The sequence below is a fragment of the Rosa chinensis genome, chromosome 2, assembly GCF_002994745.2.
Source record: "Rosa chinensis cultivar Old Blush chromosome 2, RchiOBHm-V2, whole genome shotgun sequence".
Taxonomy (NCBI): Eukaryota; Viridiplantae; Streptophyta; class Magnoliopsida; order Rosales; family Rosaceae; genus Rosa; species Rosa chinensis.
The window spans coordinates 34,777,639-34,849,727 of NC_037089.1; the positions used below are offsets into that span (position 1 = coordinate 34,777,639).

The 72,089-nt window shown below is 37.4% G+C and overlaps 3 protein-coding genes across 4 annotated transcripts; 1 reads left to right on the top strand and 2 right to left on the bottom strand.

Moving 5' to 3' along the window:
- Positions 1-13,649: 13,649 nt before the first annotated feature.
- On the top strand, positions 13,650-15,196 carry LOC112186116. Its single transcript, XM_024324475.2, has 2 exons — positions 13,650-14,507; positions 14,641-15,196. The coding sequence occupies exons 1-2, from the start codon at positions 13,858-13,860 to the stop codon at positions 14,723-14,725; spliced, it is 735 nt and encodes a 244-aa protein (XP_024180243.1). The 5' UTR covers positions 13,650-13,857; the 3' UTR covers positions 14,726-15,196.
- Positions 15,197-15,271: 75 nt separating this feature from the next.
- Positions 15,272-21,561, bottom strand: LOC112186115 (protein trichome birefringence-like 14). Of its 2 annotated transcripts, XM_040514567.1 has the most exons (6): positions 21,343-21,561; positions 19,684-19,755; positions 19,140-19,451; positions 17,619-17,945; positions 16,907-17,102; positions 15,272-16,446 (listed from the first exon to the last, which is right to left on the bottom strand). In XM_040514567.1, exons 3-6 carry the CDS (start codon positions 19,294-19,296, stop codon positions 15,618-15,620), a joined length of 1,509 nt encoding a protein of 502 aa, XP_040370501.1. In that variant the 5' UTR covers positions 19,297-19,451; positions 19,684-19,755; positions 21,343-21,561; the 3' UTR covers positions 15,272-15,617. The 2 variants fall into 2 exon arrangements, with proteins under 2 accessions (XP_040370501.1, XP_024180241.1); XM_024324473.2 differs by lacking the exon at positions 19,684-19,755.
- Positions 21,562-56,976: 35,415 nt separating this feature from the next.
- On the bottom strand, positions 56,977-59,395 carry LOC112184194. The gene is made up of 3 exons (XM_024322465.1): positions 59,267-59,395; positions 57,316-57,393; positions 56,977-57,261 (listed from the first exon to the last, which is right to left on the bottom strand). The coding sequence occupies exons 1-3, from the start codon at positions 59,393-59,395 to the stop codon at positions 56,977-56,979; spliced, it is 492 nt and encodes a 163-aa protein (XP_024178233.1).
- Between the last annotated feature and the right edge of the window lie 12,694 nt (positions 59,396-72,089).

Below are 72,089 nucleotides of genomic sequence, written 5' to 3' on the forward strand. Positions count from 1 at the left end.
TATTTTCCAAGAGATGTGGGCGATTGCCATATTACTTTTTATTGGATTAGATTTTCTTTGATCAAAGAAACAATGATGTACTCCGTTGGCTTATGAATAAAATTTCGAGTTCTTTTCATTATGACTCAATTTTGATTCTGAACTTATGATTTTGTGACTACAATGGCTGGGCCATCAATATTAATTCAAGGACATGGAATAGCCCAAGTTCCACTTGCCAAATGGCACCTTGATTACAGCTGTCACATAAACTCTCTACGCTCTTAGGGAAAATCGTACCCTATGAATAGCCAAAGATTTCCATGCGAAAATGCATGTAGAGAACGGAAATGAGTTCCTTTGCATTACCTCTAATGATTGCGAATAACGGCGCATCTTAGAGAAGCTTATGTGTCTCTCTAGTGGATTCTATGTCACTATTCGAGCTATTAATCCAATAAAGTTATGAGAGACGATCTCTTGGATTTAGACACATATTGGCTTTGTCACGACAGGATAGATCATCCTAGTCATGATATGATGATCCGTCTACAAAAGACTTCACATGGACATCATTTCTTTCAAGCGAAACGAAACATGAATCAAACGTTGATTTCTAGACTAAGTGTGACCGACACAGCTGCCTAGGGCACCGCCTCCGTCCACCACCAGCCTAGGGCTGGTGCAGTCCCTATCCATGACTCCATGGATAGCGTCCATCATGGTGATGGCGCCCCAGGTGATATTGCTATCACCAACTTGCTTCACATAGCGTTTCAGACGCTCAGGCCTAACCAAAATACTCAATAGTTGCTTCTAAGGCCTCTCGCTCGTTTTACTAAGCCCGTTCCTGAGGGAAATTAGGACTGTGACCGTCCTATGCAAAGGATATGACAATACTCATTATGTTCTTACAAAGAATCCGTAGGGATTTTGTGGATTAATTCAACCAACTTGCGGACGCTTAAATATTTCATGATATTGGTTGACACGCAAACATGCTGGTCACGTGTTGTGCCATTGTCCACCTATAAATGCTGCTTATGCTACACTCCTAGCCCATATCATATGACAACGGGCTCACTCCCCGAATCATCCTATTCAGTCAATTAGATTTGACTATGCTAGAGAGTTTACATCGAAAGACTTTCGATGGATATTACAATGAGACTGATGTTGGACATCATATTCCCTCGTACACACCCAAATGGTCTCGCGGAAACGACTACGATGGTCGTCCGGATATTGGTAATGCGCACCAATCTTCTTACATCCGCTTGGGGTGATGCAATATCGCATGCAGCTATGCTAATTCATCTACGACCTACTGCCACTCAATGTACCTCTGTGTTACAGCTAGTAACTGGGTACACATATTTTGTACTTACGCACATTTGAGTGAGTCATTTATGTGCCCATTGCGCCGCCACATCGCTCTATGATGGGTCCTTACAGACAAATGGGCAACTACGTTGGATTTGAGACTCCAGCAATCGTCTTCCACTTAATGCCCTTGCAAGGCGATCTCTTTACCGCTAGATTTGCAGGTTGTCACTTTGATGAGACAGTCTTCCCGTCGTTAGGCGAAGATAAGAACACAAATGTTCAACAGGAACGACAGGATTTGTGGTGGTCTGTCCCCACTATGTCTCATCTCGATCCCTATTAAAGTGACGAGATCACACAAATATGCTGTAAACATGCCTGCAAGGAAGGACATCCCTGCGAGAGGATGTAGCGCCACCCTACACGGAGGTAGGCATGGCGCCAATTCCAAAGAGAGTGGCACTCTGGCGTTACAGGCCATGGCCCCAGCTAGGATGCGTGGAGAGGCCCGTAGGTTCGAAGGATACTTTGGCACATTCCAATCCTTTGATCATCAAGACTCAAAATCCGTCTCATGAGTATCTTCCGAATTATGGTTATCGTTGGGGGACGCCTCAACGTCAGAACCTATTCCTGAGAATACAGAGATCTATGAAACTTACACTAGTGTACATGAGACGTGAGATAGAAACTCCATCATAATTGATGATGTAGTTGCGTATTTCGTTGCGCATGAGTTTGTTGAGTCAGATGATATCGAACCACGCTGCGTTGATGAATGAATGCCAACGTAGAGAGTTTTTGGCCTAAATGGAAAGATGCGATCCAGGTTAAGATGGATTCTCTAACGAAGAGGAAGGTTTTCGAGCTAGAGATGCCAACACCTCCTAACATAGAACCTGTTGACTAATGGGTCTTCGTTAGAAAGCGTAGTGAGAAAAAGAGATGGTAATCTCACCTTATGGCGCAAGGCTTCTCACAAAACGTCCTGGAAACGACTACGATGAGACATATTCTCTCGTAATGGATGTCATTGCACTCTACTACCCTGTCAATTTGGTAGTTTCCGAATAACTGAACATGCAGCTTACAAATGTGGTCACTACGTATCTCTCTATAGGGATCTAGATACGGAATATACATGAAGGTTCATGGCAAACTTCATTTACCCAAGTCAAGAGGTTCTAGACCACGGAGCGCGTTTATAGTAAGGTTGAAACGCTCACTAAAGTGACTACTTGATTGGGAAGGGATATGCCCACGCATTTCTATGACAAGTTTCGGATTCTATCGCGGTTCATGTTGGACATGATCTTTATTAGAAGCCCTTAAAGAGTTAAGGGAAACCGCTGAACACTTGAAATCCGAGTTTGAGATGAAGGATTTTGGGAGAACACGATTATGTCTTTGTTTAGAACTTGAGCATCGTGTCGATACATGCTTAGGCATTTTGACAAGGTCAAGCCTTCAAGCACCCCCATGATCGTCCGTAGTCTTGATCCTGAAAAGGATCTTATTCGTCGAAAGGATGATGACGAATATGTGCTAGAGGCAGAAATGCCTTACTTAGTACAATAGGCGCATTATTGTACTTATCCCAATGCACAAGACCGGACATCTTATATGTTGTGAACTTTTTAGCTAGATATAGCTCTGCGCCAACGCGACGCCATTGGATTGGTGTAAAAGATATCTTTCGATACTTGAGATGTACGATTGATATGGGCTCGTTCTATTCCTACAGAGAGATGATGGATTCGGACCCATCACACACCAGGAACGCCGCCAACACTGGCCTGCATCCATTCTCCCCATCCCAAAACAACATGTGTTTTGGAAGGTTTTGCTGATATTGGGTATCTCTTTGACCCATACAAAGGTCACTTCCAAACTGGTTAAGTGTTCACCATGGGAAAAGACCATGATATCTTGGAGGTCTATAGAATAGACCGTCGCTATATCTTCGAACAATGCAGAGATCATTGCTCTTCACGAAGTGGTTCGTGAATGTATATGGATTGGATTCATAATTACGCATGTTCGAACAATTGTGGTTTGAAGTCTACCACAGATGAGCCTAATTAAGAGTGTTTAGGATAATGCTGCTTGTTTTGAACAAATGATGCAAGGCTACATCAAAAGCGACAACACCAAGCATAATCAGCAACAACAGACTCTCCTTGAGATCAAAGTGAACTAGGTTCAATCTGAGGATAATGTGGCAGACTTGTTTACTTAGTCATTGCCCAAATCCACATTCGAGAAACATGTGGCAAGAATTGGCTTGCTGAAATTATCTGAACTCCCATGATCATAGTCATCAGGGGGAGACGCAAACATTAGGGGGAGACGCAGACATCAGGGGGAGATGTCTACATGTTCACCTCGAAACGTGAAGGGTGTGTTGTGCTCTTTTTCCCCTTCGACCGAGGTTATTTTTGTCCCATTGGGTTTTTGTTACTCGGCAAGGTTTTTAATGAGGCAACGAGAGAAGCACCGCGTTTGGGCAACACAAGGGGGAGTGTTCAAGGAAAACCTAATTTGTGTTTAGCCCAAACTCTAGGTTACTTGACCTAGTGGTAATATGATTTAATTAGAAGGATCTAGAATCCTAATCAATGTAGAATTACTTTCCTTGTATGATTGAGATTCTATGCATTGTAATCCTCTATATAAAGAGGCCCCTATTATCAATGAGAATACACAACGATTATCTCTCAATCTCTGATTCCCTAAAACACAAAGTAGTCCATAATTTTATATTGAAGTAGGAACTAGTAATTTTAATTAATAACTTAACAAAATAAGTAGCATAATTGATGAATATAAATATCTATGTACCGTTAAGCTTTTTCTTTTGCATTGATCAATTGAAAAGATTAAAATAAAAGAGAAGCTAATAATTGTTTGATAGTTATTTACTTTTGGGTGTGGCGCACGCTATCAAGCCTATGCCTATTAGACTTGTCAATTTAGCCCACTCATTTTTTATTCATATATTTTCATTGACCGACAAAAGGACACCTACGTGTCCAACTTGTGTTTAATTAAACACTTTTAAACATTGTCGTTTTGACTTTTGAGATCAGTTCGTCTTCTTCAATTTTATCTTCTTCACCCAGTTCATCTTCTTCACCTTCGTTAGTTCATCTCACAGACCAGAGGGCTATCCAACCTTAATTCTTTATAACCATGAAAAAAAAAAACCCAAAGCCTACCTAGCCAACTGTCCAAGTGCCTAGTCGCCAGCCTAGGCCGCCTGGACGGCCATGCAACCCTAGCTGCCCAAAAGCTCTTATTTGACACTACTCGAGTCGGAGAGCTGACGACCAGTGCGTAGGCGCTACCTAGGTGGCCTGGGCGGCCGAGTTTTAAAACACTGATATTACATAGCATTCATGAATTCTCTTTTGACCAATGTGATAGTTGAATATGAACAATACCTGCATTGTGTACAAACTATTAAACAAATCATGTCATGCAAAAAAAAATTTGTTTAACAAATCCAAGCCCACCGAAGGTTTCAATCTTGGATCCGCCATTAGTGGCGGCATCCTCGGGATCCCAAATATGAGCTCAAAAGTTATTGGGCCTAAAAATTAAGCCCAACAATGCCCAAGCAAAATGGACCCAGGCCCAGTAGATATTGCTCTGGGCACCTTAGCACCAGTCCATCTGGAAACATTCTGGATACCCAAGCAACTGGGCACCCCTCCTGAGCCGCACCGCTACGTCTCCAAAGTAACCTGGCAGAGACTGGACCGGGAATTCCACTACAAACAGAGGGCCTGATCGCAATGTCCCCAACCATCACCTAAAGTGCTTGATCTCTGTGTCTCCATCCTCTGCAGCCAAAAACCAAACTACTGCCTCTAGAGATTATCCGAAAGTTATGAAACCATCCAACGCCGAAACAACGCAATACTAATCCCATTGCTTTAAGTAAGAAACGAAAAACAAGGTAGACGTTGGGCTACAACCAGCCGCCACCCCAGGGAGTCGAGATCTCAAATGTGATTTTTGTTGTTAAACATATTTTTTAGAAAAATTTCAGTTTACTACCCTGTGGTTTGCACTCAACATCATGTTACTCCTTCCCCTTTCAATTTCATCAGCAACACCCCTGTACTTTTAATTTCGATCAGTTGTGTCCAAATTTTACTGTGCCTTCCAATTTGAACGTTTACTTTGACGAAGGGGCCCACTTAAAGGGCTAAATTTGTCATTTCACACAATTTTTCTTAAATAAAAAAAGGGACCAAAGTGCCCTCCGCAAATCATCGAACTCATCGCCCCAATCTTTATCTCTCTTCTCTTCCCCATTCTCTCTCAAATGTACCTCAACCCAAAACCCTAATTGATCGCTACCACACCACAACAATGTCATCATCCACCTCCTCTTATATTCACCTCCTCCTCACTTCACCCTCTTCTTCACCACCTCTTCTTCCTCTCCCCCCAAAACCTCAGACCTCTTCTCTCTCCCCACCTCTCCCTCCTGCCCACATTTCCTAATCTCTCTCACAAACCTTACCCATCTCACTTCCCACCACTCTCCCCTCCGAGCTTATGATTCCGATGCCCCTGTACGGACCTCCGTCAAGTTCAATTTGGACTATTTCTTCTCAATTGCTGAGTTTCTATGCCTCGCGTCCTCCACCGTGGTTTCGATCGGTTTCAGATTGAGCTCAGCTGTTCCGAGGATGAAGAACATGGTTTTTATGGGGAGCAGGGTTTTGGGCGGCAGCACAGTGGCGTTGGTGGTGGGGATTGAGGCGTGGATTATGAGGAGGCAGTGGAGGAGGGTGAGTAGGGAGACGATGAAGGGTGGGATGGAGGTGAATTTGTTTCAGAGGATTGAGAAGTTGGAAGAGGATTTGTGAAGCTCAGCGACGATTGTAAGGGTTTTGTCTAGGCAGCTTGAGAATTTGGGGACAAGGTTTCGGGTTACCCGAAAGGTTTTGAAGGTGCCCATTGCGGAGGTACTGTTTGTATTCTGGTGATTTTTGTGTTTGCTATGAGTTTTGGTTTATTTGCATCTGATTTTTGAATAACTAGTGGTTGATAGAGAGTGCCAAATATAGTGGGATTGTGAAGTTACGAAATGTGGTATCGGAGTAAGACCAATAGTTATTGAAACTAGTAAGAGGAGAATGACCTTCGAGAGCTCCAACAAGGCCAAGGTGTTGATATGAGGGTCGAGGGAGAGGAGGTGGGTGGAGATGGAGGAATGGGGTCCTTCGATTAGATTTCTTTTTTTCTTTTTTTTTTTAAGGAAAATTGTGTGAAATGACAAATTTAGCCCTTTAAGTAGGCCCCTCCGTCAAAGTAAACTTTCAAATTGGACGGCACAGTAAAATTTGGACACGGCTGATAGAAATTGAAAGCACAAGGGTGTGGCAAATGAAATTGAAAGAGGAGGGATTAACATGATGTTGAGTGCAAACCACAGGGTAGTAAACTGAAATTTTTCCTTTTGTTAATAACAGATTATATATATATATATATATAGACACAGACACACAAACAGATCTTATCCAGAGCAGAGCTCTGCTTTGAAATTAAAGTGCAAATTTAAAGTTTAGAGTCACTTTTCGGTCACATATCCACATCTCGATCGTTTAGTTTTTAGGTATTAATGTATAGATCATCTCTGAAAATTTTCAGCCAAATTAATGATCGTTAAGGTATCTAACTCACTTAAACCAATGGACGAACTGAATCTGTCCAACCTGAACCGTACTAGCTTTAAGGCAGTTTTCAATGCCTTAACGATCATCAATTTGGCTGAAAATTTGCAGAGATGATGTATACATTAGTACCTAAAAACTGAACGGTCAAGATGTGGATATGCAACCTAAAAGTGACTCTAAACTCTAAATCCGCACTTTAATTTCAAAGTGGAACTCCGCTCTGGATAAGATCTGTGTGTGTGTGTGTACAGGCACGGACACAAGGGTGGGGGGGGGGAATTAATATATGTATACCAAGTCATAGCACCCCTTAAAAAAAAATCAACAATAATTAATGTATGTAGCAAACTAACAGACAAGTCTCTCCTTTTCTCCCTTTCTCTGTCCTCTCGTCCTCACCTCAGTAGGGTTCTACCCAGTTCTGTGTTTCTCAAGCTCAGACTCTCACCTCTCTCTACCAAGTCACTCTATCTCCTCTCCTCAATAATCTGCTCTCATCTCTCAACCTTATTCAGGTATTACACTTTAACTTCTCTTCTATAATGAAATTTTTTGACGAAATTAGAATGTAATTTAGGTTAGAATTTGGGTATTTCTAGATTTCTTGATGTAAGTAATCAAATCTATTGATTTCTAGAAAAAAGATATTGAATTTGTATTAGGGAGCTTCTATTCATACCTCCAAATTTGGCATTTGGACCTCCCTACTTAATAGACCTCCAACTTACTTTTATAAATAACCAATTTGCTATCTACACCTCTCTAATTTTCCTATAATACCCATCGTCCAATAAAATCAATAAAGACCTTTTTTCTTTTTTTAGATTCTATTTATACTTTCAAAAATCAGTAGTTGGATCTCCTTCAGTTTTTGAAGATTTGAAATTGCAGCAATTTTTTTTTTTGGAAGTTCATCGTCCATATACGAGTAACAAAGGTGCTAGCATTTTTTCAATGAATTGTCGACTCTTGGTTAGCGTAGGCAACAATACTATGTTTGCTCATCATCTCATATAAATATGTTTTCCAAGTATTATTTACATTGCATTTAGGTGTCATTGTCCCTAAACTGATTCTCTCCTACTTGTTTCCATAGCAGCTTGAAATGAACCTGCATAGTCCTTTTGTTTTAGATATGTATGGGATAGTGGAGGAAATTACAATAATCAACCATGAGTCTAGTGCATTCTCCATAGATTTATATCAGATGGTCGAATTTTTCATCATATCTATAGAATAGTTCCACATAAAATTGCTCTGCACTGATGATGTGCGGGAAGATCTTGTGGACAACTACCCATTGCTGCGTTTGTCATATAAACGTGCTGGAGTACTGCTTTTTGTCGCCGCTCGTTCACATATTTGATTGCATTCAGAATGAGTAGGGCTTCATCAACTGAGGTGTCTTTGTATTTCCATTTTCTCTCCTTTTATTTTTTATTTTTTTCATAGCGCAGTGATAGATCTTGTAAATTGTCAGCTATATATGTGAGCAAGGAAGTCTATCACTTTATGAAGACAAACCCAAATTCAGAAAATTTTGACTTCAATGTTAAATAACATTTGGCGATATATATTTTAGGGTTTACATTGGAGGAGAAAATTTTTCCTAAGTTGAAGACCATTACTGTTCGTAGAGATAAGAAGAGATTTTTTTTTTTTTTCCTTATTTGTGTCTTTATTGGTAATTTGACATAAGTTGACAAAGTCAACTATTACTTGGAAAAAGTGAGAGATCTAAATACCAATTTTGGAGGTATGAATAGAAGCTTAATACCCAAATGCCCAATTGCCCATGATAGTGACAATTTCTTTATTGTATTGATTGTTTGAGAGTTGAGTTGATTATACTTTTGATTGGGTGTTTTTTTAGCTTTTGAGTAAGTTAAATTTGTTTTCCCTTGTGGTGGGGAGGGATGTGGTGGCCTGGTGGGGTGCCCGAGTGTGCTCCTTGTTTATTTGAGTTTGACTTAAGTTTGTAATTTATACATGGCCAGCAACTTAAGATCGGTTGTTTTCATGTTTTCTTTTTTCTAGGTTTTGTTTTTAATGTCAGATCAACCTCAAAATCCTAAGCCACGAAAAGTTTAGAAGAAACTAAATTCATATTTTCTGAAAAATGATGTTATTATGGGTGATATTCCAAGTTCAGTTGTGGAAGAACCTTCTAGTTCTGTAAGAGTTGAGTCTCGTGAAATTGATGTTAATCACATTGAACGTGATCCGGGAAAAGCCCTGCAATCTCGTCATATCCTATTAATGAGCATGATGAAGTTTGAATAAAATATATACTTTATGGTCCTTATCAACCAAAATTAGAAGAGTATCCAACGCATCTTTGTGGAGATCAAGATCGTAGATTTAATGGGAAGTGGTTTGAAAAATGTCCTTGGCTTGCGTACTCTAATGAGAATGATAAGGCATTTTATTTGCCATGCTTTATTTTTTATAGCAATCCTCCGAGGCATTCTTTGTTCACTTCTTATGGGTTTGACAATTGGAGAAAGATCGGTGGAGTTCAATGTTTCTTTAAAAAGCATGTAGGGAAGACCGGGTCCCCACATCATAAGTCTATGCAAGATATGTTCGGCTTAAAACATTTGTGTGGATATATTGATAAAGTCATGAATCCACAACCGCCAGAATTGATACAGCAAAATCGGTTATGGCTCAAGGCTACTATAGAGGCTGTAAGATTGTTAGCAAAGCAAGCACTTGCATTTAGAGGTGATGATGAATCTGCTGAGTCATCTAATCGTGGAAATGTTGTTGAGATGGTGGCTTCCTATGGCTGAATGAATGAGGAAGTTGCAAAAGTCACCTTAGAAAATGCCCCTCGAAATGCTAATTATACTTCACCAAGGATTCAAAAAGAAATTATGAGTATTCTTGCCAATAGAGTTAGAAGAAAAATTCGTGAAGAGGTTGGGGAGGCTAAGTTTTGTCTGCTTGTTGAAGAAGCACTTGATGAATCAAAGAAGGAACAAATGGCAATTATCTTGAGATTTGTTGATTCTCATGGGTTTGTTCGCGAACGATTCTTGTGCTGCAACTCTTAAGAGTAAGATAGACAATGTTCTTACTAAATACAATCTTCAAGTTGAAAATTTGCATGGTCAAGGATATGATGGTGCTAGCAACATGCGTGGTGAGTGGAATGGGTTGCAACACTATTTTTGCAAAAGTGTCCATATGCATACTATGTACATTGTTTTGCTCATCGCCGACAACTAGCTTTAAATGCTGCAGCTAAAGATGTGGGTGTTGTCTATTTATTCTTTCAAATGCTGACTAGTATCATTAATGTTGTTGACTCATCTGCTAAGCCTGTTTCTAAGTTAAAATCTATTCAAGAAGTTGAAGTTGTGGAACAAATTGTTGCTGGCATGGGGAACTTGAAACCGGAAAGGGAGCTAATCAGACATGCAATTTTCAAAGAGCTGGAGCTACAAGGTGGAATTCAAGGTATTATTCTATCAAGAACTTGATGAAATTGTATAACTCAACTAGTTCAGTTTTGAAAAACATGATAGATAATGAACTCAATGGAAAAATACATGGAGAGGCTTTAGGTGCTTCTAAAGCTCTAAGATCATTTGACTTTGTGTTTTGCTTATTGTTGTTGGACAAAACTATGGGAATCACAAATGCACTTTGTAAGTCACTGCAAGAACAGTGTCAAGAGATCATATATGCTATGAATCTAGTTTCTAGTACGAAGGTCGATGGTTGGGTTGATTTCTTTGCTAGTGTTGTATCGTTTTGTGACTCACATACAATTGATGCTCCAGATTTTAGTGCTCGCCATATTGAAGGTACGGGTCGTCTTTCTCAACAACAAAATTGTGTCACTATTGAGCATTATTATCGTGTTGCACCATTTCTGAGTTATGTCAAGAATTTGTTAACACAAGGACACAATTCTTGTTGATTGAGAGACTAGTCCGTCTAGTGATGACTCTTCCTATTTCTACGGCTACAACAGAGAGAGCATTTTCAGCCATGAAGCTCATTAAGAACCGACTTCGAAGCAAGATGAGTGATGATTTTCTTGCAGATTTAATGATAGTGCATATTGAGAGAGAAATTGTTGATACTATTTATTCAAATTCGGTTATAGATGAGTTTTATGCTTCGGGTAACCGAAGAGTACAACTTAAGTAGTTGAGTTTGTATTAACATTGAATATTTAACTTTGAATTGTTTCAATTTTCTATTTTTAGATTTGGGTAACAAAATGTATTTTGTGGATGATATTTTGACAAGTGTTATGCAATTGGGATATTCCATCAAAACAAAATAGACTCTACCAAATTTTTTAGAATAATTTTTCTTGCCAGCATAAGGCAAATTCAGCCCACCTCAAACTTAATTCCTGATTTTGTGCCCATATATATATATAAAAGTTATCATTTTATCCTTTATATATATATATATATATATATATTATTTATTATTCTTTGAGTTGTAATCAAGCCAAAACATTATTGTTATTATGAAAATTTAACCATAAGCCTTGTTTGCTTAATTAATATTGATGAAAAGTAGTTAAAGGTGAAATTGCTTAGGTACTTAGGTACTTGTTGCAATATGTTGTGTTTCCAAAGGCCAAGTCATTATGTATAATTTCGACTCATGATGACTTCGATTAATTTTACTTTGATGATATAAAAAAAGTAAAAATAAAAGATTGACCCAAACTAAAACCACTGCCAAAACTGAACCAAAAAAAAAAAAAAAAAAAAACATTGACCCGGAGTCTGGGGTTTGGCCAATGGGTGTAATATTGTAAGAGTCTGGGGTTTGAGTTTGCTTTCATTTTGGTAAGTTCTGTTGCCCGCAAACTAGTGAATCAACTGCAAAGCTCTAAGTTATTAGACATACATTATACATATATAAAGCGTTGATGCACTGTTACACTGTGCTAAGCACAGTGAACAGTCTATTTTGCCCTTTTATTTATGGAAAAATACGAAGCTGCCATAATCACTGTTCATTCATGTAAAAAGACAATTTTGCCCTCATTTGAATTTTTTTACGACTCTGCCACTATCCTTTTTTTCCTCTATCCTCCTTCATCACTGTTTATGTAACAATGGAATGACGGTTTTGCCCTCAATTTTTAACTAAAATTACAATTTGTCTTTTTTTTTCAAATTTGCCATATCTTTTCAGTTTTTTTTTTATATATATATTTTTATAGGAGAACAATTATGTTTTGTATTTGTAAATTTCTACAAATGATACCTAAAGCAGGCTTTTTTTTTTAATCTTAAAAATGGAAGGGTTTCATTAATCATATTTTTGTAATTGTAGTTCTCGCAAATGTGTAATATGTTCAAGCAGCTTATTAAAACTTGCACTATAGCGACTTTGTTTATGAATCGGTCATAATCTGCTTAAGCTACAATCTAAAATTATACTTCTCAAACTTATGTAACTATGATCTATTACATTTTTTATCAGAATTACAAAAAGAATTGTTTAACAACAAAGCACTACATAAAAAATTGTTAACAACTAACAAATCCAATTCTCGCGGCATCGCGCGGTTGCCTTTTCTAGTATGAGTCATTTTTCGGTATGGTGCAATGTTCTCATGCCATATTTTTCATATAAGGTGATAAAAAAAAATTAAAAAAAAAAACTCTCTTTGTTAAGGTATTAAACCAATAAAGTATTCATTTAACTAAAATTATTCTACGTTACGTAATTTGACTCATAAAACTGATAATTACATGTACGATCGAAACATTCAACTCCAATACTGAAAAGTAAAAACCTTTGAAATTTCCTATGATTTTGTGCACTAGCGTACAGGTTAAGATAGTTGACAATCTAAACTTCAAAACTACAGCGAACTCCATCTGGATTCTCAGACTGTAGCTGTTAGAAGTATCGAAACCGTTACAAATCACGAATCTGATTGTTGGACCATTCAACCTTGACACTGACCACACTACGTACTACATCGCACAATTTCCAATTTCATGTTGAATTGTTCAACATGGGTGATGGGACACTACTCAATTTTTCCACCAAGGACTTCATGGACAATATCTTGCTTACCCTGACCGTGATGGAATTGCACAGAAACATGTCCACAATTAGGTTAATCAATTAGTTTAGAATGACTTCCTAAAGGTTTCACCACCTTGGTTCTTGAGTACTATGAATGTTTAACTCTCTCGATTCAGTTTTCTTTCCGACATGCAAAAGTATTACATATACCAACAGCTAGCTAGCTTGTGGGTTGTAATACAGGTTTTTCTATGTAATGTAACTTACTAACTTTCACTCTTTATCCCAATAAATAAATAAATAAATATCTAGTTTGTAGTCTAATCATATCATTATTTTTAAATGAAAGACGATTGTGTCGTTGATTATTATTAATCTGTCATAGAGACGTGACAAAGAAGATTTTTTTTTTTTTGTTTTTTGTTTCAGCATGTATTCCGTGCACCACTTATAAGGTTTTAATGTTGGTATACGTACTTGACTTTATTAGAGGAAAGGAGAAAGAAAATGTTGTGGTAACAGGACAAAAAAATATAGTCCAAGAGCAAATTAGTTAGAAAATAAACAGCCTTGATAATCAAGTTCCTCTAGAAGAAGAACTTTGAGGTAGACAAGTGGTGGAAAATTGGGAAAAACAGTGTTTACTTGACCATACCATCTTAGACGGCAATGACTTCAGTGTTCCCCTATTAAACTCTTTGACGAGGAAAATGACAATTACAGATCTTCATATGATATGATCGATATGATACTATCATAGCTCTACTACTTCTCTCAAACTAGAGTTTCACAAACTGCTTCACATTTTTCAGTACAACTGCTCTCTTCGCTTTACACCATGCTTGATCAGTGCCAAAAGTTCTCTAGAAATCAGCTCTATGTAACCTGCCATGTCCACAGCCGACACGAGAGTGCAGAAGACAAAGAGTTCGGTTTCTGTAGTGCATGGGAGTTTCAAGCTCAAGCATGTATTGAAGCAGATCTCGGTGCTCACTCGCCACGGTTATGGGAGACAAACACCAAATACGAGTCTTCTCCTTTGCTCCCCCAAAACCATCACTACAGTAATCTTTCTCCCACATCACGCAGACGGGTGATTCTTGAAAGCAAGAGTCAACTTATGCAAATGATTCAAAACATACCAGAGTCATATCATGAACTTTCTCTGAAAGATATTGTTGATGAGCAACAAGGTATGCAGAAGGCTGGAGAAGGCACTGATGTTGAAGAGAAGAGTTTTGACTTCAAGACTCAAGCTCAAATTAAGAAGCAGGAGAAGAAAATAACATACAAGACTAGACAGATATCGCGGACTTCAAGTATGGAAAGCGAAACTTTCCTAATCAAGATGTTCTTTCCAACTTTTCTAGGATCAAAGAAGAAAGCAAAAGTAGCTGGGAATCGCTCAAAATTTTCCCGAAGGCCATCATTTGAAGAACCTGAGAACCATAAAAATTTGTGTGTTGAAGGCACAAGCAGCGGAAGAAGGTATTTAACTGAATTTGTTCTTAATTCATTAAAATTGTTGATACTAGGAAGAAGCTAATACTGAAATAGGGTACTCTAATCAGTTTGATAGGATTTAACACTAATGGATTATTCATATCACTCAACACTGCAGGTTTTCTGAGGACGATACCTTACCTGGTTGCTGGACCCTCTTCCGGAGCAAGAAAGGCAAAAGCAAAAGACTAAGGGCATGCTGATTCTAAACAATCTGTGTATTAGTTTATTTGTTGTGGAGCCAGGGTGTTGATCTTTCTCTAGCTGGAAACCGAAACTAGCAAAATAAATGAGAAAATGATTTACAATTACAATTGGAATCTAACAGAAACCAAGAACTATTCTCTGCGAGTGATTTCACTCGTTGTAAGCATCTGTACTGCTGCTAGGTTACTTTATCATGTCGTTAGAAACAATCCATACACCAGTTTACATGAACACTCACCGCCTACATCATGAACCTTGATTTTGGAATGCAGAACATCATTGACTAGCAACGGCACTGTTACACAACCATTTCCAAATTTTGAAGCAAACAGAATTTTCTCTAATAAACATGTATCTGGGAATTTCGCAGGTCTAAAAAAATTGCAAAAGTCCAGACTTGGGAACCATTATATCACCCAGTTTCAGATTCACACTCGAATGCTAAATAATTTAACCAGTAGTGCAGGTAAGCTTAATGGTCAGATTAATCCATATCTATACCACAAATAGCAGACATGAATGGCAAGATCACAACTTGCAAGGAATCAGGAAAACTCTTCCATCATTAGATTAGCAGCAACCATGATAATAATGGTTGTTATGTTACATACAATACAACAGGCAGACTGCTACCCACAGATCCTCAGGACTCTTGAGGGTATAAACCGATCTTTGGTGAACACCCTCATTGTTTGAACTTTGCCTATATCAACAACTAGCATTCAATTTAATAACTGGAATTCAAGTAGAAGCTTTCCCTATTGTATTTCTATCAACACTATGAAACTTGTGAAAAAATAATATTAAAAAAATAATAATAATACCAGAAAACAATTGGTATTACCCTGAAGAATGGCAGATTTGGTTTCTTCTTCCCAAAGTCCCAGCCTATATTTGTGCAATAAGAATTTCATTCCATGTGTCTGGAATTCCAGGTAGGCACCAGTGCAAGCAATCATTTACAGCAGCAGTTCCTCTAATGGTGTAGCGGGATACATGACCTTCATCCCTCAATTGAGAAAGAGCAGTGATGTCCAAAATCTTTGTCTTTGTACCTCTCAAAGCAGACTCAATGATTAAATCACTTGATCCCTCTTGGACCACTTCACTTCCTCCAGACATCGGAGTAGTATTATCACAGGATCCCCCAGTGTTCCAGTCACCATTAAAGAAATGCCTTGGTGAGATGGTCCTAAAGAATGTTTTGAGGTGGGGATGCGATGGAAGTTGTGAATCAAGCCACCTGACAACACTATGTATGGTAAAATTCTTTGCTCTGTCAATTTGTGCACGCCTTTTATCTTCATTGGGTTTTCCATCTACATACATTACCCACCGATTTCCATTAATTTTTCCCCTATTCCAGTGATGCCCTGTATTAAGAACCAACACATCAAACCGATCAAGGTACTGCCTCATGAAAGCTGGAGGACGGTCCAAATGCATCGCAATATCAGTGGTTCGGTTCGAGCTGTTAAGCGGCACAAGATCACAGAGGCTTGCTGACCAGTAATACAAAATGGTGGTATTGGTCTTTGGAAATCGATAGGCCCAGCCATCAGGACGAATAGCTCCACGACGTTTGACAAGGCCATATTCTTTTCCCACATTTTGCACTTCTGGGCTTTCTTCTCCGCCGGTTGCCATACACATTAAAGACTGGAACTGCTGTCGGCCCAAAGAATCTCCTATAAAAGCAATTGTCTTGTCCTGCATTCTGAAAGGCAGGACACATTTAGGACACTGATGAAGAAATATAAACAACTGTTGTATGCATAGCGTCAAATCTCAAACTCATGAAAAGCCATGTAGTCCATATATTAAAGGATTCGGGAGTAAGAACGTATGGATCATAATTGTTCACGACTTGGGGAATCTTTTGGAAAGTGTTGGGAAGGAGAAGTCAGAAGAAGGGGAAAGCATAGGCTTGTTATGTCATCATTCAAAGTGTACAATAATTTGATATATAATAAGGCGAACACTAGTGCAAGTTAAAGAATTGCAGCAGTCAATACATAAGAAGCATCTAATAAGGCAATCACCATGTTCTGTACTTCAATAAAGTTTTGTAACAATTACACATGAGAATAACTGAAAGTAATGATGAAAAACAGTCAAAGCAGATTAAAACCATTTTCATCCGGTGAAAGATATGAATTCAAGTGTGAAAATGCTACCTTCTCAAGAATGCAGATCGCTCGAACTCTGGCATTTCACAACTTTCTGGCTTCCACCGGTATCCCTCAAAAGAGAAATCTGGTCGTTGTGTCAGTCTGCAAGCCCACATTGCTGATAACCATTGCTTACAATGAAACCCAGAATACAATGGTCGCCTGCTGTCTGGAATCCATCTACCCTTGGCATAATTACAGACTGCAAGGGTGAAACTGGACAGTCTTAAAAACATTGAATCCAGTGGGACATGTTAATGTATACATGAGATGAAGTTGGAAACTAGAAGATTCTCAACCTAGCAAAAAATAAGAAATATGAAAGACTTTGTAGATTGATAAAGTTGTTATAGAAATATGCAAAGTTTGTTATTGTAGTTCTCTATAGAAATTGAAAGCTCTGTAGTTAGATAAAGTTTCCATACCATACAATTACGACATATTGACAACTGAATGATATCTAATAAAAACATATGCAACATTAATACTGCAAACAATTTTCACAGGCAGCTATCGCATTATTATTCTACAAGACTTCATTTTATCTGTGTGTGATTAAAGTATAAATAAATAAACATATATATATATATATATATATATATATATATATATAAATTCTTGATCACAAGTCCAGTTGCAACAAAACAAAAAAGATACCGCTCAGTAATTATCAACGGAAGAATGGTAAGGGTTACAGCACTACAAAAAGTAATTGTACCTTTAGGTTGGTAAGGAGATGTCGCATTCGAATTACGTTCATGCACTCCAGGAGAAGATACAAAATCTGTTGGTGCAGCACCAGAGTTTTCTATTTTGTTTGTTTCTTCTATTGTAGTAGAAGGTGAATTCTCTTGAATTGGTGCAGCACCAGAATTTTGAGTTTTGTTTGTTTTTTCTATTATAATAGAAAGTGAACCCTTCCCTTGAACTGGTGCAGCACCAGAATTTTCAATTTCTTTTGCTTCTATTATTACAGAAGTTGAATCCTTCCCTTGAACATTCTCATCTGTCTTCAAAGATTTTGAGGAGGAGTCCTCCAGAAAATCTACATTGAAACAAACAAAACGATCATCAGTCATACAAATCCAGAAGCAAGTTTGAAAGGATTCATTACATCTATAAGATGTCAGTATCTTAAGAATGTATCATGAAGCACAAACAAACTGGTGATGAGTAGCTTAGACTATAGCATTCTATTACTCAGCATAAAATTCTCTGCATGCACCCTATTCTACCAAATGAGAAGCTGATGAGACGGTTAGAGTGCATAGATCCCAATTACTAGGACAGATAAGTTCATCAATCATGTCATTCTCCTACCTTCATATGGCTTTTCATTTCAACACTGACCAGTAAAACGGGCATAAATTTATTCTCCTCCCTAGTTTGTTCCACCACTAACTTCTTTTCAGGCAAGCAATTGGTATTCTACCTTCTATTCGTAGTGCAATCGAAAGAAGTAACAATTGAAATGTAGAAAATTGAAGTATGGGGAGTTACTTATCTAATAGACCATATATATTAAAAAAAAAGTGTATTAGTACAGCTTCATGCTCATTCCTACTATTTCCTATGGTTTCTGCAGACAATTAATCTTCCTGAAGTTCATTTGTAAAGGTACTGTATAATTTGATATGATACTGTAAATCATCATTTAGATGCTAGAGCCACTACTTACTGCACTGTAGTGTACAGTTATTAATTGTTGGGCAAGTCTCAGCAATGTTTGAAATGTGCTTTGAATCTTCAAAACAGCTACTTCATATGGCATAAGTTAGAACCATAGTTAGATGTTCTCTATCTGATGTAGAACAGACCATAACTGAAGTTATACATTTCTATAGCCAATGGAGTTTGCATGGAGGCCTTGGCACTTGGCAATCTTGTTCAGGGAAAAGATACAAGCCATGTTCCAAACAAACATAAGCCTTCAAAATGTTTGAAAGTGCTAACCGACAAAATATTTAACGCAAGCATGTAGCAACATTGACTCAAATGAGAATCCAACTAAAAGCAATAGAATAATATATCTTAAACTAGTAAAAGAAAACCCTTACCTAATTGTTGGCCAATCCAATGTAATCACTTTTCGTGCACAATCAATAATTTAACACTTCATCATACTTTAATTGTATTGTATAAATAATTAAATATTGAAAGAAAATCTAATAATAATCAAGCGGAAGCAAAGCATACAAGAGATAGATTTATTTGCAAATGTACGGATTGGCAGACAAACCTATCGAAGGAATTGGAAAATGTTCTCGGGCCAATAGTAGAGTATCCGCAATAGGATTTTTCTCCCAAACCAAAAGTAATATGGTTGTACAAACAAGAGCAGTCAAAGTGACAGAGACTGGTCTCCCCAGCATTTTATAGTTAAATCCACCTTTCATCTTCCAAGTGAAAGGCACTTGCTCAAGAACCCCTCAATTAATATGTTTGGCAAAAGTCCATCATATAACCTCCAGTAGTGACTGTTGTCTTACAGAAGGCTCCAGCTATGTCTGATGCACTTCAGTAGCAAGGGCTGTCTTGCTGAAGGCTTCAGCTGTATGTGATGCAGAAAACGGCAAAATAAGTAAATAAGTAACACAATAGGGGATGGAGAGCAGACTTATAGGGACCCAACTAAAGCCCACAAAAAGAACAAAATCTCAAAAGAGATTAACATAATATCAACTAGCATACCACAGGTCAATGCCAGATTGTCATCTATTTGAGAGAGAGAGAGAGAGAGAGAGAGAGAGAGAGAGAGAGAGAGAGAGAGAACATATGGGAACCTTCAGAAGAGAACGTCTGCAAGTGCTGACAGACAAAATACCCATTCAAATGGCCTGTGTATTTTTGCACCCCTGCATCTTGGCCGTCAGCTTCTGAGTTGATCCCAATACTTAAAAATGCATTCTTAAACAACAGATTTATGCTGCATGAAGTCTTTTAAGTGGGCTAAGTAACGTCTACAGGATCAAGGATGGAAATGCAACAAAGTTTGACAGCTTTTGAGTTGCTTCAACACGGAAAAGCACTATAGATGGAACTTTAAAGACTTAAAGTGGATAGTAAACAGAAAAAATTTGTCGAAGTGTTATTTTAAGTAAATTGATGCTTCTAGGAGCAAGAATCTGCATCTTTAACACTAATATTTATTGGTAGATATGACCCTCTACTAAGAACAGCATCCTTGATGTAGATAAATGCTTCTAACAAAGTCAACCACCATGAAATGATCTTTGGAGGAGCACAGGTTGCTTAGTTTCTCATATTTAGAACAATTTATGACTCAAAAAAAATTTAAAATAAAATAAAAACCTTTTTCTATGAATACCCAATTCTAACTCATGCTGGCACTAGTTATTGTTAACAGTACATATTAGAACTTAATGAGATTCCAAAATGCTTTCTACAAGATGAACATATTCAGCAGTTCATCGAAACTAGAAACTTGCAATGCAACTTCTTCTGTAATTGTAATAAACACTGAAATAAAGTGAAACCTACTTTAAGCAAAAGGGTTGATGTGTGTTTAAACCAATACAAATAACATAAGTACAGAGTAACTGCTACCTACACAATGATTCTAGACTAGGTTGATTACAGAGAGTAAAGGGGTGAATACCAAATAATGAGGACATGATTAAGGTGGTTTAACAGATCAAACTCCACTATTATGCACACATATTCTGTATATCAGATTCTCATTCCAAGAGAGTTTCAGAATATACAGATCATTACCAAGAACACAACACAGGCAGATATTTGAATTAAAATTACTACTTCTGTTAGACAACATCACCTTTTTAATGAAAATTAGTTCATAAATGGTACAAAACATGCACCTACAGTTATTATTCATAACTGAACTGAATGGATTTCAATGAATGAAACAATTTCATTTTACTATACATCATATGTATTTCAACAAACGCATCAAATTGACTTCAATTCAGCAGAAATGAGTAGAATACTTTGAAACATTGGGTGCAAACAGATCTATAAATTCCAAGTTAATGACTATTCGGGAGTCTTTCATAACGATGGCATTCCCAGTTCACAAGACTTGCACAGAATGGGATCATCTGATTCACCACTCAAACAAACTACAAAAATATCAAAACCCAAAACAGGCAAAGCCTTGCTACATCAACCAAACCCAAATAAGCAACAAAGCCACAAGCTAACATCATTTAGACGCAATGAACAATACAAAGCGAGAAACAGAGCACCAATGATTGATACAACCATTGATAAAAAGGGACTACTTGATTTGCACCAAACATCAAAACCCAAAAAAGGGAAAGCCTCTCTGCATCAAATCAACTCAAACAAGCAATAAAGGCAGTAACTTTCTAACAACATTCAGACGCAGCCATTGATACAAGCTTCAAAAGCATTAGAAGAAATGAAATTGAAAACAAAGAGTACGTGCATTAAATAACAACCTGAATAAAGTAACCTCCTTTGGCGTTGGGGGTCCAATTCAGATGGATTTGCCGAAGCCCTTTTCAGAAACTTGCTCAGATCCACAGCATTCAGATGATGGGGTTGAGCAGCAGCTAATGCGCTTTCGTTTAACCCACAGACAGCGACACTTTGAAAAATCGGACCAATCCAATTATGATACGACAAAATTGTTAGGGAGGTTTTGGTCATTCGAAGGAAAAGACAGAGGTTAAGTTTGTCCTGTGAAAACTCTTTGACTGGAGGAAGAAGTGAATCATGGAATATGGACACCAACATTACAACATGGTTAGGTAAAGAATAATCTTTATAGATGTTTTAGGAATGAATTTCAACTTAGATTTTTTTTATGTCATAAAAAAATTTAAAAAAAAAAGTTTTAGATTTTACGAATCTACTACTAGGATTTTCTTGTAATATTTCAAATTCTTTCCTTTTTCATTAAAGGAGAAAATTATTATATAATCTCTTAGACCACTACTTATTTTGTGGCTATGATCCAGATTGTTATGGTTGGTCCGCATGACAAGTACTTATTGTTGATTAGTCTTTTACCAATAAGGTCAAAAACTCTATAATTTTGCTTATTTAGAAATGGCTCGTGTTCATATGATAATGAGCCACTCGTAAACTTAATATTAAATTGAATAAGAAAACGCGCTAAGCTTGAAGTATGAAACGGCTCGTCAAGCTTGTGCATAGTTTATTTTTTCCATGAGTAGCTCGAGCTTAAAGCTCAGCTAATAAAAATTTATAATATATTTTTGTATTGCCTTCCTGTAAGAGAATTTAAGTATAACATATAATAAAAAATAAAAAATGCTTCTGCAATAATTAAATGGGTCCTTGACCCATAAGTCCAGTTATAGGGAAAACTTTCTCCTTCAACCCAACAAAAAGATCGGTTCCCACGGGGCCCATTAATCCCAAAAACTGAGTAAAATTATCATTTTATAATATGCTCAATCAATAAATTACAAGAATACCACTGTATCAGCTCTCTCTCTCTCTCTCTCGATCTGTGTTAAAAGTACGTACTCTTTCCCATGGACACCTTGGTGAGACACTGTCTAACCAGTGAAGACGATCGGAAGGAAAGAGTCCAGTATCAGGAGCACGAAGTCCAGATCCTCTTTATTCGGGTACTAGGCCAATTGCAGCGCCTTCTTGGATTTCCTCGTGTCCACACTCCATTTTGCCATCACCGCATTTCTACTCATCGTCGAAGAAGAACCAATAGACTTCGCTGTTGATGGTAATGCTGGAAGTGTTTGCTGTTGCTTGGTGGACACAACTGGATTCTTAGCAGGGCAGCTGTATAGACGGCGACAATGAGCCTGATGGGCTAGTTGGGGTTGGTGGGTAGAGAAGATTGGTGAGATATGGACGGCAAGAAAGTCTACTAGTTTTGAATAAAGGAAGATAAGGGAAAATGATTGAGCTGCTACTTGTGAAAGCCATTTTTATTGAATTGTCTTTGGTTCTAGATTTTGTTTCAACTACCAAATGAGATTGGGTGATAAATCTGAAAGGGTACCAATGTACCATAGTACCACAGAAGGATTTTTAACTGAGTCATTGTAATTGTTACCGGAGTCTTCTTCTTTCTTCACCGGTGGTCTTGTGACCCTCAACAACAAAAATTATTGGCCTTCAATTAACTTTTTTATTGTGGGTCAGTGATATTTTTTTGGGGGTCAATAAAAATTTTATTCAAGAAGAAGATGAGACGAAACCAAAAAACTTTTATTCAAGGCTTTGGTTATTGGTGCTGTCAGTATTTTAACATTGTTGTTGTTTATGGGTTACTAAAATTTTATTGACCATCAACAAAAAAAATTATTGAGAGTCAATAAATTTTTTTTTTTATTGAGGGTCAATACAATAATTTTTATTGGGGTCAATAGAAGTTATGGTGAGATCTCTAACGACCTCTTCATGACTTCTGGCAACTTCTTTCCCCTCACTGCATATAGTGACAAATGGAGAGAGGGTAAGATAGTAAAAAAAATAAACAAGTTTTAAGAAAAAGTGAAATACTTTTGGGGAAAATGAAAGAAAAATAGAGACTTATTGGAAAAATAATATTTAAGTACAATTTAGGAGGAAAAAAATGGTAGAATTAGACTTTTGAGATTTTTCTCTTAATTAAGTTATACTTTTGCAACAATTTAAATCAAACTCTAACAGACAGTAAAGATGGGGCACCTACATTTTCTACTGTGTTTAACAAGATCTACAACATTAAACATATACAATCTAGCTTCTCTCTCTCCTCGAGAACCCTAAAGGCCGGTTTTTCCGATCTAAGATTTCGTGCTCGTCCATCGGCGCCCGGACGTTGGGCTGGCCTCTGGCCTCGCCATTGTCATGGGTCTGATGCCGGACCGGTATTGATGGTTATGGCTCCTTGGGTTCCATCATATGGGGTTTTGCTCGGGTTTTGTCGGAGGTTTGGCTAGGATGGTGTGTGGCGGGGGTCGTTCGAACAGGGGCGGCGATCGAGCTCTGATGACGGGTTTTTCTTGGTGGACGACGCCACGGGGCTGACTCGATGGCGGTGTGAGGCGGGCGACCTGGAAAGGGTTTGGCTTTCTCTATGGTGGCGTGGGGTGCTACGACGTGGACCGTGACGGTGTGGGTTGCAGGCAGTTAGTTCGCTACGGCGTGGATCGAGGTGGTGCAGATCGTGGCGACGTGCGGTGAATGGAGATTCGTTGGTCTGTTGCGAAGGACGGGGAAGCAGCTGGTTTGGGTGGACTGGACCGGACCTGCCGTTTGGGCCTTAGGTGGACTTCTTTGCTGGCTACCCTATTTGGGCTTTGAGTTTTGGGCTAGGGTTTTGGCCCTAATGCATTATCTAGGATAGTAATTCTTTACTTTCAATAAGTCCCTATTTTTCAGGGACAGTTTAGACACTTTTGTGCATTTAGTTTTTGCATTTGGTATGGTCTTGTCGACTTAATTCTCAGTGGATCTAGGTGTACACCAATTGAGGTCTCTAGGTAGCTAGGTTTATTGGTTAAAGAGTTAGGTTGGAAGGGTCGGATCTTTCTAGCGCCTCCGGCGTAGTACCAAAGGGGGATTCCCACTATGTCTACGTAATGATAGTACAATGAGTGGGTCTATTTTCTATGTACCATTGTGGGTACTAACACTATCTTCTTGTCTGTGTATAGATGGCAGCGGAATGGTCTATTCTGGCTTGTGATGAATATATATTCGCCCTACTGGCTCGATTATTCAAAAAAAAAAATAAAGATGGGGCACCAATCAAATGAAATTTGAATTATTATTTTATTTAAAATTTTCTTCTCCCTGTTTAACTTTACAATTTAGAGACAAATGAGCCAAGTCGAGCATAAATTAAGCTCGGGCTCGTCCAATAATCAACTCTCCTTTAAAAACAAGGATTAATTTCAATTTACTCCCCTGAGGTTTGGGGGTGTTTAGTGTGGATATCTATTGTTGTTCATAGATACTATATGCTTAGCTGCATTTGGTCAGAGATTTGCATTGAAAACCTGATCTGCTTTAATGTAACATAATGCCACATATGTGCAACATCACACACTTAAGCTGCTAAGCTCTTGCCTCTTAGCTTATCTACATATGTATAAGGAGATAGATGTATAAACAATGACCTGGTAAGCATGCTTTTCCATATCTCATATTTCACTTATCATCCGCTATACTCCACAATCAAGTGCCACGCACTAACAACATGAGACACTTGTCTGCCTACAGATATATTCAGGTACTTGTCATAGGCATCTTGATTTATATTCATTATTATGTCTGTCTCCTGAACAAAGTCACTCCACCATTTACTGTCTCTTATTTTTTCTGAATTGAAGACCAACTCATACAACCATTACATATGTATACATACATATCAAAAAGGGAAAATTTCACAAATGGTCACTCAACTATGACTCATTCGACACTTTGGTCACTGAAGTTTCAAATATATCACTTTGGTCACTCAATTATTACATTATCAATCACTTAAGTCACTTTGTTAATTTTTTTCATTAAAAAAATTATAAAAAAAATACTCTTTGGGGGACTTAAGTGATTGACAGTGTAATAGTTGAGTGACCAAAGTGATATATTTGAAACTTTAGTAACCAAAGTGTCGAATGAGTCATAGTTGAGTGACCATTAATTTGTGGAATTCTCCCTTTTAAGGCAAATCTCCACATGGCCGCTGCATATATATTATAGACTTGGCTTACTGGTGGGAAATTGCCATGGGTCAATTATGGTTACACATATATATACCATGTATCCATGCCTCTTATTCTTCCAGCAAGAATAAGTCAAAATTTTCACACTTTCAAGTGCTTATTGAAGGCATGTGGTTGCAGTAGCTTTGTTTGGTATACCTACCAATTTGACATTCATAAATCATAATACATACACATCATTAAATGTTAGTCATCGTAGCTACTCCGTGACTTCCATATTTTGCTTCATTAATTCATTATTCAAGAAGTTTGTTCACTCTATCATATGCAAGTTACTAGTGTCTACTTTTACAAATCTTGTACGAATCATTACTTTCATTCAAGGAAATTCAATTATTTCTATCAAGCAGTCAACTACTTGCAAAGAGTACTTCGACTATGAGTTGAAGCACATTATCGTAATACCTCATCCGCCAAGGTAATGGAGAGTCATGCTTGGACAACTCCAACATGATTTCGGTACTTATATCAATTCCAACTTCAACCCACTCCGAATCGGCATAAGATAAGTAACCATATCTTATCTTTTACGCAGTTGCAATTAGAGCCATTGCCATGCCTTTACATGCTTTTACTACTTTTAAAAGCATGCCTACAACATTTCTTAGATTTGGCAACACTTTCTAGGCCTTACATGCTAGATATGCCATGCTTCAAATATCGATCTCAATGATCTCTAAGCATGTTTCAATGCAAAAATATTATTAGCAACTTTACTACAAGTACATGCTATACACATGCCATGCTTAAATCAATTTGATGTGACACTCACTTAAACAAACTATGCCACCTCTAGAAGCTTGTGACACTTATGACTTAATTAAACATGCTCGGATAAACACTTGCAACGGTTATGACTCGGTTGGGTATCGAGCATGGCTACGACTTGCTTGGTCCATGCCTTGCATGTTCGCACAGCACCTATCCTCTCAATTACACCCAACTTGCTCGAACACAACCTAACTCACTCAAACATATCCAACATGCTTTAGTTAAGCTCTAAGTTCACAATGCTTCATAGCTTTCATCAGAAGCTACTCTCAAAATTTTATATGGATACCCATCACACTTGCCACTCTCTATTGTGCATGTTACATGGTCATAAGATCCATATATTATTACTTGCTATTCTTATTTGTCATTGTTCATACAATTACAACTTTACATATATTATATATGTAAACATATGGTCTATCTTCCGGGCACCATACTTTGTTAAACTTTCTCCACGGGAAAGAGACCTAAACGGGTCTAGACTCCACGAGTCTATGGTCTACGACCAACCGCCATGTAGTAAGGCAACGCCTCATAATGACAATGACATCTACGCAGCATTGCAGTCAAGCTTTTCTCCTCAGAGAAAGAGTAAATGACCTGTTAACACAGCCCACGGCAGCCATTAATCCAGCAGTCAACCCCCGACACTTGGGTATCAAAGCTATGTTCGCTACCTAACACCCACTGCTTATACGCAGCTCCCCTCATCAAACAATTTTCCGACCATACGGAGGTCTATAGCGAGGAGTGGGGGACTCCTTAGAGGGCCTAGCATGGGCCCCCGAAAGGGCATAAGCGCTCGCTCTGACCAATTCTAGATGGATGACGCACTCGCACTAATTCTGCTAGCAATACGGCACAAAGCTACGCTTTGGTATCAACCCCGCAAGAACCCTCCTTGACTGGGGACTTCGGGGACTTGTAATATAGCCCAGCATAATTAGTAACGGTTACATTTATGCCTAAGGGCATCACATTTGAGGTTCCCGCTCACGAGCTGTAACGCTCACGCCTCAGCGGCATCCCCGAGCTTTCACTCTCACACCTCCGCGGCATCCCCGAGCTTTCACTCTCATGCCTCCTTGGCATCCCTGAGCTTTCACGCTCTTGCCTCTGCCGCATCCTCAAGCTCTAACGCTCACGCCTCCGCAACATCCTCGAGCTTTCATGCTCACGCCTCCTCGGCATCCCCGAGCTTTCACGCTCTTACCTTAGCGGCATCCCCAAGCTCTAATGCTCACGCCTCAGCGGCATCCCCGAGCTTTCACACTTAGGCCTCCGCGACATCCTCAAGCTTTCACGCTCACGCCTTCTAGTCATTCCAGAGCTTTGATGTTCACGCCTTCCCGGCATTCTCGAGCTTTACACTCATATCCCCTCGAAATAGTACACATTAATGAAACATTGAATTCTTCTACCATTTGTCATTTGCAACAATTGAATTCTTTTCGCATTCCATTAACACGAGCGAAAATCAAACTAACACAAACGTTTGCGTATTCATTGTTCATGAGTTACAAACGCTTGCCTTCATGGCACTCATGCAACTTACACTGTGCGTAGCCTCGTCAACTCGACTCGTTCGTTTTCTTGCGAGCACCACGCGCATCATATGCAATTCATATGCTTATTCGTGATATGTTCACACAACTATACTCGTTCTCAAGTTTATACGTCATAATCGATCGTACTCGACGCCATTCACATATATACATCAACATGTATCATGCACCTCGTATATTCGTATATGCCAATGCATATCAATGCAACTCACATACGTTGCTCAATACAACAAGCATTCTACATATGCGCGCTTTTGTCTTTGTTGTGCAGGTTAACCAGTCCCTTCTTGCTTACGGAGTTCGGGGACTTGTAGGGGCTAAGCGCCTCTAGGACATCACTTATGCTTGATGACATCATGTTTATAACTCCCCAACCAAGAAGCTCCTCTTACTTGGGGACTTCGGGGACTTGTAGATACCTCCACTAGCATGGCTCATTTTCTATGTCACCAAGCATAAGCAACACCCTCTTAGTGGGCCCACAAGCCATGGTGGGGCCCAACCATGACATACATACCGTAGCCCGACATACAACCTACCACATGGTAGTCTGAAGCGGCCAAGACCTCACCGGGAAGCAACCTTCCCGGCCTTGCCAAGTTACCTTCACAACATGCTTTCTAAGGCTAGAATAGTGGTTTTGCATCCCACATTGAAGAAAATGTAAAGGAGAGGGGTTCCCTTACCTATAAAAGGGACCCCTCCTCCCACTTAAAATCCACCTCATTACATCTCATGTAATCCTCTTGGGCCGCAAGGCCTAACACACATAGTTAAGCTTTCAAGTGGACGTAGTCTCCCGCTAAGGCGGGAGACGAACCACTATATTTCTTGTGTCTTCTTTCTCTCACTCTCTCTTTTTTTTAACGTTAATTAGACCCATCAGTCACTTACATTAACATGAGGGTAAAGCCATCTTACCCCCACCCACATCCTCCAGGCTTTCCTTCGTTACTAACTTGGATGATGACGAAGTAGAGCTTTCTCTTCATCACTTGCTTTGGCGGCGACAAAGATTGAGGACTTCAACGATAACAAAGCGGAGGCTTCCCTTCATGACTGGTTTTGATGACGACGAAGCGAAGCCTTCTCTCCGTCGCTGTCCACGATGATGACAAAGCAGAGGCTTCCCTTCATTACTAACTTGGATGAGGACGAAGCGGAGGCTTCTCTTCGTCACTTACTTTGACAATGATGAAACATAGGCTTCTCTTCATCACTTGCTTTAACGATGATGAAGCAGAGGCTTATCTCCGTCACTGGTTTAAGGAGGGGTTACTTGCAAAAGACTCTCGATGCCTAAGTCAGTATATTTCTAAGTTGAGTGTAGTATACTCAATAAGAATTGGATGTCGTACCTAGTCATTTTGCCCCTTATTTATAGGTGCATTATGTCTTGGGCTGCAAGTAAACTTGCATGGCAAGTCATCGTTGGTACCATTTTTATTCTTGTAATTATCACCACTTATAGCTACAATCATTGCCATACTTAATGCTGCAATGATTGTCGTACTTATTGCTGTAATGACTGTCATACTTACTGCCATCATTTTCACATTTATATTTGTCTTAGTTATAGGACTAAAATATTTGATCACTCCCACAGGGCACGACCTGTACACCTAGGATTCTGGTGTGGATGAGAGGCGCCTGTAGACACAAGAAATTTAATGAAAATAAAATTCATTAAAAAAATCAGTCAATCTTTGAAATTTTGACTAAACAAACTTAGTTGGCACATGGGTCCTATAAAAGGTACACGTGGCTAGTACATCACTAAAATTATGTGAGCTTCGAGGATGACACATGTCAAAACACGAGTGATCCATCGATTAAATGATGCAGAAGCATCAATTGTGGAAGTGTCGATTTATTGCTGATTGGTTGTTGCTTGAATTATGCATTTAAAGCGGATCAATCGTATTAAACTGATTGATCTCGATGAAAATCAAGCATCAAATACAAATATCGATCAGATTAAATTGTTTAATTCTGATTGAAATCAAGTAGTAAATTCAAATATCAATCAAATTAAATTTTTTAATTCTTATTGAAATTAAGTATTAAATCAAATCATATTTGATTAGCATATTTCTTAAATAAAAGGTAATTAAATCAACAAATTTAAACTGATTGATTTAATTAATATTTACATAATGTGATTAATGCTATGTCATCAATGCATTCCAAATTGAGGGAGGCGACAACACTATAAATAGCCCTTCTCAAATCAAGATAAGAGAGGGGGACAGACAGAAGGACGACAGACAGACGGAAGAAATCTCTCCAAAGCTCAGAAGTCTCCCAAGATCGTGAAGAACCATCAAGCTGCCAAATAGACGGTCCCTTCACCTCACCGACTTTAGACAGACAAGGAAAATCATCTACAAGCTCAAAAGTCATCTAACTCGCGGAGGATTAACAAGCACCCAGTAAACGTGCCGATTCATCCCAATCAAAGTCATACTCGCCACGTGACACCTCTCGTGGTTCAAATCTGACCAAGATCAAGCCTCTTCAGCCCTTGATCATCCGTCGTCTTCAAGTCATCAACAAAGCAAAGCTTATGCCAAGTTCTTCATCAAGCTTGTGGAGAATCAACAAGCACTAAGCATACGTGCCAATTTATCCACCACCAAAGCTAAAGAACACTCACCACTTGACATCACTCGTGGTTCAAATCTGATCAAGAGCAAGCCTCTGCATCCTTGATCAACCACCTTCTACAAGTCGTCAACAAAGTAAATCCTCTACAAGTTCTTCATCAAGCTCATAGAGAATCAACAAGCACCAAACACACGTGCCGGTTCATCCCCTACCAAAGCTGAAGAACGCTCACCACGTGACACCACTCGTGGCCTAAATCCGATCAAGATCAAGTGTGTACAACCCTTGGTCAATCGTCTTCCTCAAATCGTCAACATAACAAGAAGTTCACACTACAACCGTTCGATTCAAGATTAAGTGCTCGCCACCCTTGGATCAAGTCAAAGTCGGAGATCGAATCAGAGGAGATTCTTGTCAAAGAGCATCTACAGAGATTGTAACCCTCAAATTCATTAATAAAATATATATTATTTTGTACACGTGTCCTTCTTTCATTCGTTGCAGGATTTTTGTGTTTACAGCGCCGATCTAGTGCATGGAATTGGTGGTATCGGCTCGGCAAGTAGGGTTTAGGGTTTTTCATTTGGACCTCATTGACTTGGTGGGTGGTTTTGCTATTAGGGTTTGGGTAGGGATAGGCTCCTTGCAGTTGTTATTGGGTTTAATGCTCAATTTTGGGTCTCTTCTGTTAATGGGATCGTTAGTCTTGCACTTTTTGTTTTTATTTTGGAAAAATTTCAGTTTACTACCCTGTGGTTTGCACTCAACATCATGTTAGTCCCTGCCCTTTCAATTTGATCAGCAACACTATGCTTTCAACTTCAATTTCAAATCGGACGTTAAGTGGTGAGCTGGCAGGGACAAAGTCAGCGAGTGGGCCCCACAAAAAGGGTTAAACTCGACATTCCACTTAATTTCCACCCAAACTCAAAAAAAAAAAAAAACTCAAATTTCCACCCAAACTCATAACATCCAAAATTTCCACTCAAACTAAATAAAAAGAATTACAATTAACAACTATAAATTTAAGCTTGCTAATCATAGATCAATTATGCAACATAGTTGGAACAAGAAGAGATAGAGAGAAATGGGTGGGATTGCTATGATATATATGGGCTTTGGTAGAAAGACTCAGAGCCAAGAGGGTGCAGAAGAACAGATCGTAAAAAGTGGAGGTGTTCAAATAAAGCATACCCAGATTTCAAGCACTATGAGAGGCATATACACCAAGAAAATTGCCTAATAGTAGACTTCTTCCCATCTTTTCCAATTGATGAGTTCTGAAACAAGACCTGTAACTTTCTTTTGAAAGAAATACCCAGATTTCAAGTACTGTCAGAGGCATATACACCATGCAATTCTCATGAACCAACCAGGAATAAATTGAGTTTCAAAAATTTGAATTGAGGTATACGGTGAAGAACCCATATAAGGTGTAGAAGATGACTATCTGACAAAATTCAAACAACCCAAATCCAAATGAACAGCACAGAGCATAATCCAAATGAATAGCACAGAGCATAAAAGTGTTCGATTTCCTTTAGATTGAAAGACACACATCAAGAGAATCCTTGAACTCAATAGCAATTCACGACCAACAAAAATAACCCAATAACAATTACCCAAATCAAGCAATTATAGCCATGAAAAAACCAGAAACAAGATAATCCAAGTGAAGTCGGAGTCACTCGAACCTGAGTTTCTCGGTTCCGTCATCTTCATCAGAGTCAAAGTCGGAGTCAGAGTCGGAGTCGGCGAATGAACCGTAGAGAAATCAAAGACCCAATCTTTGCTGACCCATCTTGGATTTCCACCTCATTCGAATTAAGAAAACTAATCAAGCTTGGAGATTTCTGAGGGGCTTCTGGCTTGGAGATTGAACTTGGCCGCGAATCAAGCTCTCATGCTCCAGAGCTTGGACGTCGTTGACGTTGTCGAGCACGGAGTTGACAATGGTAGCTCCGACGCCGAGATCGAAAGCGACACGTGCAAGGTTGGTGAAGAAGGAGATGGCAGCTTGGTTACTTCGTTGCTCCCCATTGTGGTTCTCGTTAGTTTTAGAGAAAACCCATTAGTCCATTACCCAGCTAGGTGGTACGAAAATTTGGGGTTTTTTTTTTTTTTTTTTAGGTTGGGTGGAAATTAAGTGGAATGTCAAGTTTACCTCTTTTTTGTGGGGCCCACTTGTTGACTTTGTCCCTGTCAGCTCACCACTTAACGTCCGATTTGGATGTCTTAGAAAAATTTGGGCACTACTGATTGAAATTGAAAGCATGAGGGTGTTGCTGATCAAATTGAAAGGGCAGGGACTAACATGATGTTGAGTGCAAACCACAGGGTAGTAAACTGAAATTTTTCCTTTTATTTTTTATGTTTTCATTGAGCCTGGGGAAGTCCCCTCTGTGTAGAGTGTTGTTTTAGGACCACTTGACTACGTTCGGGTTCTCCTTGATAGTGTCAAGGTTACTTGATTACTTAGAACTTGACTCTAGGGTTGCATTATGTTAGTGCTTTAGATGTTTCCTTTTGGGTTCTCTTTCATGACTTATTTTTGCCAAAGCTAGGGCCTCCAGGTGGGTCATTTTGTAACGTTTCCCCCATTTACTTTATTATTAGATTGACACCCCCCTTGATTGATCAAAAACTCTAAAGGTTAACACTCAAAACCGTAATTTAAGAGATATTATCATTTGATTATCACTGCAAGCATGAATTAAGCCATTAATACAAGAATAAAATTCTTCCTTTCAGTGATTAATTATCATATGTAAATTTGAGATTGTATACAAGTGCAAACTCTCTCATCAATAAGTAATCGTCCCACCAAATATAAAAACCATTTAGTTATATGAACTAAATTTTAACAATAGTTAATTAATTCAACTAAATCTTAAACACTAAACATAACTATAACAGTTACATACATCTGGTAAATCGTTGATCTAAAATGGTTAGGTTCTCCGCAATCTTCCTCTATGTTTCATCGATTCTATTATTACGGAATCTGAGTTTTGCATCCTTGCACGACCTCTGGACATCTGACTTCATTTCGCTAACGCGACAATTAAAGTTTGTGCAGGTCCTATTCTCATAAGCTCTGAGTTCTGCATCCTTGCACGACCTCTGAACATATGACTTCATTTCGCTTACACGACAGTTAAAAATTCGTGCAAGTTCGATCCTCATCAACTTTCTGTATAAGGTCATAGATTTGCAACCGCTTTTCATACAAGTCCAACACGAACATTGCCATATGCTCAAAAAACTTATACCTTAAACTGGTGATCCAACAAATGATCTCTAACCTGTAACAAAAAAACAATAAAGTCATGATTTTCATGGTATGTTTACTCTTATGTACACATGCATATCTAAATTAGTGTAAGATTTTAGGATTTTAGAGGGAATTAGAAATATTATTTAAATAATTAGACAAAATAGTTCTTTTCTTCATTAATGTAAGAGTTTTTCTATTGGAATCTCCAAATTTACTCAATTGACCTCTATGCTTTTACACCTCTTATCAAATTTTCAAATACTAAATTTACTCATTAAACCTCATGACTAAACTTCCTCAAATAACCTCACTCATATAATTTGCAAACAAATTATTATCTTTAAAATAAAAATTTAGTCATTTCAATGATTTAATCACTCTATAAATCTGAACTAAATATGCATTTATTAATCAAACTTGAGTTTCAAAAATTAATGTCTAATCAATAAGAAAATGCCATGAACTATTCTGTTTTTTTTTTCTATTTTAGCTGTGCAAAAAAAAATGAAGAATTCATTTGTTTTTATTCTAAAAAAAAAATCATTTGTTTTTTAATGTTTTTTTTTCTGTATTTTTTGTACCACATGATTAATTATTTAAATATTTTTTTTTAACTGCTATTTTTTTTTTTTTTACAAATATAATGGATTGACTTAGATTTAGATCATAAATCATAAGAGAATTTATTTTGTTTTCCCTCACCAATATTCGTTCAACATATATATCATACATTTTTATGTAACAAGATCTTAATCATAGTTTTTTTAATTCTTATTAAATATATATGAATGTTTTAATGATTATGTAGTGAAATTGGAAAATGAAAATAGATAAGGAAAATAATAAGAAATATAATCTAATATTATTGAATTAGAAAGTCTACATAAAATAAATATAATATTTTTTGGTATAATTATTGTCCTTAATTGTCATTTTATAGTAGGTTATATATGTCATTTAATAATTCATAATAGAGTGAGGTCAAGTGAGCAGATTTGGATGTCTCAATAGAAACTCTCTTAATGTAAAGCATTTTAATTAAAGATAGTAAATTTTTTACCCAATATGTGATACTGCTTAAAGTAATCGTATAATTTAACCCTGAAAATGTCATCGTTAGTATATGGTAAATATGGATCGTTCTAATCGGGGATTGAGGGTACACCTGTAATTGCAAAAAACAACTAAAGAATTAAATAAGTATAAAGTATTATTTACAAAAATAAAACAAACAAAGGGGGTTTTAGGATTATTAAATCAAAAATTAAATAAAGAAAATAAAGAAAATGTAAAAACATATATACGCGAGTGGAACGCAAGGAATAAAGATCAAAACCACAATCATATGCAAGAAATCTAATCACAATTCCTATAGTTGATTTTCTATGTCATGAGAAAGAAGTTGACCATGTGAAACGTTAGAAAGCAAACGATTTCCCATTTTTTACTTTCCTTGAATAATTAATCTAAGTGAAAGCACCTAAATCAATCCTATTGAACATGCAATCATAGTCTAGAAAGCTAGCTAATCAAGAACACATAAGAAATGATGTCAACCAAAGTGCACAACCTAGTTCTGAATAAGTTCACCTATTTGCAATCCTCCTTAATTGATTTCGACTTTTGTCCAAAGCCTTTACTACTTAAATCTAGCTCCAATTACATGCATATATCCTAAGTTGGCCACCAAAGAACACATACATACAAAAGTTTTCTATAATCCAAAATCAATCAAGCAATCTCACATAAGCAACATATCAATCAACATAAAGAAATCGTAACTTTATTTCAAAACATATAAACGGGCTTTAAACTTTTCCCTTAACATCATGTTAACTAGAATTCATAACTCTACGAATCAAACAAAGGAAAAGAAAAGAAAGTATGAAATACATCGTGGAAGATGAATGACAAAGCCTTGAGACGAAGAACTCGTAGATCCTTGAAAGCAAGCAATCTTCTAGGGACGACACAAGGGTGGATGGCGGATAGGATCTTGATGTATTGCATGACTTCTTCTCCTCCTTGGTTGAGACGCAGAGCTTTTGAAGACTAGAGAATGGAGAGAATTTTTCTGATGTTTATTTACTGAGGGAGAGAGGTGTGTTGTGTTGTGGTGGTCTGATGGTGTGATGATGTTTCTAAAACGTCTAGAGAGGAGGCTATATATAGGGGAAGGTAAGGCTTCATGAATTTAATTTCCAAGGAATTTTCTGGTTGCACCACACAGCTCCAACCAATGAATTAATGCCACGTCAGCTCTGCCATGTCACTAAACCAATCAAAAAGCTCCAAAATAATTTCATAATCTTTCCAAATCTATTATTGCTGATTTCCCAAGATTTTATCTGATTTTTCTCTTAATTTTCGGCCAAAATAATCTTGAGTGAAAATAGGAATGAATCTGGACTTGTTTTGGACATTTTCTCCCTTAAATCTCTCCATGGCTTTATCCTTAACATCCTCCCCTTGATTTTCTCTTGATTTTTACATTAAAATTGCAGATTTTATTCTCTAATTTAGCCAACATATCTTGAGGGAATTAAAGAACGAATCTGGACTTGTTTTGAACCTTTTCTTCCTTGAATTTCTCTCTTGATATTCTCAACGTAATCTCCTTGATTTCCCATGCAAAAATCAGATTTAATCTCCCAAAATATCTCACATGTCATCATATGGTCTCCTAATGCCTTCAGGTTTCCTAGCCTCATCAGGATTCCTAGTCGGACCAGGAAAACTCCATTTCTTCATTTCAGCTCCATTTATTCCAAGGTACCTAGAAAATAGAAACTTTTATTAAAATTACTAAAAATAGAAACTTTCTAAAGATGGAAACTTTCCTAAACAAGAAGGATTTATTTAAGGAAATAACTAAGTAAATATGAAGAAATAACATTTAAAATGTCGCATTAAAATACTCCTATCAATATGATATGATAGAAAAAAAGATTGAGAGTTTCTATTGGGACCTCCAAATCTGCTCACTTGACCTCACTCTGTTATGAATTATTAAATGACATATATAACCTACTATAAAATGACTATTAGGGACAATAATTATACCCAAAAAATGGTTATATTTATTTTCTCTAGACTTTCCAATTCAATAATATTAGATTGCATTCTTTATTATTTTCCCTATCTTCACTAAGTACTCATTAAAGCATTCATATATATATATATATATATATATATATATATATATATATGTTAAGAAATAAAACAACTATGATTAAGATAAAAATGTATGATATGCATATTGAACGCATATTAGTCAGGGAGAACACAATAAATTCTATTATGCCCTAAATCTAAATCTATCTATTATATTTGTAAAAAGAAGAAGAAAAAAAAAAGCTAGCAAATAAAAATAAATAGAAAATATTTAAATAATTAATCATGAGGTACAGAAAATAGAGAAACATTAAGAAAAAATTATTAATCTTTTTTTTTTTGAACAGCTAAAAAAGAAAAAGTAAATAAAAAAAATCACATAATAGTTCATGTTATTTTATTTTTATCAATTTTTAAAACTCAATACCTTGTGTTTGATTTTTTTTTTATTGGATAAGAGATTTATGTTATCTGATTAAGGAATTGAGATGTAATTAAGATTTATAGAGTAATTAAATCATTGAAATGACTAAGTTTTTTTATTATAAAGATCTTAGTTTGTTTGTAAATTAATTATATGAGTGAGGTTATTTAAGGAACTTTAGTGAGGTTTAATGAGTAAATTTAATATTTGAAAATTTGATAGGAGGTGTAAAAAGCATAGAGGTCAAGTGAGTAAATTTGGAGGTTCCAATAGAAAAACTCAAAAAGATTAGAACTCTAGAAAAATACCTAAGAATACCCAACAAGCTTATGGATCTCACTAGAGTATAACCAGATTTATAGAGATCTGCGAAGGAATAGATTTCCTGAAAAACATAAATTATAAAACAAATTGTTAAGTAGTTCACCATCTCATAAAAATAAAAAAAGTAAACTAAAAATATATAACAAAAACTAACAATTAGATATAAACATAAATGAATACCTAACCAATGACCAAAATGAAAAATGGTAAATGGGTACCTCAAATTTCACCATCAATCCTATGTTCTCCTTATAGGGGAGGATGGAAGGAAGTTGATGAGTGATCAATGCCCATGGGTACTCATTTGTCATCAATCGCTAAAACATAAGTAAATGCAGATACAACTATGAAGTGGTTTTTTTTTTTCAATTAATACCTCATGTTTTTCTTGATATATGTACATCTGGTTGATCATTGATCCAGTGGTATTGTAGCCTAGGTCAAGCATTACAGTGCCAGCACCATGTACCTCTTCATCTTGACCTTCTGAGGCCAAAGAAAAATTCATGATTCTCTGATTCTTTGAGATCAAAACCCTAATCAATAGTTTGAGTAGAACAAATAATTGACAAATATTTTGGTCCTATTTATACAAGAAATAGAGGGTTCTAGTCTTAAAAAATAATTGACTTTCTCTATTTGATATTTGGATTTAGTGCATGGATCTTATGTCAGAGTTAGGTGCTTTGTACCTTGGGCTAATTTGTAAATAAATATATAAAGAAATATATCATATTTTCAAGAGAATAATGAAAAATTCAATGCTGAAATACCAAATAAAGAAAGTTGAATGAGAAAAAGAAGCAAGATATATAAATTCATTGTCCTTTCATTTGAGAAACATAAACTAACGCAAGCATATATTAGTAGAAAACTAGTTTACATCTTACGCGTCAAGAAGTAAACCATGCAAATTCTATATTATCAATAGCGTTAATGTTTTCTACTCATATGGTGAGTTAAGTAAATATAGGTACACAAAAATCACAAAAGAATGTGGTTGGGCGTAATCGACAAATACTTTAGGTTTTATTTATACAAAAAAAAAACAGAGGGTTCTAGTCTTTTATAATAGATTTGTTGAAGGAAAACCTAATTTGTGTTTAGCCCAAACTCTAGGTTACTTGACCTAGTGGTAATAGGATTTAATTAGAAGGATCTAGAATCCTAATCAATGTAGAATTACTTTCCTTGTATGATTGAGATTCTATGCATTGTAATCCTCTATATAAAGAGGCCCCTATTATCAATGAGAACACACAGCAAATTCCTCTCAATTTCAGTTTCTCTACAACACGTTATCAGCACGAGCCCTAACCCTGAAGTCCTAAAACTAAAAACCAAAAACTCAGCCACACAACAGCCCCCTGCTACCCAGCGCCTCCACTTCATCCAATCAGTTAATTGGCTAGCCTTTGCAGCGAAACGAAGAAAAAAAAAAAAACAGAAGGAGGAAGAAGAAGGCGTAGAAGAAAGAAAGAGAAGAAGGAGAAAAGAAAGAAAGAGAGAGAGAAGAAAAAAAGGGGAGGAAGCCACGTCCAGAAGCAAAGAAAGGAAGAAGAAAAGAAGAAAAGAAAGTAGTGGGCCCAGAGAGAAGAAAACAGAAAGAAAGAAAAAAAAAGGGGGCCCCATCCAAGCCGCCAAGCAAGCCAAGCCATCAAGCCAAGCCGCCAAGCCAAGCCATCTAGCCGCCAAGCCGCCAAACTGATCTGCCACATCAGCAACGTGCCACGTCAGCGCCGGATTGCCACGTCATCACTCGGTCAACGACCGGTCAACCCTCCGGTCAACGCCTGTCAACATTTTCCGGCGACTTTCCGGCCATTTTCCGGCGACTTTTCCGGCCACTTCGGGTGACTTTTCTGGCCAGCTTCCGGCAACTTTTCTGGACAACTTTTCTGTCAACTTCCAACATCCCTTCTTCTACCCCCCTTTCTCTACATAGGGGAGACCAATAGCCGAACTGTGGGGGTTCGTGCTTACTCCAAGCTTAGAGCTTGTAGAGTCCTCCAAACTTAGAGTTTGTTGAGAAGAAAACGATTGACCATATACATCGTCGTTTCGATCCGATCCAAAACCCCTCTTGGAATTGGATTTTCTTGGAAGCGACTACGCTCAGAAAATTCCTAATTTCTTGGAAGCGACTACGCTCAGAAATTTAATAGTTTTTCGTGGTAGCCTTTTTCGCTCCGAAACTAACCCTAATCTTGTGTTGTTTTTCAGGATGAGTTACCTGAACAAGTTGAGCTTTGTCCCACTCGAGACAACTGGCGCAGGATACCATAGGTGGGTCCGAGATGTGCGCCAACATCTTAAGGCTGATGGAATTCTGGAAACCATCCAAGAGCCTGGTCAGAACGTGCTCTCAATCGAGCAAGCTACTGCTTTTGAAGCAAAACAAGCTAAGGCCATAATTCTCATGACAAGGCACATGAATGACGCGCTCCAAAATGAATACCTCAATGAGGAAGACCCAAGAAAGCTATGGGTAGAACTAGAGCAGCGATTTGGCAACGTTCGTGACTCCCTGCTTCCTGATTTAGAAGTGCGATGGCATAGCCTCCGCTTTTGTGATTTCAAGTCTGTGCTTGATTATAACTCGGAAGCTCTTCGTATCAAGTCTCTGATGGAGTATTGTGGCCAAGCCATAACTGATACGATGTTGATCGAGAAGACTCTCTCTACCTTCCCCATCTCTGCATTGATGATTTCAAAGAATTATCGGATTGATGTAAATGCAGGACGTATCACAAGGTTTCATGAGCTCATTGGCGCCATGAACGTAGCTGAAAAGCAAGATAATATCCTTGTGAAGAACTATAATGCTAGACCCGTGGGAACTAAGCCTATTCCGGAGTCTAACTATAGTCGCGCCCCCAATGGAGGACGCAAGGAGCGAAACCCTAAGGATATGGACAATTCTGGACGTTCTGGTCCATATATTCGCCCTAAAGAGGAAGGAAATCGCCAAGAGAGGCGTGTACGGAACCGTAGAGGTCAACGTGTGAAGAGAGAGAGAGGCGGAGCCTCCGACCATGGTGGTAACGCCACCAAGAGGATAGGTCGTTCAAATCGCGCCCCAATGGCGCCTCGATCAAGGGAGCCTGACCATGATGATGTTTGTTTTCGATGTGGATCAACTGAACATTGGGCCAAAACATGTACCGCACCCCAGAATGTTGCAAACGCATACAAGACGTATCGTGAAGCAAGGGAAGCAAATTACATGGCACAAGAAGATCAAGATGGTGATCTAGATCTAAGGGTGGAAGACTACAAGGATCAAGACCCAGAAATTGGCGATTTTGATTAAGTCTTTTTATTTTCCAAGAGATGTAGGCGATTGCCATATTCCTTTTTATTGGATTAGATTTTCTTTGATCATAGAAACAATGATGTATTTCGTTGGCTTATGAATAAAATTTCGAGTTCTTTTCATTATGACTCAATTTTGATTCTGAGCATATTACTTTGTGACTACGATGGCTAGACCATCAGTATTAATTTAAGGACATGGAATAGCCCAAGTTCCACTTGCCAAATGGCACCTTGATTACAGTTGTCATAGAAACTCTCTACGCTCTTAGGGCAAATAGTACCCTATGAATAGCCAACGAATTCCATGCGAAAATGTATGTAGAGAACGGAAATGAGTTCCTTTGCATTACCTCTAATGATTGCGAACAAAGACGCATCTTAGAGACGTTTATGTGTCTCTCTAGTAGACTTAATATCACTATTCGAGCTATTAAATAAACTTATGAGAGAAGACCTCTTGGATTTAGACACATATTGGCTTTGTCACGACATGATAGATCATCCTAGTCATGATATGATGATCCGTCTACAAAAGACTTCACATGGACATCATTTCTTTTGAGCAAAATGAAGCAAGATGCCGCCATAAAAGGCGCCAACCATGGGCATAATGCCATGGTTGTTCCTCCTTGTGGCCATGACGCCATACATGCTAATTTCCATGGCTCCCACGCCATGATGGGAGATGTAGTCACATATTTTGCTTCTAATAGCGCTACAGACGCTTAGGCCTAACCAAACTCCTCATTGGTTGCTTCTAAGGCCTCTCGCTCGTTTTACAAAGCCCATTCCTTATGGAAATTAGGACTGAGACCGTCCTATGCAAAGGATATGACAATACTCATTATGTTCTTACAAAGAATCCGTAGGGATTTTGTGGATTGATTCAACCAACTTGCGGACACTTAAATATTTCATGATGTTGGTTGACATGCAAACACGCCGGTCACGTGTTGTGCCATTGTCCACCTATAAATGCTACTTATGCTACACTCCTAGCACATATCATGTGACAACGGGCTCACTCCCCGAATCATCCTATTCAGTCAATTGGATTTGACTATGCTAGAGAGTTTACATCGAAAGACTTTCGATGGATATTGCAATGGGTTTGATGTTGGACATCACATTCCCATGTACACACCCAATTGGTCTCGCGGAAACGACTACGATGGTAGTCCGAACATTGGTAATGCGCACCAATCTTCTTACATCCGCTTGGGGTGATGCGATATCGCATGCAGCCATGCTAATTCGTCTACGACCTACCGCCACTCAATGTACCTCTGCGTTACATCTAGTGACTGGGTACGCGTCTTTTGTACTTACGCACAGTTGAGTGAGCTATTTATGTGCCAATTGCGCAGCCACAACGCTCTATGATGGGTCCTTACAAACGAATGGGCAACTACGTTGGATTTGCGCTTCCAACAATCGTCCGCCACTTAAATGCCCTTGCTAGGCGATCTCCTTACCGCTAGTTTTGCGGATGTCACTTTGATGAGACAGTCTTCCCGTCGTTAGGCGGAGATAAGAACACGAATGTTCAACAGGAATGACAGGAATTGTCGTGGTCCGTCCCCACTATGTCTCATCTTGATCCCTATTAAAGTGACGAGATCACACAAATATGCTGCAAACATGCCTGCAAGGAAGGACGTCCTTACGAGAGGACGTAGCGCCACCATACACGAAGGTAGGCATGGCGCCAATGCCAAAGAGAGTGGCACTCTGGCGTTACAGGCCATGGCCCCAGCTAGGATGCGTGGGAGGCCCGTGGGTTCGAAAGATACTTTGGTACATTCCAATCCTTTAATCATCAAGACTCAAAATCTGTCTCATGAGTATCTTCCGGGTTATGGTTATCGTTGGGGGACGCCTCAATGTCAAACCCTATTCCTGAGAATATAGAGTTCTATGAAACTTACACTAGTGTACATGAGACGTGGGATAGAAACTCCATCATAATTGATGATGTCGTTGCGCATGAGTTTGTTGAGTTAGATGATATCGAACCACGCTCCGTTGATGAATGAATGCCAACGTAGAGAGTTTTTGGCCTAAATGGAAAGATGCGATCCAGGTTAAGATGGATTCTCTAACGAAGAGGAAGGTTTTCGAGCTAGAGATGCCAACACCTCCTAACATAAAACCTGTTAACTAATGGGTCTTCGTTAGAAAGCGTGATGAGAAAAAGAGATGGTAATCTCGCCTTATGGAGCAAGGCTTCTCACAAAACGCCCTGGAATCGACTACGATGAGACATATTCTTTCGTAATGGATGTCATTGCACTCCACTATCCTGTCAGTTTGGTAGTTTCTGAATAACTGAACATGCAGCTTACAAATATGGTCACTACGTATCTTTATAGGGATCTAGATACGGAACATACATGAAGGTTCATGGCGAACTTCATTTACCCAAGTCAAGAGGTTCTAGACCATGGAGCGCGTTTACAAAGAGGTTGAAACGCTCACTAAAGTGACTACTTGATTGGGAAGGGATATGCCCACGCGTTTATATGACACGTTTCGGATTCTATCGCGGTTCATTTTGGACATGATCTTCATTAGAAGCCCTTAAAGAGTTAAGGGAAACCGCTGAACACTTGAAATCTGAGTTTGAGATGAAGGATTTTGGGAGAACACGATTATGTCTCAGTTTGGAACTTGAGCATCGTGTCGATAGATGCTTAGGCATTTTGACAAGATCAAGCCTTCAAGCACCCCCATGATCGTCCGTAGTCTTGATCCTGAAAAGGATCCTCTTCGTCGAAAGGATGATGATGAAGATGTGCTAGAGGCAAAAGTGCCTTACTTAGTACAATAGGCGCATTATTGTACTTATCTCAATGCACAAGATCGGACATCTCATATGTTGTGAACTTGTTAGCTAGATATAGCTCTGCGCCAACGCGACGCCATTGGATTGGTGTAAAAGATATCTTTCGATATTTGAGATGTACGATTGATATGTGTTTGTTCTATCGCTACAAAGAGATGATGGATTCGGACCCATCACACACCAGGTATGCCGCCAACGCTGGCCTGCGTTCTCTATCCCCATCCCAAAACGACATGTGTTTTGGAAGGTTTTGCTGATGTTGGGTATCTCTCTGACCCACACAAAGGTCGCTCCCAAACTGGTTAAGTGTTCACCATGAGAAAAGACCGTGATATCTTAGAGGTCTACAGAACAGACCGTAGTCGCTATATCTTCGAACAATGCAGAGATCATTGCTCTTCACGAAGTGGTTCGTGAATGTATATGGATTGGATCCATAATTACGCATGTTCGAACAATTGTGGTTTGAAGTCTACCACAGATGAGCCTACGAGCATTTAGGATAATGCTACTTGTTTTGAACAAATGAGGCAAGGCTACATCAAAAGCGACAACACCAATCAGCAACAACGGACACTCCTCGAGATCAAAGTGAACTAGGTTCGATCTGAGGACATGAGGCAGACTTGTTTACTAAGTCATTGCCCAATACCACGTTCGAGAAACATGTTGCAAGAATTGGCTTGCAGAAATTATCTGAACTCCCATGATCGTAGTCATCAGGGGGAGATGTCTACATGTTCGTCTCGAATCGTGAAGGGTGTGTTGTGCTCTTTTTCCCCTTCGACCGAGGTTATTTTTGTCCCACTGAGTTTTTGTTACTCGGCAAGATTTTTAACGAGGCAACGAGAGAAGCACCGCGTTTGGGCAACACAAGGGGGAGTGTTGAAGGAAAACCTAATTTGTGTTTAGCCCAAACTCTAGGTTACTTGACCTAGTGGTAATAGGATTTAATTAGAAGGATCTAGAATCCTAATCAATGTAGAATTACTTTCCTTGTATGATTGAGATTCTATGCATTGTAATCCTCTATATAAAGAGGCCCCTATTATCAATGAGAACACACAGCAAATTCCTCTCAATTTCAGTTTCTCTACAACAAGATTGACTTTGTCTAGAAATTAGAATTTAGTACATCAATCTTATGCTTGAGCGCCAAGTGTTGTGTACATTGGGGCTGATTGTAAAAAAATCTAAAAAATAAATATATCGTATTTCCAAGAGAAAATGGAAGATTTAATGTTGAATAACATAAAAAGAAGGTTGAATGAGAAATAGAAGCAAGATATGTGATTTTGCTTTATTTTGTTTGAGAAACATTAATTAACGTGAGTGTATATAGGTATGAATCTAGTTTGGATCTAGGGATGGCAATGGGGCGGGTTGGGGATGGGGATCACAATACCATCCCCATCCCGGGGTCATTTTCTACCTCCATCCTCAATAAAAATATATTGGGGATTCCCCGTCCCCATCCCCATTGGGGACTAAACCTCCAAACCTGCCCCAAATCCCCAATAAGAATTTAATAAATAAAATAATTTTTTCTCATATTGCCTTTTTTAAAATCAAAATCTACAACAAATAAATTTAAAATATGATTAAATTCATAAATCATAATTCAGTGAGTGCAAAAATCAAAACACTATTAAAGTAAAGTAGTAAATGCATATATTTGTGATTTATATTATAAAAAAATAAATTAATATATATATAAGTTAAATATATGTATATATTATGGGGGCGGGTTTGGGGATATGGATCACAATACCATCCCCATCCCATCCACAATCTTAGATAGTGGGGATTGAGGATCCCCATCCCCATTCCCCATTTGTCCCCGAATTCTCCCCCCATTAGGAGTGAGTATCTAATGGAGCTCTGCCCTGCTGGGGATTTTTGCCATCCCTATTTGGATCATTCGGAAAAACGATTAGAGTAACAACAGTTCATCATCTCACCAATCATGATGTTTTCTACTGATTGATATAGCTGGTTAAGTAAATATATAGTAGCCTTAACTTGCACATGATTGCACATGGAACGAATGCCATTGGAGAATAAAACATTAAAAAAGGAAAAATAGGAAGAAGAGTGCATATTGACGAATTATCATATACCAAGGTTTTAAAAATCACTAGGCGCTAGTTATATTGACGAATTATCATATTGACGAATGCCATTGAAGACAGTTTTATATTTTTAAATTTTTATAACATATAGTTATATAAAAGTTAATTTTTTTTTCAAGATTACTTACCAATTTTAGATCCATATCACAACAACAGGCAATCCATTGTCTCAAATCATGTAATATAAATATAAATATATATATATATATATATATATTTTAAATGGCTTAGTGCGGCTGCCCTCAAGTCTTGATTTATGAAACTGTAGAAATATAGAATAGCTAAAAACAGAAAGCATAAAACTTTTTGCTGCAAATAATTATACACATGCTGCCCTACTCATTTGTTGAATAGTGTGTATTAAAAAGCTTAATATTTCGCCTCATTCGAATATCACTTTCTATACTCATTAGCCACCTCCTTACTACTATACATACAAAATCCTGTTGCCAATTCAAAACCTCAAACTATCTCTTAATTTCTTAGCTACCAAAATAGAAAGCTTTAAATTTTTCGCAGAAAATAGCTACACATTCATCAATTCCTGCTTTCAATTCAAACTTAAGATTCCACCACATTATCTTACTCATATTTCTCAGTAACTAAAATCGAAAGAACCTACCTTTGGAGCTCGTCGAATTATGTGAAATGACTTGATACACATTTATGCAAGCGTACGTATCATTGTCAAGATAGAAAAATATTATGTCCAAAGTTATCGTACCACGGGGATTAGTACGTGGCTGACCCACAGTCCTTGGGTAATCGGAAATAAAGACACTTAGCAAACAAAAGAAAAAGAAAAAGAAGATCGAAAAATAAAAATGCTACTCTAGGCACCAAGCCTTAGCAATGCTCGGCTTTGGTTTGCACTGAAGCCTAATCAAAGTCATAAGCCTAGTGATGACTATTTACAATGACGTAGAAAGTGTCACTAAACAAGTAATTTGCATTTCTAATAACTAAAGTGCAAGAATTTAAATGGAAACTTTAACTAACAACTAAATTAAATAAAGGAAAGAAAAATAAAAAATGAATATAAACATGGGATTGGTAGTTAGGAATGAATCCTAATTAACCCTAATTCAATGCTCTAGATACTAATTTAATTGACATGCAATTTACTAAAGATGGTAGAAGCCATACCCAAGGCTTTTCAAGGCTCAAGGGTCGAAATTCCCTTTCATGGTATTCCTACTCCGATTCAAGGGCCGTAGGAACTCACTTGGCATGAATTAGAGCCGATCAAGTGTCACTAACTCACATCAAGAGGCCTAGAGATCGAAGAATTCGGCAACCAAACTCACCATAACCGTGATCAAGCTAATCATGTAGTGTAGACAAAGTAAACAACAAAAAGATAAAGTAAAGTGCAGAAAAGATAAATACATGTAAAGAAAGCGATAAGATAAACACGAAAAGATTAATAAGCATTGCTGAATTGTTGAAATGTATTGAGATAAAATTTGAGTAATCGCGTAGAGCGTTTGGTCGAGGACCACTAACAATGAATCCTATGGTCCTTTTTATAGTGAAGCAAAACTACTGAATGAAGGAAAATAAGCAATCTCAGCCTTTACAACTAAGACCACATTGATTACAAATAGATTCTTCAATCAAGTCTTATAACTAATAATTGGCAATAACACCTCCTGATGTTCATTCAAGTTAATTGCCCCAAACTTTGGTAACGTTTCTCTTGACAATCAACCTCTTTGAATTAGCCGAAGTCATTTATTACGCCTTGTGATTCATTTGATCTCTCCCGATTTAGTAACGGCTCTCTGCACATGACGTGCTCGAAGCGAGCGCACAATTTAACCCTGAAATATCGTTAGTAGTATAAGCAAATAGGGATCGTTCTATTCCGGGGATTGAGGGTACACCTGTAATTGTGTAACAAATAAAGAAAAGTATTATTTACAAAAATAAAATAAAGAATATAAATATATACAATTGTATAAACAAATAAAGAATTAAAATAATAAAGTATTATTTACAAAAATAAAATAAAGAATAAATATATACAAGTAAACACAAATAAGGGGAGGATTAGGATTCTTAAAATTAAAATTAAAATAAATAAAATAAAGAAAACGTAAAAACTTATATACAAGGGTGGATCGCAAGGAACAAAGATCAAAACCACATCCATATGCAATAAATCCAATTACAATTCCTATAGTTGATTTTAAATGTCATGAGAGAGGAGTTGATCATGTGAAACATTCGAAAGCAAATGATTTCCCATATTTTACTTTTCAATGCTAATTAACCTAAGCGAAAGCACCTAGATTAATCCTATCAAACATGCAATCAAGCCCTAGAAAGCTAGTCAATCATGACATGTTCAACGCATTAGACATAGAGAAAGGCTATCAACTCAAGTGTACAACTTAGTATGGAAAAGTCCACCTAATTGCAATCCTCTTTAATTAAATTCGGTCTTTGCACAAAACCTTTACTACTTTTGATTCAAGTTACACAAAACGAAAAGTCGATTTCATGTTCTTAAACCTAGCACCAATTATATCAAAACCCTAAGTGTTTGCAACCACATAAGATTAAAATACAAAAGTTTTCTATCATGCAAATTTAATTAAACAAACCCACATAAGCAACATAAAAATCAACATATAGAAATCACAACTTTATCTCAAAACATATAAACAGGTTTTAAACTTTGCCCTTAATATTATTTGTTAACTAGAATTCATAGTTCTACAAATCTAAACAAAGAAAACCAAAAGAAATTACAAGGAAAAAGATAGAATTACACCATGAAGGGAGTGGATGATGAAGAACTTGAGACGTTGATCTTGAATCTTTAAAGCAAGACTTCACTATCACGGTACAAGGTGGATGATGACGGCTAGGAGGCTTCATGGCTTCTTCTTCTCTTTTTCTCTTTGCTTAAAAATGCAGAAACTTAAAACTAGAGAATGAAGAGAAAAATGGAAAGGAAATGGAGAGACAAAGAAGATGGAATGGATGAAGGAATTTGTTTTAGAATGAGAGGAGAAGGTGTTTATATAGGAAAGAAAAAGAAGAGTGAAATGATGAGTGGAAGAAAAATAATGAAAGTGGAGTATGAAAGTGATTTGTAAAATATGGAAAAGAAAGAGAAATGATGAAATGAAAGCAAAGCATGAAGGTGCAGCAACATGGAAGTGATGATGATCTATTAAAGAGATTGTAGAAAAAATATATCCAAGGAAAAAGAGAAAAGCATCTAGCTTTCTTCATGTGGGTGGGAAACATGAATATGTGGTGTTGAGCTATTTTCAGGTAAGTTTCTTCCCCTTTATTCCTTCAATTATTTCTCCAACAAGACTTCATTATATGCCTTTGACTTCTTCATATGAAATGTTCCACTATGAGTGTAGATCATTCTGACAAATTTTCAGAGCTTCAATCCATGTGGTTGGGCCGGAAATGCTGCTGGACCTCTTACAGGTCCAGTTTTCCGGTTTTGCTTCTGTAGAAAATTGGGCTGATTGTTTGAAGGCCTTCCACTCATATTTTTCTCTGGCACTCTTCATAAGAAATGATCCTTTGGGTGTCTAGAATGGATCTGGAAGGTTTCAGCTCATTTGAAGTTCATTTGGTCAGGCGGCCGCTCCTTCTTCCTTGCTTGGTTCTGATTCTCCTAGCCGGAGTAAGAAAATATTCAAGGTTGACTTTTTAGTGCATTTTCATTCTTCTCCATCATTTCTAGGTAATTATGGACCTAACGCTCATTTCACCTTCATTTACTCCAATGTACCTAAAAATAGAAATTGAATTAAAATCGATTCAGTTAAGGAATTAACTAAGCAAAATGTGAGGAATTAACTATTAAAATATCACATTAAAATGCTCCTATCAAATTCCCCCACACTTAGCTTTTGCTAGTCCCTTAGCAAAATCAAAACACAAAACAAAATAAAGACTCAACAAAAAGTAAGTAAATGACTCTACTGCCCCTAACTGTTGTCTCAAAGACTCTAAACTCATGGCTTTCACGTTAAACACTTAATCAAAATCACATAGATAATTCCAAAGTTAATAAACGTGTGACACTCATATGACTAAGTAAGATATGGAGAACTTAAGTTATACAGTGAATGATAGCATGTTTCGAACAAGTCCAATCCAAACTCACATGACATACTCTCGATTTTTCTCTCAGAAATGGCTATGCTTAAAAGCTTCACACTCAAGTATATGCAAGAGAACAAATTGTAAGGCAACAAACAGCTTGCATATTTCATCAATAAAAGCATTTTGTGAAGAATTTTTATAGACCTCAAGAAATGACTGAGTGCACAAATGGACCTAAACCATAAGCTCGACTGCGTAACTGACTCCACTAACCAAAGACTGCCCATCTCAAGGATCAAGTCAGCACTTAAAACAGGTTGTAATGGGGCTAAGCTAGGGTTTTCGAAATGAAGATTAAGGATACAAAAAAATCCTAAGGACCTAGCAGAGCATATAAGGACCACCTTATGTCATTATTTTTGTAGACCAAATATCATTGTTTTGGGCCAAACCTTCACTCTAACCAACATGGGAATGGACAAAGGCATAATTTTCAACTTTGAGCCTTCTACAAATTTGCAAGTCCAAAACCACACTTCAACATTTTCCCAAGAGTTTTCTTTTCAATTTTTCTTCTCTTTTGCCGCTTTTCTTTCTTTCTTTTTTTTTTTTTTTTTTTTCAAGGCAAATTTTTTTTTTTTTTTTCTTGGATTTTTCCCACCCCATACTTGTCTTTCATCGTCACCCCTACATACTATGTCATGCTCTACTAAGTCCTTAAGACAAGGGTAGAGATATCCTGTACTAAGCTCATGGTAGGGTAGTGAGGGTGATGAAACAAAGGTTTTCAACGTAGGCTCAAAGGGGTTCATTCTAAGGAGTCCCACGACGGGCACAATTGGGGACACATGCTTGTTTTGCTTTGGTGGTTACCCTAATGCCTTCTATCCTATCCAGGATCAGTGCATATTATGGCATACAAGTTTTGACAGTCACAACAGCCGAGTTCTAGTACTCTCTAGTCCATTAAAATCTATGGCACATGATCATTGGATTTTCAAAGAAAGATGAGGTTTTGCAAATATAGCCATGAAATTCTGAAATTATCAATAAGCACTCAAAAAGAAAGTATTTTAGCTCAACAGCTCACTTGGGTCAAATGAATCAGACTTAATCCTAGCATGCTTAATGAACCAAGTTACAATCCTATCTCAAATCTTCATACAAGCATCACAATGTCGATTAACCACAGAATTCAATTAAGTCCTATTTTGATTGTGAAAACCTTGGCCATGAATTCAGAGACATGTTCATCCTAGACGTTAGGAGCATCCTAAGACTCAAACAAACAAAAACACTCTAAAACCAACATTTTTTTTTTTTTTTTTTACAATTTAATTTAATTTCAACACTTAGGTACGGGAACAGGGAGTCTTGATGTGCAATGGGACTGAAACAGCTACCCTTTTTCAAGACTATGTTTAATCCAATATACCTTAGTGTATCACAACATTTTCTTTTGTTAAACACATTTTTTTTTTTTCTTTATATACTAACTACTAAAAACACAACAAAGCAATAATCCGTCCCCCATACTTAATTCATGCATTGTCCTCAATGTATAAACAAATATAAATCATGCAAAGCATAAATCAAGCATAGAAGAGAAAATGAACACAACGAAACCTAAAACAACTTAAAATTCATGAAAATAAAATAGAAGGAAGAGTTCAAGAAAGCAAATCTGCGTTTGATGGCTCCTCCACAGATACGGTTGAAATGGGTTGCCTCCCATGCAGCGCTTAATGTTTAAAGTCTTTCAGCCTAGACTTGTACCTCCATTTACTCCTTTGGAGGAGCGGTATGCGGGCGAGTGGCAGCCCTCTTGCTGGTTTCAGCCTTCGGAGGCGGGTCCTCATGTTGTGATGCAGTAGTGTCCTTGCGAGGAAACCCAGGAGGATAACTCTGCAAGTTATTGACTTCTTGAGCAAGCTTGTTTATTGCAGTGTGACAGCGGATCAAAGAGCAGTTCATCTCAGAGATGTAATCGATCATGCAATTGACTCTCCAATCTGTCACCATAATACCATCGCGGAGAGAGGAGCGCAAATCATCAATCAACTCCGACAAGCTTTCCAAGGTGGCCATAGGGCGAGGAGCACGAGCAGCTGGTGAGGAAGAAGACTCTCCGGGATACAGTCTGGGAGAGCGACGAGGCAGAGGAGGGGGACTGCGGGTACGCTCACGGATAGGACGATGGTCCCATGGACGAGTAAGCCCAGCTCTAGTGGCCGCTTGACGACCTTCTTCCTCCAAAGAGAGAACACGGCGTTGATTGACGCCCCTGCGAGGGGTAACCCTGGTTCGAGCCATGAGGAATTAGAAGGAATTTGAAACTGCACGCTTAGACAAACCTTAGTAAAATCTGGAGGAGACAAAAAAGGATGTATATGTAAAGCCCAAAATAGGGTAGAAATCTCAACAGGCACACGGTTTTAACAAAGCTTCTCCGGGAAGGAGAAGAGTTATGACAGTTCACGGCCCAAGAAACTCCCCCACGTGTAAATATTTCTTTCTTTTCCTGGATTTATGGCATGCTTTCGGCTATAGCTTGTCTATCACGGATCCTCGAGATTCGTTTGATTCCCCCACGCGTCCTTTCTTTTCCTTAATTTACGGCAATCATACCTGCTTTCGGCTGTAGCTTATCTGTCACAGCTCCTCGAGATCAGTTTGGTTCCCCCACGTGTCCTTCACGAGCCAACAGCTTTTCCGTGTTTTCGGGTGACTTTAATCCAACGCGTAGATTTAATCTCAGAGATTGTCGATCCAACGGTGGAGATCTGCTCACTCGTTCTATAAATAGGTGCATTCTGAGCGACTGTTCACTCCAAAAGAAAATTCTTCCGAGTTCCAGCCTTTCTCTCTCAACCCTTCAGCCTTTCTTTCGAAACTCAAATCCTTTCTTCATCAACATGGAACCACAAACTCTGCAACTAATGGAGCAACAGACCCAGCAACAAATCGAGGATGGAGGAAACAACCAAGCAGCCGGGACTAATAACCGGTGGGCTCCCACACCGCCTCAACTAAGAATCCTCAAGGGCCTTTACTATGATAAGGGTTTTAAGTACCCAACTCCAGAGCAGATTCAAGAGATCTGCCTCCATCTGAAACAGTATGGGCAGATCGAGGACAAAAACGTCTTCTTTTGGTTCCAGAACCTCAAGGCTCGTGAGAGGCAGAAGTTGAAGGAATTTCGGAACGTTCCGGTTGGTGGATCTCTCGATCTCAATTTTGGATCCACTAGTTCTACTAGTACTGACAGATCCATTGATCTAAATTTTGGGTCACGTGTCGGCTATGGTGCTGATGGATCGATCATGGAACAACGAGGAGAATATCACCAGGAGATTGAAACCCTTCCACTATTCCCCATGCATGGTGAGGACATCTTGGGCAACATGAAGACTACTTCCGAGGGAGGTAGCGGCTATGGTGGTGGCTCTCGCATTTCCCTTGAGCTCAGCCTCAACTCCTACGGAGATGCAGACATGGCTTAGTATAGAGTATTTTTATTATTATTATTATTATTATTTTTTTTTAATTTTTTTTTTTTTTTTTTTGTAAATAGCTGAATTTAATAAGACTGAATGAATGCAGTTTTTTTTTTTTTTTAATACATAGGACTCAAAAATAAAAGACAAAGATATATATAGGACTTAAAATGAAAGACAAAAATATAAATCCCTTCCCCCACACTTAAATATTGCATTATCTTCAATGTAATCAATTAAAAGCATGCAATGAAATAAGTAAGCATATAGGGATGAAATTTACGAAAATAACAACTAAAACAAATAAGCAAAAACGAAAAATAAAATATAAGGATAAAGAAAGCAAATCTGATTTGCATGGGTTGCCTCCCAAGTAGCGCTTGTATTTTACGTCTTGCAGCCAGACGGTACCTACATTAAATAAAGTTAGTAACTATAATTAACAAAGAAATACAAAATAAAAACAAGTATAACTATTAATTACAAACTACAAGTAAAATTAACAAGTATATTGTACAAAAGACACAAGTTAAGTACAAGTGAGTATAAAACGTGAAAAGTATTTTTACAAGTATTAAAGTGTGAAACAACAAAATAATTTACACGTATAGAGTTTTCACAAGTATTTCTTTTATTATAAACATTATTGATATCGAATCAAATTCCAAGCGGTAAATCAAGTGAACGTGCGGCCCAAGTATAGTCGCCTAGACACAAACTCCCTTTCAAATCGTTTGGGCAACCTTACTGAAATGGCCAGGTGGGGGAGGACGAACACGAGAGGAAAAATCCATTTTGGCATGAGCTACTCCCACATAGTGGTTTAGGCCCATTTGCAAGCACTTCTGGATTCAAAAACCCGTCATGAACGTTGTCCCATTCCTAGACACCATTTCACATAGGCTTTCTTACTAAGATGAGAAAGTTCATAAGTGTGAAGACAGTTCAACAAGTGTTAATAAAGGCCGCCCTCAACCTTAAGGGACCTGAGCTAGGTACCAATAAGGGGTTTAGGCCAATATTAACAAAAGAGACTTCACCTATTCCTCTCAATTTACAACCTACAATTAAAATTCATGTTCAATAATATAAATAATATTTAAACTAAGTTTTAAACAATTTATATACAACAAATATATACAATAAATGACACAATTTAGCAAGTGATTTTTCAATCCCTGGCAACGGCGCCAAAAATTGACGTGCTCGAAGCGAGCGCACAATTTAACCCTGAAATATCGTTAGTAGTATAAGCAAATAGAGATCGTTCTATTCCGGGGATTGAGGGTACACCTGTAATTGTGTAACAAATAAAGAAAAGTATTATTTACAAAAATAAAATAAAGAATATAAATATATACAATTGTATAAACAAATAAAGAATTAAAATAATAAAGTATTATTTACAAAAATAAAATAAAGAATAAATATATACAAGTAAACACAAATAAGGGGAGGATTAGGATTCTTAAAATTAAAATTAAAATAAATAAAATAAAGAAAACGTAAAAACTTATATACAAGGGTGGATCGCAAGGAACAAAGATCAAAACCACATCCATATGCAATAAATCCAATTACAATTCCTATAGTTGATTTTAAATGTCATGAGAGAGGAGTTGATCATGTGAAACATTCGAAAGCAAATGATTTCCCATATTTTACTTTTCAATGCTAATTAACCTAAGCGAAAGCACCTAGATTAATCCTATCAAACATGCAATCAAGCCCTAGAAAGCTAGTCAATCATGACATGTTCAACGCATTAGACATAGAGAAAGGCTATCAACTCAAGTGTACAACTTAGTATGGAAAAGTCCACCTAATTGCAATCCTCTTTAATTAAATTCGGTCTTTGCACAAAACCTTTACTACTTTTGATTCAAGTTACACAAAACGAAAAGTCGATTTCATGTTCTTAAACCTAGCACCAATTATATCAAAACCCTAAGTGTTTGCAACCACATAAGATTAAAATACAAAAGTTTTCTATCATGCAAATTTAATTAAACAAACCCACATAAGCAACATAAAAATCAACATATAGAAATCACAACTTTATCTCAAAACATATAAACAGGTTTTAAACTTTGCCCTTAATATTATTTGTTAACTAGAATTCATAGTTCTACAAATCTAAACAAAGAAAACCAAAAGAAATTACAAGGAAAAAGATAGAATTACACCATGAAGGGAGTGGATGATGAAGAACTTGAGACGTTGATCTTGAATCTTTAAAGCAAGACTTCACTATCACGGTACAAGGTGGATGATGACGGCTAGGAGGCTTCATGGCTTCTTCTTCTCTTTTTCTCTTTGCTTAAAAATGCAGAAACTTAAAACTAGAGAATGAAGAGAAAAATGGAAAGGAAATGGAGAGACAAAGAAGATGGAATGGATGAAGGAATTTGTTTTAGAATGAGAGGAGAAGGTGTTTATATAGGAAAGAAAAAGAAGAGTGAAATGATGAGTGGAAGAAAAATAATGAAAGTGGAGTATGAAAGTGATTTGTAAAATATGGAAAAGAAAGAGAAATGATGAAATGAAAGCAAAGCATGAAGGTGCAGCAACATGGAAGTGATGATGATCTATTAAAGAGATTGTAGAAAAAATATATCCAAGGAAAAAGAGAAAAGCATCTAGCTTTCTTCATGTGGGTGGGAAACATGAATATGTGGTGTTGAGCTGTTTTCAGGTAAGTTTCTTCCCCTTTATTCCTTCAATTATTTCTCCAACAAGACTTCATTATATGCCTTTGACTTCTTCATATGAAATGTTCCACTATGAGTGTAGATCATTCTGACAAATTTTCAGAGCTTCAATCCATGTGGTTGGGCCGGAAATGCTGCTGGACCTCTTACAGGTCCAGTTTTCCGGTTTTGCTTCTGTAGAAAATTGGGCTGATTGTTTGAAGGCCTTCCACTCATATTTTTCTCTGGCACTCTTCATAAGAAATGATCCTTTGGGTGTCTAGAATGGATCTGGAAGGTTTCAGCTCATTTGAAGTTCATTTGGTCAGGCGGCCGCTCCTTCTTCCTTGCTTGGCTCTGATTCTCCTAGCCGGAGTAAGAAAATATTCAAGGTTGACTTTTTAGTGCATTTTCATTCTTCTCCATCATTTCTAGGTAATTATGGACCTAACGCTCATTTCACCTTCATTTACTCCAATGTACCTAAAAATAGAAATTGAATTAAAATCGATTCAGTTAAGGAATTAACTAAGCAAAATGTGAGGAATTAACTATTAAAATATCACATTAAAATGCTCCTATCAGCACACGTTATCTTCGGTCATAAATTTGACAATAAACATTCAATGTGCCATGGCTAATTGGACATGGTCATTCATTAGGCCTTACTGGCCAGGCCCACCTATCTGTCACGTGAGCTTTGCCAAATATTGGTTCAAACAGCAGGTTGCCTAATAATTGCAAATCGTGCTTGCAGAAACTCAAATGCTCTTTTGACATCCTTGCGGTAAGCCTCCTGCTTGGTGGAAAAGTACACTTCTGCATCATTCTCAGGATGTTTGATTGATTGCACAACTGTCACCCACTTATGGTAGATGCCATCAGCAAGGTAATAGCCAAACTCGTAAGAAGTCCCGTTGACATGTTGATTAAGTTGTGGTGCCTTACCTGCTGTTACAGCTTCAAATAATGGTGAAAGTGCGAGAACAGTGATGTCATTCTAGGCTCCAGGGATTCCAAAGAAAGCATGCCAGATCCAAGTGTCTAAACCTACCACAGCTTCAAGAACAATTGTTGGTTTTTTTGATTTGCCGCTGAAGCTGCCTTGCCATCCCATTGGACATATTTTCCACTGCCAATGCATACAATCAAGCGAACCTATCATTCCAGGAAATCCTCATCGCTCAGCTCTTTGTAAAAGCTTATCCAAATCTTCTGTTGTAGGAGCCCAAAGGTAGCGTTCTTGATAAATGGTGACAATAGTACGACAAAATCGACTAAGGTTCTCAATGGCGGTCGATTCAGGCATACGGAATGATTCATCTAAGGAATCAGCCGAGCATGCAGTAGCTAACATTCGAAGAGCTCACATCAATTTCTGGTGAGGTGAGGAGCCCGAACGCCTAGCACAATCTTGTGACTGCCTAAAGTATGGGTCCGCCGTCTGGACATGCTCCAACATGCGGAGGAACACTTTACGCCTCTTCCTGTAACATCGTCTGAAAGTTTCGGCAGGGTACACAGAGTTAGCTACAAAGTAATCATTTAACAACTTTTCATTCGCTACCTCGAGTGATCGGTTATGGGTAGCGTGGCCTGGAACAGAACCTCCCCATTGTTGTTGTTGATGGAGTGGGTTAGTAGCCAACCAGCTAACTGCTTCCACCATAAGTTGTGTTGTATTTCTTCACCTCTGCGCATCATATTCTTCTTCTTCTTCGTCATCTTCCTTGTCTTCACGTTGCCTCTCATTCCATTGAGAAAACCAGTTGGAATTCATTGCAAAATATAAGGAAAATTTATAAACTGAACAAACAATTAGAGAAGAGATAGATGAGATAGTGAAATATGCAATCGAAACCACTCTTTTTATTAAGGTTTGAAGCTGAAGATAGAATAGTCACGTATGCTTAAAATCTAATCGAAAATTTTGGGAGTTGATCACAATGTGACACATGGCATTCACAAATACTATCCGAAAATTTGATAAGGTCTACAATGATTAGTTTTGCCACGTTGACAGTATATCAAATCGGGAATCTAGGGATTTACTTGCGGAGGGACACCTGGCACTTAAAAATCCTATCCGAAAATGTTATAAAAAATAGCACATAGTACCTCATCCAAACATACACTTTAAAAAAATTAATTTTTGTCTCAAAAATTATTTTTGGTCTAAATTAAAATATTATTATAATACAATAAAATGATAAATTTGAAAAAGATAATTTAAAATTATAAAATACTTGAAAGGGCTAAAATTTTGCCCTGCCTTAGTGGAGATGGTTCACTATTTCATGAATAAACAATAATATTTCTGGGGCTAAATTATACCCCTGGCCCCAATATAGCCATCTCTTACTAGAGATGGCCTAAATTCATGTAGATATGAGATGATTACATAATTTATTAGTTCATTAGCTCTGATTTGTCAAACTTGTCTGTTGGGACCCCTGCAGACCTAAGACCTCGTTTGGTTTGCGGAATGGAAACCTTTTCCTTTCCTTTGTTTGGCAAACCCAAGGAAATGAACAACTTTCTTGCATGAAGGGAAAATAGGGGGGAAATTGGATCCTCCCACACCCCATGGGATTCATTTTCCCTCATACTTTCCCGACATTAATTGCACATTAAGTACCCCGAAAATTGGTTATTATTTTCCGAGGATTTTCCGGAATCTAATTTGTGATTATTGGATGGTTTCGTGGCTCATGGAAGGAGGGGAAGTATTTCGGACGAATTATTATTCGAAAAATGTGTATTTAGGGGGGAGTTCAAGGTTGACTTTTGATACGTTGAGTTTCTCCGAAAACTTCTTGCATGAAAGTTGTAGAGCGCGTTGATACGAGTTCGTGGACATGTGGAACGCGAAAATCAGAGTTCGTATGAGGAAGTTATGGCCATCGGAAGAAGTTTCCATTTTGGTATAAATAGGGAATTTCCGAAAATATTTTCATAAATCTAATTTTCCATTTTCGGAAGCCTTCTTTTCTCTCGACTGATACCTTCGATATCGAAGAAATCCGGTTGACCCGACCCAGTTTCTCTCGATCCGACCCGGCATTTCCGGCTGTCTCCGGCGGCGAAACCTTCCAGATCAGATCGCCTCCTTGCTCTGGTCGTCCATTTGGCATCCTTTAGCGACGATTCTCGGTGGTGGTGGCGCTAGAAAGCAGCGAAGTTTGAGGAAATCGGACCTGATCGGTTCTCTGATCTCCGACGTCAATGAAACTTCAAACCAGGCTTGGGGAGCTCGCAGCAACCTCCTTGATCGATCCTTGGTGGTTGTTTGAATCGATTCACGTAAAGCTCGGTTCAACCCGGATTGAACAGTAATCCATGGCTTGCGAGGTAGTTTTCGACCCTTTATGCTTAGTTTCTGACTACGTGCTAGTTATGAAAATGGTTAAGCATGCTGAGATGAACATCTTTGATGTTGGATGTTTTGTGTAATATTGAGTTTTGGCCAGCAGCGGTGAGCCACAGACTGTGGCGGCGTTCTGGCGGCTTTCCAGCCATATAGGGGACTGTTTTTGGTACTATATATCTTCCACTCGTCGATACGAGATTTTTGATATATCATGCGCAAGTTTTGAAGTTCGTATGAATTTGTTATGATTTTTACGGTTTCATACCAGTTGATTTATTCGATCCGTGAGGATCCAAGCGTCCGATAGACTTATGGTTTGGATACATCGGTCGTGGAAGTATTCCGGAGACATTGGGTGGTCTCGGATGTGGTTTCGCCTCAATTGGCCTCACTTTTGGGAATTTTAGTTCAATTTAGGGTTTCGAACATTATTCCTTGTATTTCATTGACTGAATCAAGGCTGTACATTCCTTAGGTGCTTGACAGAGTGCATTCTTTAAGTAGTCTAGTGGTGTGAAGACGCAGTGGGAATTTCGAGGTGAGTAATCTCACAATGTTCATTTACGAACGGGTTTACCTTATCGTTTTGATAGTTATTTAGTTAACTGCAAACTATAGTTGGTATTAGTAGCATTCCTGAGTGAATGTCTACGTCTATATATTTACTTGAAATATATGTGTGTTGGTGGTTTTGTTGTGATAAAATAATAATTGTGGGTGCGTTCATTTTATTGTTTTGGGTGTGACTTTTCGTGAAACAATATTTCGTGAAAAAGGGTTGATTTCTATTGTTTTGAAAAGTGTTGTGTATTGTGGAATATTTTAGTTCGCGGGTGGGTTATTTAAATGTGGGTCTTATACCGGGAGGAATTGATAGGGATCAATTATGGGGAATCTTTTATTTTAGATTCGTGTAACATTTTGGGTCCACTGCGACTCCTTTAATATTTTGGTATTTATACCGTGGATCCAAAGACTTACGAGTTGAGGATCGTGGATCACGAAATGTGATCGTGGGTGGGAAAATCGGGAATTCACGCCTTTGGCCGGGTTAGTTGATACGATCAATTAGAGCTCTAATTTGTCCGCCGTGCTTTGTTTCTTGATTGAAACGTGATTAATGTGAGTTTATCTCGTGTTTTTTTTTTTAATAAATTTATTCCTTTTTTTTATTCTTTTTTTTTCAAACAGAAAGAAAGAAAGGGAAAAAAAAAACAGAAAAAAAGAAAGGGAAAAAAATTCCTTTTCCAAAAATAAAATAAAATAATTAATTAACTAAAAAAAAAGAACTGAGGGCATAATAGACATTTCATTGCTAATTTTAGACGGCAATGACCTATTGATCTGAAATTTTGAAGTACAGGGACTAAACGTGTGAAATTAGAAGGTCAGGGACTGAAGTGTTTTATGGTCAAAATCTCAAAGACTAAACAGTATTTAGTCCGATCCTTTAATTTTTTTTATGTGCCAATATTGAATTTGAAAGTTGTAAATGTTTAAACCTCCTATGGGGAGCAAAGACACTGGCTTCCAAATTCAATATTACAAGGTATTGGTCCAATACTTATGTTTAATTACAGTCTTCTATACGGGGTTGCTATCAACAATACATTATGTAAAAGACTTTAATCAAGCCGAACCAAAAATTTATGTAGAGTTGTATGTATTTTATTTGAGTTTTATGAAATTGTTCACAAATGATTATTACTGAATTGGGAGAACAAGTAATCAGCTGTTATTAAGCATACAGTGAATCAAACAATGCAAACAGAAGCATCCAAGATCATAAACACGACAAAATACAAGGATTCAATCAACACAGTTTGTCAAAACCATACATGCCTCTTCAAGGTCATGCAAATTACTTAAAACCAAGACAGTTGATCATGTAAATCATGTAGGAAATCATGATTGAACTACTGCAACTATATAGTTTTGCTTAATTTTGAGATAGGTAAGGAAGCATATGACGAGCTGTTGGCAAGCGCACAATTTAACCCTGAAAATGTCGTTAGTAGTATAAGTAAATAGGGATCGTTCTATTCCGGGGATTGAGGGTACACTTGTAATTGTGAAACAAAATAAGAAAAGTATTATTTAAAAAAATAAAATAAAGAATATAAATATATACAATTGTATAAACAAATAAAGAATTAAAATAAAAAAAGTATTATTTACAAAAATAAAATAAAGAATAAATATATACATGTAAACACAAATAAGGGGGGATTAGGATTCTTAAAATTAAAATTAAAATAAATAAAATAAAGAAAACGTAAAAACATATATACAAGGGTGGAACGCAAGGAACAAAGATCAAAATCAATTCCATGTAATCAAATTCGATTCAAACCCTATAATTGTTCTTCCAAGTCATGAGAGAGGAGTTGATCATGTGAAACATTCGAAAGCAAATGATTTCCCATATTTTACTTTTCAATGCTAATTAACCTAAGCGAAAGCACCTAGATTAATCCTATCAAACATGCAATCAAGCCCTAGAAAGCTAGTCAATCATGACATGTTCAACGCATTAGACATAGAGAAAGGCTATCAACTCAAGTGTACAACTTAGTTATGGAAAAGTCCACCTAATTGCAATCCTCTTCAATTAAATTCGATTCTTGTCCAGAACCTTTACTACTTTTGATTCAAGTTACACAAAACGAAAAGTCGATTTCATGTTCTTAAACCTAGCACCAATTACATGCAAATCCTATAAGTGTCGACCCAAATAAGATAAACATATAAAAGTTTTCTGTAAAGCAAATTTAATCGAACAAACTCACATAAGCGACTTAGAATCATAATTATAGAATTCGAAAACTTTATTTAAACATAGAAATTGGGCTTAAACTTTGCCCTAAACATTATTGTTAACTAGAATTCATAGTTTTACAAAATCAAACAAAGAAAACAAGAGAAAGGATATAATACACCTTGAAAGATGAATGATAAAGCCTTGAGACGAAGAACTTGAAGATCCTTGAAAGCAAGCAATCTTCTAGGGACGACACAAGGGTGGATGGCGGTTGGGAAATTGATGTATTGCATGGCTTCTCTTTCTCTTGGCTTGAAAATGAAGAACAAGAAAACTAGAGAATGGAAAAGAAATATGGAGAGGAAATGGTGAGACAAAGAAGATGGAATGGATGAAGGAATGTGGTCTTTTGAGAGTGAGAGGAGAAGTGTATTTATAGCCCAAAAAATGATGAATGGAGGGTGGAGATGAACATAAATGAAGGGCTAGATATGTTAGACAAATTTGTAAAAAATATCTTCCCACTTGTTTATCACTTGTTCAACTTGAATTGATTTTCCTCCTCAAGATTTTCCACTTGGTTGCAACTTTGATTTTCCTCCTCAAGATTTTCCACTTGCTTGCAACTTTGATTTTCCTCCTCAAGATTTTCCACTTAGTTGCAACTTTGATTTTCCTCCTCAAGATTTTCCACTTGGTTGCAACTTTGATTTTCCACCTCAAGATTTTCCACTTGCTTGGAGGTCCTAAAAATAGAAACTAATAAGAAAAATAGAAACTTTCCTAAAATGAAAAATGGCAACTTACTAAAAATGATAAATAGAAACTACAAAAATATAAACTTTCTACAAATAGGAACTTTCCCAATCAAAGAATGGAAACTTTCCTAAACAAGATTTTAATAAGGAAATAACGTAAGAAATGTAGGGAAATGCAGTTAAAACGTCGCATTAAAATGCTCCTATCAAATTCCCCCACACTTAGCTTTTGCTAGTCCCTTAGCAAAATCACACTAAGACACACACTAACACTCAACAAAAATTAAAGACTCTACAAAAACAATGACTCTATTGCCCTTCAACTTTTTGTCTCAGAAATCTCCTACTTTCACAACATCAAGATTAGCACTCAACCAAGAATCAATATGTAGATATTCAAGAGTTAATTAAAACATATAATCCACACATACACAAGTAGGACTTGGTTGTGACAATGGTGATGGTTTCTGTTAAGCATGCTTCGAACAAGTATGATTCATATCCTCACAAGGTATATCCACTCTTTCTTCTCTCAGAATTCAAGACAATGCTTAAAAGCTTATAATCACTCAATTATATGTGAGAGAAAATATTTTGAGGCAATCAAATAGCTCACATATATAAGAAACGAAAAGCACTTTGTGAATATAATTTTTTTTTTAAAAGATCTCATGAAGGATATCAATTACTTGCACGGATGGACCCAAGCCATAGGTTCAACTCTTGTAACTCATCTCCACAAATCAAAGGCTGTCCCATCTTAAGGATCAAGAAGGTCTTATTTAGGTTGTAATGGGGCCAAGGCTCAAGGTTTTAAGAAACGAAAGGTAAGGAATTTCACAAAGTGTCCTAAAAACCTAGCAGAGCTCATGTAGATGTAGAGACTTCTAGAAATCCACCAAGATATATCAAAACGTCACATCTCATAGAGGTTTTATGAAAGGGCCAAATGTCTTCATGTTAGGCCCAATCTTCACTCTAAACTTCCCTCGAACTAGTGAATTGGACAAAGACGAAATTTTCCAATAGTGGGTCTTCAATTCAAAACAAACTCCAAACTCACCAAATATGGAGGACTAAAATCCATATACATTTTTTTTCTTTTCTTTCTTTTAATTTTCTAGCCGTACACATTTTTTTTTTTCTTTTTCATTTCTTTTTCACGGCTTTCACATATTTTTTTCTTTATGGACAAGTCTACCCCCACACTTGAACTTTCACCTCTTCTCAATTTTCTTTCTCAATGCCAAATCCTCAAGTAAAGTCCCAAAATATAGCTCCGCTAAGTTTTTAGAACAAAGGGTAGGAGTGTAGCTATACTAAGGTTCAGGGTTAAGGATTTAAGGGTGATGAAAGAAAAGGCTTAATGTAAGCTCAAAGGGGTTTATCTAAGGGAGTCCCACGACGGGCACAAATAGGGACACATGCTTATTTGGCAATGGTGGTAATTCCTAGGTTGCCTCTATCCCTTCCAGAATCAGGGCCATGTATTGACAAAAGTCTCAACAAGCACAAGAGCGAATTCTAGCATTCTCTAGTCCATCAAACTTAATCTATGGCAAGCAATCAATCAAATGAAAGAATAATGAGATCATCAAAACATCGCCAAGAAATTAAGAATATATTTTTCAATTATCACTCCAAGAAAAAGGGACATGGCTCAAATATCTCACATGGGCTTTTATGAATCAAAACTTATCCTAACATGCTCATATTCTGTACCAAGGTTACGAAATCCATATCCACTACACATGCATGCATTTTTCATATATCTCAATTAACCAAAGAATACAATTTTAAAAATCATCTCAATTTTATGATCCTCTTTTAATCATGATTTCAGAGATATAGAATCATCCTAGACAGTTGAAAGGGCATTCTAAGACTCAAAAACAAAAACAAAAGTAACCAAATTTTTTTTTTTTTCAACAATTTAATTTAATTTCAACACTTAGGTACGGGAACAGGGAGTCTCGATGTGCAATGGGACTGAAACAGCTACCCTTTTTCAAGACTATGTTTAATCCAATATACCTTAGTGTATCACAACATCAATTAAAAACACAAAAAACACAATCCAACATCAACTATTTTTCATTTTTTTTTATATACTAACTACTAAAAACACAATAAAGCAATAACCCTTCCCCCATACTTAATTCATGCATTGTCCTCAATGTATAAACAAATATAAATCATGCAAAGCATAAATCAAGCATAGAAGAGAAAATGAACACAACGAAACCTAAAACAACTTAAAATTTAAGAAAATAAAATAGAAGGAAGAGTTCAAGAAAGCAAATCTGCGTTTGATGGCTCCTCCACAGCTACAGTTGAAATGGGTTGCCTCCCATGCAGCGCTTAATGTTTAAAGTCTTTCAGCCTAGACTTGTACCTCCATTTACTCATTTGGAGGAGCGGTATGCGGGCGAGTGGCAGCCCTCTTGCTGGTTTCAGCCTTCGGAGGCGGGTCCTCATGTTGTGATGCAGTAGCGTCCTTGCGAGGAAACCCAGGAGGATAACTCTGCAAGTTATTGACTTCCTGAGCAAGCTTGTTTATTGCAGTGTGACAGCGCATCAAAGAGCAGTTCATCTCAGAGATGTAATCGATCATGCAATTGACTCTCCAATCTGTCACCATAATACCATCGCGGAGAGAGGAACGCAATTCATCAATCGAATCCGACAAGCTTTCCAGGGTGGCCATAGGGCGAGGAGCACGAGCAGTTGGTGAGGAAGAAGACTCTCCGGGATGCAGTCTGGGAGAGCGACGAGGCAGAGGAGGGGGACTGCGGGTACGCTCACGGATAGGACGATGGTCCCATGGACGAGTAAGCCCAGCTCTAGTGGCCGCTTGACGACCTTCTTCCTCCAAAGAGAGAACACGGCGTTGATTGACGCCCCTGCGAGGGGTAACCCTGGTTCGAGCCATGAGGAAGTAGAAGGAATTTGAAACTGCACGCTTAGACAAACCTTAGTAAAATCTGGAAGAGACAAAAAAGGATGTATATGTAAAGCACAAAATAGGGTAGAAATCTCAACAGGCACACGGTTTTACAAAGCTTCTCCGGGAAGGAGAAGAGTTTTGACAGTTCACGGCCCAAGAAACTCCCCCACGTGTAAATATTCCTTTCTTTTCCTGGATTTATGGCATGCTTTCGGCTATAGCTTGTCTGTCACGGATCCTCGAGATTCGTTTGATTCCCCCACGCGTCCTTTCTTTTCCTTAATTTACGGCAATCATACCTGCTTTCGGCTATAGCTTATCTGTCACAGCTCCTCGAGATCAGTTTGGTTCCCCCACGTGTCCTTCACGCGCCAACAGCTTTTCCGTGTTTTCGGGTGACTTTAATCCAACGCGTAGATTTAATCTCAGAGATCGTCGATCCAACGGTGGAGATCTGCTCACTCGTTCTATAAATAGGTGCATTCTGAGGGAGCGACTATTCACTCCAAAAGAAAATTCTTCCGAGTTCCAGCCTTTCTCTCTCAACCCTTCAGCCTTTCTTTCGAAACTCAAATCCTTTCTTCATCAACATGGAACCACGAACTCTGCAACTAATGGAGCAACAGACCCAGCAACAAATCGAGGATGGAGGAAACAACCAAGCAGCCGGGACTAATAACCGGTGGGCTCCCACACCGCCTCAACTAAGAATCCTCAAGGGCCTTTACTATGATAAGGGTTTTAAGTACCCAACTCCAGAGCAGATTCAAGAGATCTGCCTCCATCTGAAACAGTATGGGCAGATTGAGGACAAAAACGTCTTCTTTTGGTTCTAGAACCTCAAGGCTCGTGAGAGGCAGAAGTTGAAGGAATTTCGGAACGTTCCGGTTGGTGGATCTCTCGATCTCAATTTTGGATCCACTAGTTCTACTGATGATGGTAGATCCATTGATCTAAACTTTGGGTCACGTGTCGGCTATGGTGTTGACCCATATTCGTCCTCACCCTTCAACACTAATACCAGTACTACCTCCTTTGGCACAACAGGAGGACAATCTTTCATGGAACAACGAGGAGGAGATCACCAGGAGATTGAAACCCTTCCACTATTCCCCATGCATGGTGAGGACATCTTTGGCAACATGAAGACTACTTCCGAGGGAGGTAGCGGCTATGGCGGTGACTCTCGCATTTCCCTTGAGCTCAGCCTCAACTCCTACAAAGATGCAGACATGGCTTAGTTTAGAGTATTATTATTATTATTATTATTATTATTATTTTTGTTTTTTGTTTTTTTTTTTTTTGTAAATAGCTGAATTTAATAAGACTGAATGAATGTAGTTTTTTTTTTTTTTTTTTTTTTAATATTTTTTTTTTAAATATAGGACTCAAAAATAAAAGACAATATATATATATATATATATAATATATAGGACTCAAAATGAAAGACAAAAATATAAATCCCTTCCCCCACACTTAAATATTGCATTATCCTCAATGTAATCAATTAAAAGCATGCAATGAAATAAGTAAGCATAGATAGAAGACATTTACGAAAACAAATCCTAAAATAAAAACAATAGAGAAAAAATGAAAAATAAAAAGAAATAGGGAAAGAGAAAGCAAATCTGATTATATTCTGAATTGGGTTGCCTCCCAAGTAGCGCTTGTATTTTACGTCTTGCAGCCAGACGGTACCTACATTAAATAAAGTTAGTAACTATAATTAACAAAGAAATACAAAATAAAAACAAGTATAACTATTAATTACAAACTACAAGTATTAACAAGTATATTGTACATAAGACACAAGTTAAGTACTCAAGTGAGTATAAAATGTGAAAAGTATTTTTACAAGTTTAAAGTGTGAAACAACAAAATAATTTACACGTATAGAGTATTCACAAGTATTTCTTTTATTATAAACATTATTGATATCGAATCAAATTCCAAGCGGTAAATCAAGTGAACGTGCGGCCCAAGTATAGTCGCCTAAACACAAACTCCCTTTCAAATCGTTTGGGCAACCTTACTGAAATGGCCAGGTGGGAGAGGGCGAACACGAGAGGAAAAATCCATTTTGGCATGAGCTACTCCCACATAGTGGTTTACGCCCATTTGCAAGCACTTCTGGATTCAAAAACCCGTCATGAACGTTGTCCCCTTCCTAGACACCATTCCACATAGGCTATACTTACTAAGATGAAAAAGTTCATAAGTGTGAAGACAGTTCAACAAGTGTTAATAAAGGCCGCCCTCAACCTTAAGGGACCTGAGCTAGGTACCAATAAGGGGTTTAGGCCAATATTAACAAAAGAGACTTCACCTATTCCTCTCAATTTACAACCTACAATTAAAATTCGTGTTCAATAATATAAATAATATTTAAACTAAGTTTTAAACAATTTATATACAACAAATATATACAATAAATGACACAATTTAGCAAGTGATTTTTCAATCCCCGGCAACGGCGCCAAAAATTGATGTCGCTAAAAAGCAAGCGCAATTTAACCCTGAAAATATCGTTAGTAGTATAAGCAAATAGGGATCGTTCTATTCCGGGGATTGAGGGTACACCTGTAATTGTGTAACAAATAAAGAAAAGTATTATTTACAGAAATAAAATAAAGAATATAAATATATACAATTGTATAAACAAATAAAGAATTAAAATAAAAAAAGTATTATTTACAAAAATAAAATAAAGAATAAATATATACATGTAAACACAAATAAGGGGGGATTAGGATTCTTAAAATTAAAATTAAAATAAATAAAATAAAGAAAACGTAAAAACATATATACAAGGGTGGAACGCAAGGAACAAAGATCAAAATCAATTCCATGTAATCAAATTCGATTCAAACCCTATAATTGTTCTTCCAAGTCATGAGAGAGGAGTTGATCATGTGAAACATTCGAAAGCAAATGATTTCCCATATTTTACTTTTCAATGCTAATTAACCTAAGCGAAAGCACCTAGATTAATCCTATCAAACATGCAATCAAGCCCTAGAAAGCTAGTCAATCATGACATGTTCAACGCATTAGACATAGAGAAAGGCTATCAACTCAAGTGTACAACTTAGTTATGGAAAAGTCCACCTAATTGCAATCCTCTTCAATTAAATTCGATTCTTGTCCAGAACCTTTACTACTTTTGATTCAAGTTACACAAAACGAAAAGTCGATTTCATGTTCTTAAACCTAGCACCAATTACATGCAAATCCTATAAGTGTCGACCCAAATAAGATAAACATATAAAAGTTTTCTGTAAAGCAAATTTAATCGAACAAACTCACATAAGCGACTTAGAATCATAATTATAGAATTCGAAAACTTTATTTAAACATAGAAATTGGGCTTAAACTTTGCCCTAAACATTATTGTTAACTAGAATTCATAGTTTTACAAAATCAAACAAAGAAAACAAGAGAAAGGATATAATACACCTTGAAAGATGAATGATAAAGCCTTGAGACGAAGAACTTGAAGATCCTTGAAAGCAAGCAATCTTCTAGGGACGACACAAGGGTGGATGGCGGTTGGGAAATTGATGTATTGCATGGCTTCTCTTTCTCTTGGCTTGAAAATGAAGAACAAGAAAACTAGAGAATGGAAAAGAAATATGGAGAGGAAATGGTGAGACAAAGAAGATGGAATGGATGAAGGAATGTGGTCTTTTGAGAGTGAGAGGAGAAGTGTATTTATAGCCCAAAAAATGATGAATGGAGGGTGGAGATGAACATAAATGAAGGGCTAGATATGTTAGACAAATTTGTAAAAAATATCTTCCCACTTGTTTATCACTTGTTCAACTTGAATTGATTTTCCTCCTCAAGATTTTCCACTTGGTTGCAACTTTGATTTTCCTCCTCAAGATTTTCCACTTGCTTGCAACTTTGATTTTCCTCCTCAAGATTTTCCACTTAGTTGCAACTTTGATTTTCCTCCTCAAGATTTTCCACTTGGTTGCAACTTTGATTTTCCACCTCAAGATTTTCCACTTGCTTGGAGGTCCTAAAAATAGAAACTAATAAGAAAAATAGAAACTTTCCTAAAATGAAAAATGGCAACTTACTAAAAATGATAAATAGAAACTACAAAAATATAAACTTTCTACAAATAGGAACTTTCCCAATCAAAGAATGGAAACTTTCCTAAACAAGATTTTAATAAGGAAATAACGTAAGAAATGTAGGGAAATGCAGTTAAAACGTCGCATTAAAATGCTCCTATCAGCATACCTGGAAGCAAGCTTCTCCTGTAAACTTGGAAATAGCAACAAAATGAAAGCATACCCGCAGCAATAGGCTTCCTCAACCACACTTTCAGCAATAGTTATAGATAAATATAGGCGGAAAAATGTAAATCAAAATAATTTGTCAAAATAACCATTATGAAATCGGGTTGGTTTTAGTAAACTCTGTTATTTTCAAAAAATTCTTTCTTTCTGAACATAAAAGGATCAATCTTTCGTGCAAACTCATGCATGAAATAAAATCATTAGTTGTACATAAGAGATTTGAATTGAAAAATATTGAGACGTGAGAACTGAGAAGTAACAAATCAATTCAACATGCATAGAACATTGTAATCCTTTAATCTTGGTTATTTCAGAAAATAACCATTAACAAATTAGACAAAGACATACTTAAAATCTATTTGGCTACACTTTGCTTCAATTATAAATACCAATTTAGTGGTCCTTTAATTCATACAGTTTAGAAAAGGGACTAAATACTGACACCTTGATGATAAGAAATTTTATACAGACAAATCAATTTTCCAATATACTGCAGTATCATCCATGACTAACATTCAGCATAAAATTGCTCTAAGAGCTGAGTTTACTAAAATTGAATTATATTTGCATGAAGAACATGTAGTTTGATCAATTTAAAGGTATAAAATGATATGCATAAGTGTCAGTAGTAAAATCATTAAGCCAATTTCAAAAAAAAAAAAAAATCAGGTATTCAATTATGAAACCATGAAGAAAATAAATCTTTAGAATTTCTCGGAAAAAAAAAAGGAGAAACTAGGGATTGGATGTTAATTAGATACTAGGAGAACGCATCTTAAGTCAAAACCCAATTGTTATATATATATCAATGAAGAATTTACTGAAGAACTCCAAATTAGCCACAAAATTTCATACTAAGATTCACAATACATATCTCAATCATGTCGCAAAAGTATCTAGAACAAAACCCATAAAACAATTTTGACAAAACAAATTGCAAGACCTCTGTTCTCTTTTTGTAAGTTTGCGCCAAAAGAAGAACAACGCCCAGAAAAGAATGAAATGAACCCTTTATTTTTTTTACCAATGTTCTGGGTTTTGATTAAAGACCTGGTTGACCCATTAAAAACAGGCCAAACACTAATCTACAGTTATTTTCAAATAATCTGCAGTTTTTTTTTTTTGAAAACATATTCTTTCCCCACTTTTAAGATCAATCGGTTTTTTTTTTTTTTTTGAAAGGGATTTGGCAAATATTCTGACTTGCCTTGGAGGATTTTGTCTCTGCCGATTCCCCCGTCTCATATCCTGAGGTTGGGTACTTAGCCAATGTCGTTTCTACCCACAATTATAACACAACCTAGTTTTCGGCTTCAAGCACTACCTTGCCAAATGGCCTACCTCCTTATAGTTATAGCATGTCAAGGGCATAACCTACCTAATATGTATAGCTCTAATAGGTTCAACTAGAGCTCCAGCTAGAGCCTATTGATGAGTCATCTGCCTCTTCCAAGACCCACCCTAAGTATCTGGTGTACTTACTGCTCTCCGCAACTGCCTTTCCCTTTCCTTGGGAATCCTTTGTTGATATCTCTATTTGATAAGCATGGTTTTCCTGCTTAATTTCCATGGCAGTGGCAAAGATCTGTGCCACAGTAGGCATCTAGAGGATATCCACACCCTTCCTGATCTCATGATTTAGTCCCAACTGAAACTTCCAAGCCAAGCTCTCCATCCATCGG

Coding starts and splice junctions, on each gene's coding strand:
- LOC112186115 (XM_024324473.2), bottom strand. CDS start 19,296: ATGAAAGGTGGATTTAACTATAAAATGCTGGGGAGACCAGTCTCTGTC. Junction 17,946..19,139: donor TTTTCCAATTCCTTCGATAG/GTTTGTCTGCCA, acceptor GTTTCAATGTAG/ATTTTCTGGAGGACTCCTCC. Junction 16,447..16,906: donor CGATCTGCATTCTTGAGAAG/GTAGCATTTTCA, acceptor CCTGCCTTTCAG/AATGCAGGACAAGACAATTG.
- LOC112184194 (XM_024322465.1), bottom strand. CDS start 59,395: ATGCCAAATGGACGACCAGAGCAAGGAGGCGATCTGATCTGGAAGGTT. Junction 57,394..59,266: donor GGATTTCTTCGATATCGAAG/GTATCAGTCGAG, acceptor ATGCATTGGCAG/TGGAAAATATGTCCAATGGG. Junction 57,262..57,315: donor CAATTGTTCTTGAAGCTGTG/GTAGGTTTAGAC, acceptor CCTGGAGCCTAG/AATGACATCACTGTTCTCGC.
- LOC112186116 (XM_024324475.2), top strand. CDS start 13,858: ATGCTTGATCAGTGCCAAAAGTTCTCTAGAAATCAGCTCTATGTAACC. Junction 14,508..14,640: donor GGCACAAGCAGCGGAAGAAG/GTATTTAACTGA, acceptor TCAACACTGCAG/GTTTTCTGAGGACGATACCT.